We start from the raw sequence: 72,089 nt of genomic DNA on the forward strand, positions 1-72,089 counted from the left end.
TTTTTGAAGAACATCCTTGAAACTATGTTGACTTTCACAAAATCCACTTTTGGCCTCTTCCAAGCCTGAAACGTATTTTAAGAACATAAAAGGCTACATTAAACCAGTAAAGGTGGGTAAGCATGTTGTAATGAAAACATCATGAAAGAGTGAAATCAACTGCCCTGAGCCAGTTTTTTGAAGAAAATCTTTGAAACTATGTTGACTTTCACAAAATCCACTTTTGGCCTCTTCCAAGCCTGAAATGTATTTTAAGAACATAAAAGGCTACATTAAACCAGTAAAGGTACGCATCAGGTTCTAATGAAAACATCATGAAACAATGAAATCAACTGCCCTGAGCCAGTGTTTTGAAGAACATTCTTGAAACTATGTTTACTTTCACAAAATCCACTTTTGGCCTTTTCCAAGCCTGAAACGTATTTTAAGAGCAGAAAAGGCTGAGAATGTACCGTAAACCAGTAAAGGTGGGTAAGCAGGTTGTAATGAAAACATCATGAAACAGTGAAATCAACTGCCCTGAGCCAGTTTTCTGAAACTGTTTACTTTCACAAAATCCACTTTTGGCCTCTTCCAACCCTCAAACGTATTTTAAGAGCAGAAAAGGCTGAGAATGTACCGTAAACCAGTAAAGGTGGGTAATCATCAGGTTCTAATGAAAACATCATGAAACTGAACTGCCCTGAGCCAGTTTTTTGAAGAACATCCTTGAAACTATGTTTACTTTCACAAAATCCACTTTTGGCCTCTTTCATGCCTGAAACGTATTTTAACAACATAAAAGTCTACATTAAACCAGTAAAGGTGTGTACGCATCAGGTTCTAATGAAAACATCATGAAACAATGAAATCAACTGCCCTGAGCCAGTGTTTTGAAGAACATCCTTGAAACTATGTTTACTTTCACAAAATCCACTTTTGGCCTCTTCCAAGCCTAAAACGTATTTTAAGAGCAGAAAAGGCTGAGAATGTACCGTAAACCAGTAAAGGTGGGTGAGCAGGTTGTAATGAAAACATCATGAAACAGTGAAATCAACTGCCCTGAGCCAGTTTTCTGAAACTATGTTGACTTTCACAAAATCCACTTTTGGCCTCTTTCAAGCCTGAAACGTATTTTAACAACATAAAAGGCTACATTAAACCAGTAAAGGTGGGTACGCATCAGGTTCTAATGAAAACATCATGAAACAATGAAATCAACTGCCCTGAGCCAGTGTTTTGAAGAACATCCTTGAAACTATGTTGACTTTCACAAAATCCACTTTTGGCCTCTTCCAAGCCTGAAATGTATTTTAAGAGCATAAAAGGCTGATAATGTACCGTAAACCAGTAAAGGTGGGTAATCATCAGGTTCTAATGAAAACATCATGAAACTGAACTGCCCTGAGCCAGTTTTTTGATGAAAACCTTTGAAAGTATTTTGACTGTCACAAAATCCACTTTTTTTCTTTCTTCCAAGCCTGAAACATATTTTAAGAGCATAAAAGGCTACATTAAACCAGTAAAGGTGGGTACGCATCAGGTTCTAATGAAAACATCATGAAACAATGAAATCAACTGCCCTGAGCCAGTGTTTTGAAGAACATCCTTGAAACTATGTTGACTTTCACAAAATCCACTTTTGGCCTCTTCCAAGCCTGAAACGTATTTTAAGAGCATAAAAGGCTGATAATGTACCGTAAACCAAGAAAGGTGTGTAAGAATCAGTTTCTATCGAAAACATCATGAGACAGTGACATCAACTGCCCTGAGCCAGTTTTCTGAAACTATGTTGACTTTCACAAAATCCACTTTTGGCCTCTTCCAAGCCTGAAATGTATTTTAAGAGCATAAAAGGCTGATAATGTACCGTAAACCAGTAAAGGTGGGTAATCATCAGGTTCTAATGAAAACATCATGAAACTGAACTGCCCTGAGCCAGTTTTTTGAAGAACATCCTTGAAACTATGTTGACTTTCACAAAATCCACTTTTGGCCTCTTCCAAGCCTGAAATGTATTTTAAGAACATAAAAGGCTACATTAAACCAGTAAAGGTACGCATCAGGTTCTAATGAAAACATCATGAAACAATGAAATCAACTGCCCTGAGCCAGTGTTTTGAAGAACATCCTTGAAACTATGTTGACTTTCACAAAATCCACTTTTGGCCTCTTCCAAGCCTGAAACGTATTTTAAGAGCATAAAAGGCTGAGAATGTACCGTAAACCAAGAAAGGTGTGTAAGAATCAGTTTCTATCGAAAACATCATGAGACAGTGACATCAACTGCCCTGAGCCAGTTTTCTGAAACTATGTTGACTTTCACAAAATCCACTTTTGGCCTCTTCCAAGCCTGAAATGTATTTTAAGAGCATAAAAGGCTGATAATGTACCGTAAACCAGTAAAGGTGGGTAATCATCAGGTTCTAATGAAAACATCATGAAACTGAACTGCCCTGAGCCAGTTTTTTGAAGAACATCCTTGAAACTATGTTGACTTTCACAAAATCCACTTTTGGCCTCTTCCAAGCCTGAAACGTATTTTAAGAACATAAAAGGCTACATTAAACCAGTAAAGGTGGGTAAGCATGTTGTAATGAAAACATCATGAAAGAGTGAAATCAACTGCCCTGAGCCAGTTTTTTGAAGAAAATCTTTGAAACTATGTTGACTTTCACAAAATCCACTTTTGGCCTCTTCCAAGCCTGAAATGTATTTTAAGAACATAAAAGGCTACATTAAACCAGTAAAGGTACGCATCAGGTTCTAATGAAAACATCATGAAACAATGAAATCAACTGCCCTGAGCCAGTGTTTTGAAGAACATCCTTGAAACTATGTTTACTTTCACAAAATCCACTTTTGGCCTTTTCCAAGCCTGAAACGTATTTTAAGAGCAGAAAAGGCTGAGAATGTACCGTAAACCAGTAAAGGTGGGTAAGCAGGTTGTAATGAAAACATCATGAAACAGTGAAATCAACTGCCCTGAGCCAGTTTTTTGAAGAAAATCTTTGAAACTATGTTGACTTTCACAAAATCCACTTTTGGCCTCTTCCAAGCCTGAAATGTATTTTAAGAACATAAAAGGCTACATTAAACCAGTAAAGGTACGCATCAGGTTCTAATGAAAACATCATGAAACAATGAAATCAACTGCCCTGAGCCAGTGTTTTGAAGAACATCCTTGAAACTATGTTTACTTTCACAAAATCCACTTTTGGCCTCTTCCAAGCCTGAAACGTATTTTAAGAACATAAAAGGCTACATTAAACCAGTAAAGGTGGGTAAGCATGTTGTAATGAAAACATCATGAAAGAGTGAAATCAACTGCCCTGAGCCAGTTTTTTGAAGAAAATCTTTGAAACTATGTTGATTTTCACAAAATCCACTTTTGGCCTCTTCCAAGCCTGAAATGTATTTTAAGAACATAAAAGGCTACATTAAACCAGTAAAGGTACGCATCAGGTTCTAATGAAAACATCATGAAACAATGAAATCAACTGCCCTGAGCCAGTGTTTTGAAGAACATCCTTGAAACTATGTTTACTTTCAAAAAATCCACTTTTGGCCTTTTCCAAGCCTGAAACGTATTTTAAGAGCAGAAAAGGCTAAGAATGTACCGTAAACCAGTAAAGGTGGGTAAGCAGGTTGTAATGAAAACATCATGAAACAGTGACATCAACTGCCCTGAGCCAGTTTTCTGAAACTATGTTGACTTTCACAAAATCCACTTTTGGCCTCTTCCAAGCCTGAAATGTATTTTAAGAGCATAAAAGGCTGATAATGTACCGTAAACCAGTAAAGGTGGGTAATCATCAGGTTCTAATGAAAACATCATGAAACTGAACTGCCCTGAGCCAGTTTTTTGAAGAACATCCTTGAAACTATGTTGACTTTCACAAAATCCACTTTTGGCCTCTTCCAAGCCTGAAACGTATTTTAAGAGCATAAAAGGCTGAGAATGTACCGTAAACCAAGAAAGGTGTGTAAGAATCAGTTTCTATCGAAAACATCATGAGACAGTGACATCAACTGCCCTGAGCCAGTTTTCTGAAACTATGTTGACTTTCACAAAATCCACTTTTGGCCTCTTCCAAGCCTGAAATGTATTTTAAGAGCATAAAAGGCTGATAATGTACCGTAAACCAGTAAAGGTGGGTAATCATCAGGTTCTAATGAAAACATCATGAAACTGAACTGCCCTGAGCCAGTTTTTTGAAGAACATCCTTGAAACTATGTTGACTTTCACAAAATCCACTTTTGGCCTCTTCCAAGCCTGAAACGTATTTTAAGAACATAAAAGGCTACATTAAACCAGTAAAGGTGGGTAAGCATGTTGTAATGAAAACATCATGAAAGAGTGAAATCAACTGCCCTGAGCCAGTTTTTTGAAGAAAATCTTTGAAACTATGTTGACTTTCACAAAATCCACTTTTGGCCTCTTCCAAGCCTGAAATGTATTTTAAGAACATAAAAGGCTACATTAAACCAGTAAAGGTACGCATCAGGTTCTAATGAAAACATCATGAAACAATGAAATCAACTGCCCTGAGCCAGTGTTTTGAAGAACATCCTTGAAACTATGTTTACTTTCACAAAATCCACTTTTGGCCTTTTCCAAGCCTGAAACGTATTTTAAGAGCAGAAAAGGCTGAGAATGTACCGTAAACCAGTAAAGGTGGGTAAGCAGGTTGTAATGAAAACATCATGAAACAGTGAAATCAACTGCCCTGAGCCAGTTTTTTGAAGAAAATCTTTGAAACTATGTTGACTTTCACAAAATCCACTTTTGGCCTCTTCCAAGCCTGAAATGTATTTTAAGAACATAAAAGGCTACATTAAACCAGTAAAGGTACGCATCAGGTTCTAATGAAAACATCATGAAACAATGAAATCAACTGCCCTGAGCCAGTGTTTTGAAGAACATCCTTGAAACTATGTTTACTTTCACAAAATCCACTTTTGGCCTTTTCCAAGCCTGAAACGTATTTTAAGAGCAGAAAAGGCTAAGAATGTACCGTAAACCAGTAAAGGTGGGTAAGCAGGTTGTAATGAAAACATCATGAAACAGTGACATCAACTGCCCTGAGCCAGTTTTCTGAAACTATGTTGACTTTCACAAAATCCACTTTTGGCCTCTTCCAAGCCTGAAATGTATTTTAAGAGCATAAAAGGCTGATAATGTACCGTAAACCAGTAAAGGTGGGTAATCATCAGGTTCTAATGAAAACATCATGAAACTGAACTGCCCTGAGCCAGTTTTTTGAAGAACATCCTTGAAACTATGTTGACTTTCACAAAATCCACTTTTGGCCTCTTCCAAGCCTGAAACATATTTTAAGAACATAAAAGGCTACATTAAACCAGTAAAGGTGGGTAAGCATGTTGTAATGAAAACATCATGAAAGAGTGAAATCAACTGCCCTGAGCCAGTTTTTTGAAGAACATCCTTGAAACTATGTTTACTTTCACAAAATCCACTTTTGGCCTTTTCCAAGCCTGAAACGTATTTTAAGAGCAGAAAAGGCTGAGAATGTACCGTAAACCAGTAAAGGTGGGTAAGCAGGTTGTAATGAAAACATCATGAAACAGTGAAATCAACTGCCCTGAGCCAGTTTTTTGAAGAAAATCTTTGAAACTATGTTGACTTTCACAAAATCCACTTTTGGCCTCTTCCAAGCCTGAAATGTATTTTAAGAACATAAAAGGCTACATTAAACCAGTAAAGGTACGCATCAGGTTCTAATGAAAACATCATGAAACAATGAAATCAACTGCCCTGAGCCAGTGTTTTGAAGAACATCCTTGAAACTATGTTTACTTTCACAAAATCCACTTTTGGCCTTTTCCAAGCCTGAAACGTATTTTAAGAGCAGAAAAGGCTAAGAATGTACCGTAAACCAGTAAAGGTGGGTAAGCAGGTTGTAATGAAAACATCATGAAACAGTGACATCAACTGCCCTGAGCCAGTTTTCTGAAACTATGTTGACTTTCACAAAATCCACTTTTGGCCTCTTCCAAGCCTGAAATGTATTTTAAGAGCATAAAAGGCTGATAATGTACCGTAAACCAGTAAAGGTGGGTAATCATCAGGTTCTAATGAAAACATCATGAAACTGAACTGCCCTGAGCCAGTTTTTTGAAGAACATCCTTGAAACTATGTTGACTTTCACAAAATCCACTTTTGGCCTCTTCCAAGCCTGAAACGTATTTTAAGAACATAAAAGGCTACATTAAACCAGTAAAGGTGGGTAAGCATGTTGTAATGAAAACATCATGAAAGAGTGAAATCAACTGCCCTGAGCCAGTTTTTTGAAGAACATCCTTGAAACTATGTTTACTTTCACAAAATCCACTTTTGGCCTTTTCCAAGCCTGAAACGTATTTTAAGAGCAGAAAAGGCTGAGAATGTACCGTAAACCAGTAAAGGTGGGTAAGCAGGTTGTAATGAAAACATCATGAAACAGTGAAATCAACTGCCCTGAGCCAGTTTTTTGAAGAAAATCTTTGAAACTATGTTGACTTTCACAAAATCCACTTTTGGCCTCTTCCAAGCCTGAAATGTATTTTAAGAACATAAAAGGCTACATTAAACCAGTAAAGGTACGCATCAGGTTCTAATGAAAACATCATGAAACAATGAAATCAACTGCCCTGAGCCAGTGTTTTGAAGAACATCCTTGAAACTATGTTTACTTTCACAAAATCCACTTTTGGCCTCTTCCAAGCCTGAAATGTATTTTAAGAGCATAAAAGGCTGATAATGTACCGTAAACCAGTAAAGGTGGGTAATCATCAGGTTCTAATGAAAACATCATGAAACTGAACTGCCCTGAGCCAGTTTTTTGAAGAACATCCTTGAAACTATGTTGACTTTCACAAAATCCACTTTTGGCCTCTTCCAAGCCTGAAACGTATTTTAAGAACATAAAAGGCTACATTAAACCAGTAAAGGTGGGTAAGCATGTTGTAATGAAAACATCATGAAAGAGTGAAATCAACTGCCCTGAGCCAGTTTTTTGAAGAAAATCTTTGAAACTATGTTGATTTTCACAAAATCCACTTTTGGCCTCTTCCAAGCCTGAAATGTATTTTAAGAACATAAAAGGCTACATTAAACCAGTAAAGGTACGCATCAGGTTCTAATGAAAACATCATGAAACAATGAAATCAACTGCCCTGAGCCAGTGTTTTGAAGAACATCCTTGAAACTATGTTTACTTTCAAAAAATCCACTTTTGGCCTTTTCCAAGCCTGAAACGTATTTTAAGAGCAGAAAAGGATAAGAATGTACCGTAAACCAGTAAAGGTGGGTAAGCAGGTTGTAATGAAAACATCATGAAACAGTGACATCAACTGCCCTGAGCCAGTTTTCTGAAACTATGTTGACTTTCACAAAATCCACTTTTGGCCTCTTCCAAGCCTGAAATGTATTTTAAGAGCATAAAAGGCTGATAATGTACCGTAAACCAGTAAAGGTGGGTAATCATCAGGTTCTAATGAAAACATCATGAAACTGAACTGCCCTGAGCCAGTTTTTTGAAGAACATCCTTGAAACTATGTTGACTTTCACAAAATCCACTTTTGGCCTCTTCCAAGCCTGAAACGTATTTTAAGAGCATAAAAGGCTGAGAATGTACCGTAAACCAAGAAAGGTGTGTAAGAATCAGTTTCTATCGAAAACATCATGAGACAGTGACATCAACTGCCCTGAGCCAGTTTTCTGAAACTATGTTGACTTTCACAAAATCCACTTTTGGCCTCTTCCAAGCCTGAAATGTATTTTAAGAGCATAAAAGGCTGATAATGTACCGTAAACCAGTAAAGGTGGGTAATCATCAGGTTCTAATGAAAACATCATGAAACTGAACTGCCCTGAGCCAGTTTTTTGAAGAACATCCTTGAAACTATGTTGACTTTCACAAAATCCACTTTTGGCCTCTTCCAAGCCTGAAACGTATTTTAAGAACATAAAAGGCTACATTAAACCAGTAAAGGTGGGTAAGCATGTTGTAATGAAAACATCATGAAAGAGTGAAATCAACTGCCCTGAGCCAGTTTTTTGAAGAAAATCTTTGAAACTATGTTGACTTTCACAAAATCCACTTTTGGCCTCTTCCAAGCCTGAAATGTATTTTAAGAACATAAAAGGCTACATTAAACCAGTAAAGGTACGCATCAGGTTCTAATGAAAACATCATGAAACAATGAAATCAACTGTCCTGAGCCAGTGTTTTGAAGAACATCCTTGAAACTATGTTTACTTTCACAAAATCCACTTTTGGCCTTTTCCAAGCCTGAAACGTATTTTAAGAGCAGAAAAGGCTAAGAATGTACCGTAAACCAGTAAAGGTGGGTAAGCAGGTTGTAATGAAAACATCATGAAACAGTGACATCAACTGCCCTGAGCCAGTTTTCTGAAACTATGTTGACTTTCACAAAATCCACTTTTGGCCTCTTCCAAGCCTGAAATGTATTTTAAGAGCATAAAAGGCTGATAATGTACCGTAAACCAGTAAAGGTGGGTAATCATCAGGTTCTAATGAAAACATCATGAAACTGAACTGCCCTGAGCCAGTTTTTTGAAGAACATCCTTGAAACTATGTTGACTTTCACAAAATCCACTTTTGGCCTCTTCCAAGCCTGAAACGTATTTTAAGAACATAAAAGGCTACATTAAACCAGTAAAGGTGGGTAAGCATGTTGTAATGAAAACATCATGAAAGAGTGAAATCAACTGCCCTGAGCCAGTTTTTTGAAGAAAATCTTTGAAACTATGTTGACTTTCACAAAATCCACTTTTGGCCTCTTCCAAGCCTGAAATGTATTTTAAGAACATAAAAGGCTACATTAAACCAGTAAAGGTACGCATCAGGTTCTAATGAAAACATCATGAAACAATGAAATCAACTGCCCTGAGCCAGTGTTTTGAAGAACATCCTTGAAACTATGTTTACTTTCACAAAATCCACTTTTGGCCTTTTCCAAGCCTGAAACGTATTTTAAGAGCAGAAAAGGCTGAGAATGTACCGTAAACCAGTAAAGGTGGGTAAGCAGGTTGTAATGAAAACATCATGAAAAAGTGAAATCAACTGCCCTGAGCCAGTTTTTTGAAGAAAATCTTTGAAACTATGTTGACTTTCACAAAATCCACTTTTGGCCTCTTCCAAGCCTGAAATGTATTTTAAGAACATAAAAGGCTACATTAAACCAGTAAAGGTACGCATCAGGTTCTAATGAAAACATCATGAAACAATGAAATCAACTGCCCTGAGCCAGTGTTTTGAAGAACATCCTTGAAACTATGTTTACTTTCACAAAATCCACTTTTGGCCTTTTCCAAGCCTGAAACGTATTTTAAGAGCAGAAAAGGCTAAGAATGTACCGTAAACCAGTAAAGGTGGGTAAGCAGGTTGTAATGAAAACATCATGAAACAGTGACATCAACTGCCCTGAGCCAGTTTTCTGAAACTATGTTGACTTTCACAAAATCCACTTTTGGCCTCTTCCAAGCCTGAAATGTATTTTAAGAGCATAAAAGGCTGATAATGTACCGTAAACCAGTAAAGGTGGGTAATCATCAGGTTCTAATGAAAACATCATGAAACTGAACTGCCCTGAGCCAGTTTTTTGAAGAACATCCTTGAAACTATGTTGACTTTCACAAAATCCACTTTTGGCCTCTTCCAAGCCTGAAACGTATTTTAAGAACATAAAAGGCTACATTAAACCAGTAAAGGTGGGTAAGCATGTTGTAATGAAAACATCATGAAAGAGTGAAATCAACTGCCCTGAGCCAGTTTTTTGAAGAAAATCTTTGAAACTATGTTGATTTTCACAAAATCCACTTTTGGCCTCTTCCAAGCCTGAAATGTATTTTAAGAACATAAAAGGCTACATTAAACCAGTAAAGGTACGCATCAGGTTCTAATGAAAACATCATGAAACAATGAAATCAACTGCCCTGAGCCAGTGTTTTGAAGAACATCCTTGAAACTATGTTTACTTTCACAAAATCCACTTTTGGCCTTTTCCAAGCCTGAAACGTATTTTAAGAGCAGAAAAGGCTGAGAATGTACCGTAAACCAGTAAAGGTGGGTAAGCAGGTTGTAATGAAAACATCATGAAACAGTGAAATCAACTGCCCTGAGCCAGTTTTTTGAAGAAAATCTTTGAAACTATGTTGACTTTCACAAAATCCACTTTTGGCCTCTTCCAAGCCTGAAATGTATTTTAAGAACATAAAAGGCTACATTAAACCAGTAAAGGTACGCATCAGGTTCTAATGAAAACATCATGAAACAATGAAATCAACTGCCCTGAGCCAGTGTTTTGAAGAACATCCTTGAAACTATGTTTACTTTCAAAAAATCCACTTTTGGCCTTTTCCAAGCCTGAAACGTATTTTAAGAGCAGAAAAGGCTAAGAATGTACCGTAAACCAGTAAAGGTGGGTAAGCAGGTTGTAATGAAAACATCATGAAACAGTGACATCAACTGCCCTGAGCCAGTTTTCTGAAACTATGTTGACTTTCACAAAATCCACTTTTGGCCTCTTCCAAGCCTGAAATGTATTTTAAGAGCATAAAAGGCTGATAATGTACCGTAAACCAGTAAAGGTGGGTAATCATCAGGTTCTAATGAAAACATCATGAAACTGAACTGCCCTGAGCCAGTTTTTTGAAGAACATCCTTGAAACTATGTTGACTTTCACAAAATCCACTTTTGGCCTCTTCCAAGCCTGAAACGTATTTTAAGAACATAAAAGGCTACATTAAACCAGTAAAGGTGGGTAAGCATGTTGTAATGAAAACATCATGAAAGAGTGAAATCAACTGCCCTGAGCCAGTTTTTTGAAGAAAATCTTTGAAACTATGTTGATTTTCACAAAATCCACTTTTGGCCTCTTCCAAGCCTGAAATGTATTTTAAGAACATAAAAGGCTACATTAAACCAGTAAAGGTACGCATCAGGTTCTAATGAAAACATCATGAAACAATGAAATCAACTGCCCTGAGCCAGTGTTTTGAAGAACATCCTTGAAACTATGTTTACTTTCACAAAATCCACTTTTGGCCTTTTCCAAGCCTGAAACGTATTTTAAGAGCAGAAAAGGCTGAGAATGTACCGTAAACCAGTAAAGGTGGGTAAGCAGGTTGTAATGAAAACATCATGAAACAGTGACATCAACTGCCCTGAGCCAGTTTTCTGAAACTATGTTGACTTTCACAAAATCCACTTTTGGCCTCTTTCAAGCCTGAAACGTATTTTAACAACATAAAAGGCTACATTAAACCAGTAAAGGTGGGTACGCATCAGGTTCTAATGAAAACATCATGAAACAATGAAATCAACTGCCCTGAGCCAGTTTTTTGAAGAACATCCTTGAAACTATGTTGACTTTCACAAAATCCACTTTTGGCCTCTTCCAAGCTTGAAACGTATTTTAAGAGCATAAAAGGCTGAGAATGTACCGTAAACCAGTAAAGGTGGGTAAGCAGGTTGTAATGAAAACATCATGAAACAGTGAAATCAACTGCCCTGAGCCAGTTTTCTGAAACTATGTTGACTTTCACAAAATCCACTTTTGGCCTCTTTCAAGCCTGAAACGTATTTTAACAACATAAAAGGCTACATTAAACCAGTAAAGGTGGGTACGCATCAGGTTCTAATGAAAACATCATGAAACAATGAAATCAACTGCCCTGAGCCAGTGTTTTGAAGAACATCCTTGAAACTATGTTTACTTTCACAAAATCCACTTTTGGCCTCTTCCAAGCCTGAAACGTATTTTAAGAGCAGAAAAGGCTGAGAATGTACCGTAAACCAGTAAAGGTGGGTAAGAATCAGTTTCTATCGAAAACATCATGAAACAGTGAAATCAACTGCCCTAAGCCAGTTTTTTGAAATTATGTTGACTTTCAGAAAATGCACTTTTGGCCTCTTCCAAGCCTGAAATGTATTTTAAGAGCATAAAAGGCTGAGAATGTACCGTAAACCAGTAAAGGTGGGTAAGAATCAGTTTCTATCGAAAACATCATGAAACAGTGAAATCAACTGCCCTAAGCCAGTTTTTTGAAACTATGTTGACTTTCAGAAAATGCACTTTTGGCCTCTTCCAAGCCTGAAACGTATTTTAAGAACATAAAAGGCTACATTAAACCAGTAAAGGTGGGTAATCATCAGGTTCTAATGAAAACATCATGAAACTGAACTGCCCTGAGCCAGTTTTTTGAAGAACATCCTTGAAACTATGTTGACTTTCACAAAATCCACTTTTGGCCTCTTCCAAGCCTGAAACGTATTTTAAGAACATAAAAGGCTACATTAAACCAGTAAAGGTGGGTAAGCATGTTGTAATGAAAACATCATGAAAGAGTGAAATCAACTGCCCTGAGCCAGTTTTTTGAAGAAAATCTTTGAAACTATGTTGATTTTCACAAAATCCACTTTTGGCCTCTTCCAAGCCTGAAATGTATTTTAAGAACATAAAAGGCTACATTAAACCAGTAAAGGTACGCATCAGGTTCTAATGAAAACATCATGAAACAATGAAATCAACTGCCCTGAGCCAGTGTTTTGAAGAACATCCTTGAAACTATGTTTACTTTCACAAAATCCACTTTTGGCCTTTTCCAAGCCTGAAACGTATTTTAAGAGCAGAAAAGGCTGAGAATGTACCGTAAACCAGTAAAGGTGGGTAAGCAGGTTGTAATGAAAACATCATGAAACAGTGACATCAACTGCCCTGAGCCAGTTTTCTGAAACTATGTTGACTTTCACAAAATCCACTTTTGGCCTCTTTCAAGCCTGAAACGTATTTTAACAACATAAAAGGCTACATTAAACCAGTAAAGGTGGGTACGCATCAGGTTCTAATGAAAACATCATGAAACAATGAAATCAACTGCCCTGAGCCAGTTTTTTGAAGAACATCCTTGAAACTATGTTGACTTTCACAAAATCCACTTTTGGCCTCTTCCAAGCTTGAAACGTATTTTAAGAGCATAAAAGGCTGAGAATGTACCGTAAACCAGTAAAGGTGGGTAAGAATCAGTTTCTATCGAAAACATCATGAAACAGTGAAATCAACTGCCCTAAGCCAGTTTTTTGAAATTATGTTGACTTTCAGAAAATGCACTTTTGGCCTCTTCCAAGCCTGAAATGTATTTTAAGAGCATAAAAGGCTGAGAATGTACCGTAAACCAGTAAAGGTGGGTAAGAATCAGTTTCTATCGAAAACATCATGAAACAGTGAAATCAACTGCCCTAAGCCAGTTTTTTGAAACTATGTTGACTTTCAGAAAATGCACTTTTGGCCTCTTCCAAGCCTGAAACGTATTTTAACAACATAAAAGGCTACATTAAACCAGTAAAGGTGGGTACGCATCAGGTTCTAATGAAAACATCATGAAACAATGAAATCAACTGCCCTGAGCCAGTTTTTTGAAGAACATCCTTGAAACTATGTTGACTTTCACAAAATCCACTTTTGGCCTCTTCCAAGCTTGAAACGTATTTTAAGAGCATAAAAGGCTGAGAATGTACCGTAAACCAGTTAAGGTGGGTAAGCAGGTTGTAATGAAAACATCATGAAACAGTGAAATCCACTGCCCTAAGCCAGTTTTTTGAAACTCTGTTTACTTTCACAAAATCCACTTTTGGCCTCTTTCAAGCCTGAAACGTATTTTAACAACATAAAAGGCTACATTAAACCAGTAAAGGTGGGTACGCATCAGGTTCTAATGAAAACATCATGAAACAATGAAATCAACTGCCCTGAGCCAGTTTTTTGAAGAACATCCTTGAAACTATGTTGACTTTCACAAAATCCACTTTTGGCCTCTTCCAAGCTTGAAACGTATTTTAAGAGCATAAAAGGCTGAGAATGTACCGTAAACCAGTAAAGGTGGGTAAGCAGGTTGTAATGAAAACATCATGAAACAGTGAAATCAACTGCCCTGAGCCAGTTTTCTGAAACTATGTTGACTTTCACAAAATCCACTTTTGGCCTCTTTCAAGCCTGAAACGTATTTTAACAACATAAAAGGCTACATTAAACCAGTAAAGGTGGGTACGCATCAGGTTCTAATGAAAACATCATGAAACAATGAAATCAACTGCCCTGAGCCAGTGTTTTGAAGAACATCCTTGAAACTATGTTTACTTTCACAAAATCCACTTTTGGCCTCTTCCAAGCCTGAAAAGTATTTTAAGAGCAGAAAAGGCTGAGAATGTACCGTAAACCAGTAAAGGTGGGTAAGAATCAGTTTCTATCGAAAACATCATGAAACAGTGAAATCAACTGCCCTAAGCCAGTTTTTTGAAATTATGTTGACTTTCAGAAAATGCACTTTTGGCCTCTTCCAAGCCTGAAATGTATTTTAAGAGCATAAAAGGCTGAGAATGTACCGTAAACCAGTAAAGGTGGGTAAGAATCAGTTTCTATCGAAAACATCATGAAACAGTGAAATCAACTGCCCTAAGCCAGTTTTTTGAAACTATGTTGACTTTCAGAAAATGCACTTTTGGCCTCTTCCAAGCCTGAAACGTATTTTAACAACATAAAAGGCTACATTAAACCAGTAAAGGTGGGTACGCATCAGGTTCTAATGAAAACATCATGAAACAATGAAATCAACTGCCCTGAGCCAGTTTTTTGAAGAACATCCTTGAAACTATGTTGACTTTCACAAAATCCACTTTTGGCCTCTTCCAAGCTTGAAACGTATTTTAAGAGCATAAAAGGCTGAGAATGTACCGTAAACCAGTTAAGGTGGGTAAGCAGGTTGTAATGAAAACATCATGAAACAGTGAAATCCACTGCCCTAAGCCAGTTTTTTGAAACTCTGTTTACTTTCACAAAATCCACTTTTGGCCTCTTTCAAGCCTGAAACGTATTTTAACAACATAAAAGGCTACATTAAACCAGTAAAGGTGGGTACGCATCAGGTTCTAATGAAAACATCATGAAACAATGAAATCAACTGCCCTGAGCCAGTTTTTTGAAGAACATCCTTGAAACTATGTTGACTTTCACAAAATCCACTTTTGGCCTCTTCCAAGCTTGAAACGTATTTTAAGAGCATAAAAGGCTGAGAATGTACCGTAAACCAGTAAAGGTGGGTAAGCAGGTTGTAATGAAAACATCATGAAACAGTGACATCAACTGCCCTGAGCCAGTTTTCTGAAACTATGTTGACTTTCACAGAATCCACTTTTGGCCTCTTCCAAGCCTGAAATGTATTTTAAGAGCATAAAAGGCTGATAATGTACCGTAAACCAGTAAAGGTGGGTAATCATCAGGTTCTAATGAAAACATCATGAAACTGAACTGCCCTGAGTCAGTTTTTTTGAAGAACATCCTTGAAACTATGTTGACTTTCACAAAATCCACTTTTGGCCTCTTCCAAGCCTGAAACGTATTTTAAGAGCATAAAAGGCTGAGAATGTACCGTAAACCAGTAAAGGTGGGTAAGCAGGTTGTAATGAAAACATCATGAAAAAGTGAAATCCACTGCCCTAAGCCAGTTTTTTGAAACTCTGTTTACTTTCACAAAATCCACTTTTGGCCTCTTTCAAGCCTGAAACGTATTTTAACAACATAAAAGGCTACATTAAACCAGTAAAGGTACGCATCAGGTTCTAATGAAAACATCATGAAACAATGAAATCAACTGCCCTGAGCCAGTTTTCTGAAACTATGTTTACTTTTACAAAATCCACTTTTGGCCTCTTCCAAGCCTGAAACGTATTTTAAGAGCATAAAAGGCTGATAATGTACCGTAAACCAGTAAAGGTGGGTAATCATCAGGTTCTAATGAAAACATCATGAAACTGAACTGCCCTGAGCCAGTTTTTTGAAGAAAACCTTTGAATGTATTTTGACTGTCACAAAATCCACTTTTTTTCTTTCTTCCAAGCCTGAAACATATTTTAAGAGCATAAAAGGCTACATTAAACCAGTAAAGGTGGGTACGCATCAGGTTCTAATGAAAACATCATGAAACAATGAAATCAACTGCCCTGAGCCAGTTTTTTAAAGAACATCCTTGAAACTATGTTTACTTTCACAAAATCCACTTTTGGCCTCTTCCAAGCTTGAAACGTATTTTAAGAGCATAAAAGGCTGAGAATGTACCGTAAACCAGTAAAGGTGGGTAAGCAGGTTGTAATGAAAACATCATGAAACTGAACTGCCCTGAGCCAGTTTTTTGAAGAACATCCTTGAAACTATGTTGACTTTCACAAAATCCACTTTTGGCCTCTTCCAAGCCTGAAACGTATTTTAAGAACATAAAAGGCTACATTAAACCAGTAAAGGTGGGTAAGCATGTTTTAATGAAAACATCATGAAAGAGTGAAATCAACTGCCCTGAGCCAGTTTTTTGAAGAAAATCTTTGAAACTATGTTGACTTTCACAAAATCCACTTTTGGCCTCTTCCAAGTCTGAAATGTATTTTAAGAGCAGAAAAGGCTGAGAATGTACCGTAAACCAGTAAAGGTGGGTTAGCAGGTTGTAATGAAAACATCATGAAAGAGTGAAATCAACTGCCCTAAGCCAGTTTTTTGAAACTATGTTTACTTTCACAAAATCCACTTTTGGCCTCTTTCAAGCCTGAAACGTATTTTAAGAGCATAAAAGGCTGAGAATGTACCGTAAACCAGTAACGGTGGGTAATCATCAGGTTCTAATGAAAACATCATGAAACTGAACTGCCCTGAGCCAGTTTTTTGAAGAAAACCTTTGAAAGTATTTTGATTGTCAATAAATCCACTTTTTTTTCTTCTTCCAAGCCTGAAACATATTTTAAGAGCATAAAAGGCTAAGAATGTACCGTGAACCAAAAAAGGTGTGTAAGAATCAGTTTCTATCGAAAACATCATGAAACAGTGAAATCAACTGCCCTGAGCCAGTTTTCTGAAACTATGTTGACTTTCACAAAATCCACTTTTGGCCTCTTCCAAGTCTGAAACGTATTTTAAGAGCATAAAAGGCTGAGAATGTACCGTAAACCAGTAAAGGTGAGTAAGCAGGTTGTAATGAAAACATCATGAAACAGTGAAATCAACTGCCCTAAGCCAGTTTTTTGAAACTATGTTTACTTTCACAAAATCCACTTTTGGCCTCTTTCAAGCCTGAAACGTATTTTAACAACATAAAAGGCTACATTAAACCAGTAAAGGTGGGTACGCATCAGGTTCTAATGAAAACATCATGAAACAATGAAATCAACTGCCCTGAGCCAGTTTTTTGAAGAACATCCTTGAAACTATGTTGACTTTCACAAAATCCACTTTTGGCCTCTTCCAAGCTTGAAACGTATTTTAAGAGCATAAAAGGCTGAGAATGTACCGTAAACCAGTAAAGGTGGGTAAGCAGGTTGTAATGAAAACATCATGAAACAGTGAAATCAACTGCCCTGAGCCAGTTTTCTGAAACTATGTTGACTTTCACAAAATACACTTTTGGCCTCTTTCAAGCCTGAAACGTATTTTAACAACATAAAAGGCTACATTAAACCAGTAAAGGTGGGTACGCATCAGGTTCTAATGAAAACATCATGAAACAATGAAATCAACTGCCCTGAGCCAGTGTTTTGAAGAACATCCTTGAAACTATGTTTACTTTCACAAAATCCTCTTTTGGCCTCTTCCAAGCCTGAAACGTATTTTAAGAGCAGAAAAGGCTGAGAATGTACCGTAAACCAGTAAAGGTGGGTAAGCAGGTTGTAATGAAAACATCATGAAACAGTGAAATCAACTGCCCTAAGCCAGTTTTTTGAAACTATGTTTACTTTCACAAAATCCACTTTTGGCCTCTTTCAAGCCTGAAATGTATTTTAACAACATAAAAGGCTACATTAAACCAGTAAAGGTGGGTACGCATCAGGTTCTAATGAAAACATCATGAAACAATGAAATCAACTGCCCTGAGCCAGTGTTTTGAAGAACATCCTTGAAACTATGTTGACTTTCACAAAATCCACTTTCGGCCTCTTCCAAGTCTGAAATGTATTTTAAGAGCAGAAAAGGCTGAGAATGTACCGTAAACCAGTAAAGGTGGGTAATCATCAGGTTCTAATGAAAACATCATGAAACTGAACTGCCCTGAGCCAGTTTTTTGACTGTCACAAAATCCACTTTTTTTCTTTCTTCCAAGTCTGAAACATTTTTAAAGGTTTTCTTAAAAAAACTGGCTCAGGGCAGTTCGGGTCCATGATGTTTTCATTAGAACCTGATGATTACCCACCTTTACTGGTTTACGGTACATTCTCAGCCTTTTATGCTCTTAAAATACGTTTCAGGCTTGGAAGAGGCCAAAAGTGGATTTTGTGAAAGTCAACATAGTTTCAGAAAAGTGGCTCAGGCCAGTTGATTTCACTGTTTCATGATGTTTTCGATAGAAACTGATTCTTACACACCTTTATTGGTTCACGGTACATTCTTAGCCTTTTATGCTCTTAAAATACGTTTCAGGCTTGGAAGAAAAGAAAGCAAGTGGATTTAGTGACAGTCAAAATACATTCAAAGGTTTTCTTCAAAAAACTGGCTCAGGGCAGTTCAGTTTCATGATGTTTTCATTAGAACCTGATGATTACCCACCTCTACTGGTTTACGGTACATTCTCTTTTATGCTCTTAAAATACGTTTCAGGCACCTTTACTGGTTTAATGTAGCCTTTTATGCTCTTAAAATATGTTTCAGGCTTGAAAGAGGCCAAAAGTGGATTTTGTGAAAGTAAACATTGTTTCAAAAAACTGGCTTAGGGCAGTTGATTTCACTGTTTCATGATGTTTTCGATAGAAACTGATTCTTACACACCTTTATTGGTTCACGGTACATTCTTAGCCTTTTATGCTCTTAAAATACGTTTCAGGCTTGGAAGAAAAAAAAAAGTGGATTTAGTGACAATCAAAATACTTTCAAAGGTTTTCTTCAAAAAACTGGCTCAGGGCAGTTCAGTTTCATGATGTTTTCATTAGAACCTGATGATTACCCACCGTTACTGGTTTACGGTACATTCTCAGCCTTTTATGCTCTTAAAATACGTTTCAGGCACCTTTACTGGTTTAATGTAGCCTTTTATGCTCTTAAAATATGTTTCAGGCTTGAAAGAGGCCAAAAGTGGATTTTGTGAAAGTAAACATTGTTTCAAAAAACTGGCTTAGGGCAGTTGATTTCACTGTTTCATGATGTTTTCGATAGAAACTGATTCTTACACACCTTTATTGGTTCACGGTACATTCTTAGCCTTTTATGCTGTTAAAATATGTTTCAGGCTTGGATGAAAAAAAAAAGTGGATTTAGTGACAATCAAAATACTTTCAAAGGTTTTCTTCAAAAAACTGGCTCAGGGCAGTTCAGTTTCATGATGTTTTCATTAGAACCTGATGATTACCCACCGTTACTGGTTCACGGTACATTCTCAGCCTTTTATGCTCTTAAAATACGTTTCAGGCTTGGAAGAAAAGAAAGCAAGTGGATTTAGTGACAGTCAAAATACATTCAAAGGTTTTCTTCAAAAAACTGGCTCAGGGCAGTTCAGTTTCATGATGTTTTCATTAGAACCTGATGATTACCCACCTCTACTGGTTTACGGTACATTCTCAGCCGTTTATGCTCTTAAAATACGTTTCAGGCACCTTTACTGGTTTAATGTAGCCTTTTATGCTCTTAAAATATGTTTCAGGCTTGAAAGAGGCCAAAAGTGGATTTTGTGAAAGTAAACATTGTTTCAAAAAACTGGCTTAGGGCAGTTGATTTCACTGTTTCATGATGTTTTCGATAGAAACTGATTCTTACACACCTTTATTGGTTCACGGTACATTCTTAGCCTTTTATGCTCTTAAAATACGTTTCAGGCTTGGAAGAAAAAAAAAAGTGGATTTTGTGACAATCAAAATACATTCAAAGGTTTTCTTAAAAAAACTGGCTCAGGGCAGTTCAGTTCCATGATGTTTTCATTAGAACCTGATGATTACCCACCTTTACTGGTTTACGGTACATTCTCAGCCTTTTATGCTCTTAAAATACGTTTCAGGCTTGGAAGAGGCCAAAAGTGGAGTTTGTGAAAGTCAACATAGTTTCAGAAAACTGGCTCAGGCCAGTTGATTTCACTGTTTCATGATGTTTTCATTACAACCTGCTTACCCACCGTTTCTGGTTTACGGTACATTCTCAGCCTTTTATGCTCTTAAAATACGTTTCAGGCTTGGAAGAGGCCAAAAGTGGATTTTGTGAAAGTCAACATAGTTTCAGAAAACTGACTCAGGGCAGTTGATTTCACTGTTTCATGATGTTTTCATTACAACCTGCTTACCCACCTTTACTGGTTTACGGTACATTCTCAGCCTTTCTGCTCTTAAAATACGTTTCAGGCTTGGAAGAGGCCAAAAGTGGATTTTGTGAAAGTCAACATAGTTTCAGAAAACTGGCTCAGGGCAGTTGATTTCACTGTTTCATGATGTTTTCGATAGAAACTGATTCTTACACACCTTTATTGGTTCACGGTACATTCTTAGCCTTTTATGCTCTTAAAATACGTTTCAGGCTTGGAAGAAAAGAAAAAAAGTGGATTTAGTGACGGTCAAAATACATTCAAAGGTTTTCTTCAAAAAACTGGCTCAGGGCAGTTCAGTTTCATGATGTTTTCATTAGAACCTGATGATTACCCACCTCTACTGGTTTACGGTACATTCTCAGCCTTTTATGCTCTTAAAATACGTTTCAGGCACCTTTACTGGTTTAATGTAGCCTTTTATGCTCTTAAAATATGTTTCAGGCTTGAAAGAGGCCAAAAGTGGATTTTGTGAAAGTAAACATTGTTTCAAAAAACTGGCTTAGGGCAGTTGATTTCACTGTTTCATGATGTTTTCGATAGAAACTGATTCTTACATACGTTTATTGGTTCACGGTACATTCTTAGCCTTTTATGCTCTTAAAATACGTTTCAGGCTTGGAAGAAAAGAAAAAAAGTGGATTTAGTGACAATCAAAATACTTTCAAAGGTTTTCTTCAAAAAACTGGCTCAGGGCAGTTCAGTTTCATGATGTTTTCATTAGAACCTGATGATTACCCACCTTTACTGGTTTACGGTACATTATCAGCCTTTTATGCTCTTAAAATACGTTTCAGGCTTGGAAGAGGCCAAAAGTGGATTTTGTGAAAGTAAACATAGTTTCAAAGATTTTCTTCAAAAAACTGGCTCAGGGCAGTTGATTTCATTGTTTCATGATGTTTTCATTAGAACCTGATGCGTACCCACCTTTACTGGTTTAATGTAGCCTTTGATGTTCTTAAAATACGTTTCAGGCTTGAAAGAGGCCAAAAGTGGATTTTGTGAAAGTAAACATTGTTTCAAAAAACTGGCTTAGGGCAGTTGATTTCACTGTTTCATGATGTTTTCGATAGAAACTGATTCTTACACACCTTTATTGGTTCACGGTACATTCTTAGCCTTTTATGCTCTTAAAATACGTTTCAGGCTTGGAAGAAAAAAAAAAGTGGATTTTGTGACAATCAAAATACATTCAAAGGTTTTCTTCAAAAAACTGGCTCAGGGCAGTTCCGTTCCATGATGTTTTCATTAGAACCTGATGATTACCCACCTTTACTGGTTTACGGTACATTCTCAGCCTTTTATGCTCTTAAAATACGTTTCAGGCTTGGAAGAAAAAAAAAAAGTGGATTTAGTGACAATCAAAATACTTTCAAAGGTTTTCTTCAAAAAACTGGCTCAGGGCAGTTCAGTTTCATGATGTTTTCATTAGAACCTGATGATTACCCACCGTTACTGGTTTACGGTACATTCTCAGCCTTTTATGCTCTTAAAATACGTTTCAGGCACCTTTAGTGGTTTAATGTAGCCTTTTATGCTCTTAAAATATGTTTCAGGCTTGAAAGAGGCCAAAAGTGGATTTTGTGAAAGTAAACATTGTTTCAAAAAACTGGCTTAGGGCAGTTGATTTCACTGTTTCATGATGTTTTCGATAGAAACTGATTCTTACACACCTTTATTGGTTCACGGTACATTCTTAGCCTTTTATGCTCTTAAAATATGTTTCAGGATTGGAAGAAAAAAAAAAGTGGATTTAGTGACAATCAAAATACTTTCAAAGGTTTTCTTCAAAAAACTGGCTCAGGGCAGTTCAGTTTCATGATGTTTTCATTAGAATCTGATGATTACCCACCTCTACTGGTTTACGGTACATTCTCAGCCTTTTATGCTCTTAAAATACGTTTCAGGCACCTTTACTGGTTTAATGTAGCCTTTTATGCTCTTAAAATATGTTTCAGGCTTGGAAGAGGCCAAAAGTGGATTTTGTGAAAGTCAACATAGTTTCAGAAAACTGGCTCAGGGCAGTTGATTTCACTGTTTCATGATGTTTACATTACAACCTGCTTACCCACCTTTAATGGTTTACGGTGCATTCTCAGCCTTTTCTGCTCTTAAAATACGTTTTAGGCTTGGAAGAGGCCAAAAGTGGATTTTGTGAAAGTAAACATAGTTTCAAAGATTTTCTTCAAAAAACTGGCTCAGGGCAGTTGATTTCATTGTTTCATGATGTTTTCATTAGAACCTGATGCGTACCCACCTTTACTGGTTTAATGTAGCCTTTGATGTTCTTAAAATACGTTTCAGGCTTGAAAGAGGCCAAAAGTGGATTTTGTGAAAGTAAACATTGTTTCAAAAAACTGGCTTAGGGCAGTTGATTTCACTGTTTCATGATGTTTTCGATAGAAACTGATTCTTACACACCTTTATTGGTTCACGGTACATTCTTAGCCTTTTATGCTCTTAAAATACGTTTCAGGCTTGGAAGAAAAAAAAAAGTGGATTTTGTGACAATCAAAATACATTCAAAGGTTTTCTTCAAAAAACTGGCTCAGGGCAGTTCCGTTCCATGATGTTTTCATTAGAACCTGATGATTACCCACCTTTACTGGTTTACGGTACATTCTCAGCCTTTTATGCTCTTAAAATACGTTTCAGGCTTGGAAGAAAAAAAAAAAGTGGATTTAGTGACAATCAAAATACTTTCAAAGGTTTTCTTCAAAAAACTGGCTCAGGGCAGTTCAGTTTCATGATGTTTTCATTAGAACCTGATGATTACCCACCGTTACTGGTTTACGGTACATTCTCAGCCTTTTATGCTCTTAAAATACGTTTCAGGCACCTTTAGTGGTTTAATGTAGCCTTTTATGCTCTTAAAATATGTTTCAGGCTTGAAAGAGGCCAAAAGTGGATTTTGTGAAAGTAAACATTGTTTCAAAAAACTGGCTTAGGGCAGTTGATTTCACTGTTTCATGATGTTTTCGATAGAAACTGATTCTTACACACCTTTATTGGTTCACGGTACATTCTTAGCCTTTTATGCTCTTAAAATATGTTTCAGGATTGGAAGAAAAAAAAAAGTGGATTTAGTGACAATCAAAATACTTTCAAAGGTTTTCTTCAAAAAACTGGCTCAGGGCAGTTCAGTTTCATGATGTTTTCATTAGAATCTGATGATTACCCACCGTTACTGGTTCACGGTACATTCTCAGCCTTTTATGCTCTTAAAATACGTTTCAGGCTTGAAAGAGGCCAAAAGTGGATTTTGTGAAAGTAAACATAGTTTCAGAAAACTGGCTCAGGGCAGTTGATTTCACTGTTTCATGATGTTTTCATTAGAACCTGATGCGTACCCACCTTTACTGGTTTAATGTAGCCTTTTATGTTCTTAAAATACGTTTCAGGCTTGAAAGAGGCCAAAAGTGGATTTTGTGAAAGTAAACATTGTTTCAAAAAACTGGCTTAGGGCAGTTGATTTCACTGTTTCATGATGTTTTCGATAGAAACTGATTCTTACACACCTTTATTGGTTCACGGTACATTCTTAGCCTTTTATGCTCTTAAAATATGTTTCAGGCTTGGAAGAAAAGAAAAAAAGTGGATTTTGTGACAGTCAAAATACATTCAAAGGTTTTCTTCAAAAAACTGGCTCAGGGCAGTTCAGTTTCATGATGTTTTCATTAGAACCTGATGATTACCCACCTTTACTGGTTTATGGTACATTCTCAGCCTTTTCTGCTCTTAAAATACGTTTCAGGCTTGAAAGAGGCCAAAAGTGGATTTTGTGAAAGTAAACATTGTTTCAAAAAACTGGCTCAGGGCAGTTGATTTCACTGTTTCATGATGTTTTCATGACAACCTGCTGACCCACCTTTACTGGTTTACGGTACATTCTCAGCCTTTTATGCTCCTAAAATACGTTTGAGTCTTGGAAGAGGCCAAAAGTGGATTTTGTGAAAGTAAACATAGTTTCAGAAAACTGGCTCAGGGCAGTTGATTTCACTGTTTCATGATGTTTTCATTAGAACCTGATGATTACCCACCTTTACTGGTTTACGGTACATTCTCAGCCTTTTATGCTCTTAAAATACGTTTCAGGCTTGGAAGAGGCCAAAAGTGCATTTTCTGAAAGTCAACATAGTTTCAAAAAACTGGCTTAGGGCAGTTGATTTCACTGTTTCATGATGTTTTCGATAGAAACTGATTCTTACCCACCTTTACTGGTTTACGGTACATTCTCAGCCTTTTATGCTCCTAAAATACGTTTGAGTCTTGGAAGAGGCCAAAAGTGTATTTTGTGAAAGTAAACATAGTTTCAGAAAACTGGCTCAGCACAGTTGATTTAACAGTCTGATGATGTTCATGAATATCTGCAGCTTTCAGCACTTTCCTGCCTAGAGATGCATTTTCACTTTTTATGCTCTTAAAAGACGTTTCAGGCAGAGAGGAGGCCAAAAGTTGATTTTGTGAAAGTAAGCATAGTTTCAAAGATTTTCTTCAAAAAACTTTCTCAAGACAGTTAATTTCACAGTCTGATGTCATGTTCATGAATATCTGCAGCTTTCAGCACTTTCCTGCCTAGAGATGCATTTTCACTTTTTATGCTCTTAAAAGACGTTTCAGGCAGAGAGGATGCCAAAAGTTGATTTTGTGAAAGTAAGCATAGTTTCAAAGATTTTCTTCAGAAAACTTCCTCAAGACAGTTGATTTCACAGTCTGATGTCATGTTCATGAATATCTGCAGCTTTCAGCACTTTCCTGCCTAGAGATGCATTTTCACTTTTTATGCTCTTAAAAGACGTTTCAGGCAGAGAGGAGGCCAAAAGTTGATTTTGTGAAAGTAAGCATAGTTTCAAAGATTTTCTTCAAAAAACTACGTCAGCACAGTTGATTTCACAGTCTGATGTCATGTTCATGAATATCTGCAGCTTTCAGCACTTTCCTGCCTAGAGATGCATTTTCACTTTTTATGCTCTTAAAAGACGTTTCAGGCAGAGAGGAGGCCAAAAGTTGATTTTGTGAAAGTAAGCATAGTTTCAAAGATTTTCTTCAAAAAACTTTCTCAAGACAGTTAATTTCACAGTCTGATGTCATGTTCATGAATATCTGCAGCTTTCAGCACTTTCCTGCCTAGAGATGCATTTTCACTTTTTATGCTCTTAAAAGACGTTTCAGGCAGAGAGGAGGCCAAAAGTTGATTTTGTGAAAGTAAGCATAGTTTCAAAGATTTTCTTCAAAAAACTTCCTCAAGACAGTTGATTTCACAGTTTGATGTCATGTTCATGAATATCTGCAGCTTTCAGCACTTTCCTGCCTAGAGATGCATTTTCACTTTTTATGCTCTTAAAAGACGTTTCAGGCAGAGAGGAGGCCAAAAGTTGATTTTGTGAAAGTAAGCATAGTTTCAAAGATTTTCTTCAAAAAACTTCCTCAAGACAGTTGATTTCACAGTCTGATGTCATGTTCATGAATATCTGCAGCTTTCAGCACTTTCCTGCCTAGAGATGCATTTTCACTTTTTATGCTCTTAAAAGACGTTTCAGGCAGAGAGGAGGCCAAAAGTTGATTTTGTGAAAGTAAGCATAGTTTCAAAGATTTTCTTCAAAAAACTACGTCAGCACAGTTGATTTCACAGTCTGATGTCATGTTCATGAATATCTGCAGCTTTCAGCACTTTCCTGCCTAGAGATGCATTTTCACTTTTTATGCTCTTAAAAGACGTTTCAGGCAGAGAGGAGGCCAAAAGTTGATTTTGTGAAAGTAAGCATAGTTTCAAAGATTTTCTTCAAAAAACTTCCTCAAGACAGTTGATTTCACAGTCTGATGTCATGTTCATGAATATCTGCAGCTTTCAGCACTTTCCTGCCTAGAGATGCATTTTCACTTTTTATGCTCTTAAACGACGTTTCAGGCAGAGAGGAGGCCAAAAGTTGATTTTGTGAAAGTAAGCATAGTTTCAAAGATTTTCTTCAAAAAACTTCCTCAAGACAGTTGATTTCACAGTCTGATGTCATGTTCATGAATATCTGCAGCTTTCAGCACTTTCCTGCCTAGAGATGCATTTTCACTTTTTATGCTCTTAAAAGACGTTTCAGGCAGAGAGGAGGCCAAAAGTTGATTTTGTGAAAGTAAGCATAGTTTCAAAGATTTTCTTCAAAAAACTTCCTCAAGACAGTTGATTTCACAGTCTGATGTCATGTTCATGAATATCTGCAGCTTTCAGCACTTTCCTGCCTAGAGATGCATTTTCACTTTTTATGCTCTTAAAAGACGTTTCAGGCAGAGAGGAGGCCAAAAGTTGATTTTGTGAAAGTAAGCATAGTTTCAAAGATTTTCTTCAAAAAACTTCCTCAAGACAGTTGATTTCACAGTCTGATGTCATGTTCATGAATATCTGCAGCTTTCAGCACTTTCCTGCCTAGAGATGCATTTTCACTTTTTATGCTCTTAAAAGACGTTTCAGGCAGAGAGGAGGCCAAAAGTTGATTTTGTGAAAGTAAACATAGTTTCAAAGATTTTCTTCAAAAAACTTCCTCAAGACAGTTGATTTCACAGTCTGATGTCATGTTCATGAATATCTGCAGCTTTCAGCACTTTCCTGCCTAGAGATGCATTTTCACTTTTTATGCTCTTAAAAGACGTTTCAGGCAGAGAGGAGGCCAAAAGTTGATTTTGTGAAAGTAAGCATAGTTTCAAAGATTTTCTTCAAAAAACTTCCTCAAGACAGTTGATTTCACAGTCTGATGTCATGTTCATGAATATCTGCAGCTTTCAGCACTTTCCTGCCTAGAGATGCATTTTCACTTTTTATGCTCTTAAAAGACGTTTCAGGCAGAGAGGAGGCCAAAAGTTGATTTTGTGAAAGTAAGCATAGTTTCAAAGATTTTCTTCAAAAAACTTCCTCAAGACAGTTGATTTCACAGTCTGATGTCATGTTCATGAATATCTGCAGCTTTCAGCACTTTCCTGCCTAGAGATGCATTTTCACTTTTTATGCTCTTAAAAGACGTTTCAGGCAGAGAGGAGGCCAAAAGTTGATTTTGTGAAAGTAAGCATAGTTTCAAAGATTTTCTTCAAAAAACTTCCTCAAGACAGTTGATTTCACAGTCTGATGTCATGTTCATGAATATCTGCAGCTTTCAGCACTTTCCTGCCTAGAGATGCATTTTCACTTTTTATGCTCTTAAAAGACGTTTCAGGCAGAGAGGAGGCCAAAAGTTGATTTTGTGAAAGTAAACATAGTTTCAAAGATTTTCTTCAAAAAACTACGTCAGCACAGTTGATTTCACAGTCTGATGTCATGTTCATGAATATCTGCAGCTTTCAGCACTTTCCTGCCTAGAGATGCATTTTCACTTTTTATGCTCTTAAAAGACGTTTCAGGCAGAGAGGAGGCCAAAAGTTGATTTTGTGAAAGTAAGCATAGTTTCAAAGATTTTCTTCAAAAAACTTCCTCAAGACAGTTGATTTCACAGTTTGATGTCATGTTCATGAATATCTGCAGCTTTCAGCACTTTCCTGCCTAGAGATGCATTTTCACTTTTCATGCTCTTAAAAGACGTTTCAGGCAGAGAGGAGGCCAAAAGTTGATTTTGTGAAAGTAAGCATAGTTTCAAAGATTTTCTTCAAAAAACTACGTCAGCACAGTTGATTTCACAGTCTGATGTCATGTTCATGAATATCTGCAGCTTTCAGCACTTTCCTGCCTAGAGATGCATTTTCACTTTTTATGCTCTTAAAAGACGTTTCAGGCAGAGAGGAGGCCAAAAGTTGATTTTGTGAAAGTAAGCATAGTTTCAAAGATTTTCTTCAAAAAACTTCCTCAAGACAGTTGATTTCACAGTCTGATGTCATGTTCATGAATATCTGCAGCTTTCAGCACTCTCCTGCCTAGAGATGCATTTTCACTTTTTATGCTCTTAAAAGACGTTTCAGGCAGAGAGGAGGCCAAAAGTTGATTTTGTGAAAGTAAGCATAGTTTCAAAGATTTTCTTCAAAAAACTTCCTCAAGACAGTTGATTTCACAGTCTGATGTCATGTTCATGAATATCTGCAGCTTTCAGCACTTTCCTGCCTAGAGATGCATTTTCACTTTTTATGCTCTTAAACGACGTTTCAGGCAGAGAGGAGGCCAAAAGTTGATTTTGTGAAAGTAAGCATAGTTTCAAAGATTTTCTTCAAAAAACTTCCTCAAGACAGTTGATTTCACAGTCTGATGTCATGTTCATGAATATCTGCAGCTTTCAGCACTTTCCTGCCTAGAGATGCATTTTCACTTTTTATGCTCTTAAAAGACGTTTCAGGCAGAGAGGAGGCCAAAAGTTGATTTTGTGAAAGTAAACATAGTTTCAAAGATTTTCTTCAAAAAACTACGTCAGCACAGTTGATTTCACAGTCTGATGTCATGTTCATGAATATCTGCAGCTTTCAGCACTTTCCTGCCTAGAGATGCATTTTCACTTTTTATGCTCTTAAAAGACGTTTCAGGCAGAGAGGAGGCCAAAAGTTGATTTTGTGAAAGTAAGCATAGTTTCAAAGATTTTCTTCAAAAAACTTCCTCAAGACAGTTGATTTCACAGTTTGATGTCATGTTCATGAATATCTGCAGCTTTCAGCACTCTCCTGCCTAGAGATGCATTTTCACTTTTTATGCTCTTAAAAGACGTTTCAGGCAGAGAGGAGGCCAAAAGTTGATTTTGTGAAAGTAAGCATAGTTTCAAAGATTTTCTTCAAAAAACTTCCTCAAGACAGTTGATTTCACAGTTTGATGTCATGTTCATGAATATCTGCAGCTTTCAGCACTTTCCTGCCTAGAGATGCATTTTCACTTTTTATGCTCTTAAAAGACGTTTCAGGCAGAGAGGAGGCCAAAAGTTGATTTTGTGAAAGTAAGCATAGTTTCAAAGATTTTCTTCAAAAAAACTTCCTCAAGACAGTTGATTTCACAGTCTGATGTCATGTTCATGAATATCTGCAGCTTTCAGCACTTTCCTGCCTAGAGATGCATTTTCACTTTTTATGCTCTTAAAAGACGTTTCAGGCAGAGAGGAGGCCAAAAGTTGATTTTGTGAAAGTAAGCATAGTTTCAAAGATTTTCTTCAAAAAACTACGTCAGCACAGTTGATTTCACAGTCTGATGTCATGTTCATGAATATCTGCAGCTTTCAGCACTTTCCTGCCTAGAGATGCATTTTCACTTTTTATGCTCTTAAAAGACGTTTCAGGCAGAGAGGAGGCCAAAAGTTGATTTTGTGAAAGTAAGCATAGTTTCAAAGATTTTCTTCAAAAAACTTCCTCAAGACAGTTGATTTCACAGTCTGATGTCATGTTCATGAATATCTGCAGCTTTCAGCACTTTCCTGCCTAGAGATGCATTTTCACTTTTTATGCTCTTAAAAGACGTTTCAGGCAGAGAGGAGGCCAAAAGTTGATTTTGTGAAAGTAAACATAGTTTCAAAGATTTTCTTCAAAAAACTACGTCAGCACAGTTGATTTCACAGTCTGATGTCATGTTCATGAATATCTGCAGCTTTCAGCACTTTCCTGCCTAGAGATGCATTTTCACTTTTTATGCTCTTAAAAGACGTTTCAGGCAGAGAGGAGGCCAAAAGTTGATTTTGTGAAAGTAAGCATAGTTTCAAAGATTTTCTTCAAAAAACTTCCTCAAGACAGTTGATTTCACAGTTTGATGTCATGTTCATGAATATCTGCAGCTTTCAGCACTCTCCTGCCTAGAGATGCATTTTCACTTTTTATGCTCTTAAAAGACGTTTCAGGCAGAGAGGAGGCCAAAAGTTGATTTTGTGAAAGTAAGCATAGTTTCAAAGATTTTCTTCAAAAAACTTCCTCAAGACAGTTGATTTCACAGTTTGATGTCATGTTCATGAATATCTGCAGCTTTCAGCACTTTCCTGCCTAGAGATGCATTTTCACTTTTTATGCTCTTAAAAGACGTTTCAGGCAGAGAGGAGGCCAAAAGTTGATTTTGTGAAAGTAAGCATAGTTTCAAAGATTTTCTTCAAAAAAACTTCCTCAAGACAGTTGATTTCACAGTCTGATGTCATGTTCATGAATATCTGCAGCTTTCAGCACTTTCCTGCCTAGAGATGCATTTTCACTTTTTATGCTCTTAAAAGACGTTTCAGGCAGAGAGGAGGCCAAAAGTTGATTTTGTGAAAGTAAGCATAGTTTCAAAGATTTTCTTCAAAAAACTACGTCAGCACAGTTGATTTCACAGTCTGATGTCATGTTCATGAATATCTGCAGCTTTCAGCACTTTCCTGCCTAGAGATGCATTTTCACTTTTTATGCTCTTAAAAGACGTTTCAGGCAGAGAGGAGGCCAAAAGTTGATTTTGTGAAAGTAAGCATAGTTTCAAAGATTTTCTTCAAAAAACTTCCTCAAGACAGTTGATTTCACAGTTTGATGTCATGTTCATGAATATCTGCAGCTTTCAGCACTTTCCTGCCTAGAGATGCATTTTCACTTTTTATGCTCTTAAAAGACGTTTCAGGCAGAGAGGAGGCCAAAAGTTGATTTTGTGAAAGTAAGCATAGTTTCAAAGATTTTCTTCAAAAAACTTCCTCAAGACAGTTGATTTCACAGTCTGATGTCATGTTCATGAATATCTGCAGCTTTCAGCACTTTCATGCCTAGAGATGCATTTTCACTTTTTATGCTCTTAAAAGACGTTTCAGGCAGAGAGGAGGCCAAAAGTTGATTTTGTGAAAGTAAGCATAGTTTCAAAGATTTTCTTCAAAAAACTTCCTCAAGACAGTTGATTTCACAGTCTGATGTCATGTTCATGACTATCTGCAGCTTTCAGCACTTTCCTGCCTAGAGATGCATTTTCACTTTTTATGCTCTTAAAAGACGTTTCAGGCAGAGAGGAGGCCAAAAGTTGATTTTGTGAAAGTAAACATAGTTTCAAAGATTTTCTTCAAAAAACTACGTCAGCACAGTTGATTTCACAGTCTGATGTCATGTTCATGAATATCTGCAGCTTTCAGCACTTTCCTGCCTAGAGATGCATTTTCACTTTTTATGCTCTTAAAAGACGTTTCAGGCAGAGAGGAGGCCAAAAGTTGATTTTGTGAAAGTAAGCATAGTTTCAAAGATTTTCTTCAAAAAACTTCCTCAAGACAGTTGATTTCACAGTTTGATGTCATGTTCATGAATATCTGCAGCTTTCAGCACTTTCCTGCCTAGAGATGCATTTTCACTTTTTATGCTCTTAAAAGACGTTTCAGGCAGAGAGGAGGCCAAAAGTTGATTTTGTGAAAGTAAGCATAGTTTCAAAGATTTTCTTCAAAAAACTTCCTCAAGACAGTTGATTTCACAGTTTGATGTCATGTTCATGAATATCTGCAGCTTTCAGCACTTTCCTGCCTAGAGATGCATTTTCACTTTTTATGCTCTTAAAAGACGTTTCAGGCAGAGAGGAGGCCAAAAGTTGATTTTGTGAAAGTAAGCATAGTTTCAAAGATTTTCTTCAAAAAACTTCCTCAAGACAGTTGATTTCACAGTCTGATGTCATGTTCATGAATATCTGCAGCTTTCAGCACTTTCCTGCCTAGAGATGCATTTTCACTTTTTATGCTCTTAAAAGACGTTTCAGGCAGAGAGGAGGCCAAAAGTTGATTTTGTGAAAGTAAGCATAGTTTCAAAGATTTTCTTCAAAAAACTTCCTCAAGACAGTTGATTTCACAGTCTGATGTCATGTTCATGAATATCTGCAGCTTTCAGCACTTTCCTGCCTAGAGATGCATTTTCACTTTTTATGCTCTTAAAAGACGTTTCAGGCAGAGAGGAGGCCAAAAGTTGATTTTGTGAAAGTAAGCATAGTTTCAAAGATTTTCTTCAAAAAACTTCCTCAAGACAGTTGATTTCACAGTCTGATGTCATGTTCATGAATATCTGCAGCTTTCAGCACTTTCATGCCTAGAGATGCATTTTCACTTTTTATGCTCTTAAAAGACGTTTCAGGCAGAGAGGAGGCCAAAAGTTGATTTTGTGAAAGTAAGCATAGTTTCAAAGATTTTCTTCAAAAAACTTCCTCAAGACAGTTGATTTCACAGTCTGATGTCATGTTCATGACTATCTGCAGCTTTCAGCACTTTCCTGCCTAGAGATGCATTTTCACTTTTTATGCTCTTAAAAGACGTTTCAGGCAGAGAGGAGGCCAAAAGTTGATTTTGTGAAAGTAAGCATAGTTTCAAAGATTTTCTTCAAAAAACTTCCTCAAGACAGTTGATTTCACAGTCTGATGTCATGTTCATGAATATCTGCAGCTTTCAGCACTTTCCTGCCTAGAGATGCATTTTCACTTTTTATGCTCTTAAACGACGTTTCAGGCAGAGAGGAGGCCAAAAGTTGATTTTGTGAAAGTAAGCATAGTTTCAAAGATTTTCTTCAAAAAACTTCCTCAAGACAGTTGATTTCACAGTCTGATGTCATGTTCATGAATATCTGCAGCTTTCAGCACTTTCCTGCCTAGAGATGCATTTTCACTTTTTATGCTCTTAAAAGACGTTTCAGGCAGAGAGGAGGCCAAAAGTTGATTTTGTGAAAGTAAGCATAGTTTCAAAGATTTTCTTCAAAAAACTTTCTCAAGACAGTTAATTTCACAGTCTGATGTTATGTTCATGAATATCTACCAGCTTTCAGCACTTTGCTGGCTAGCCCTTGTGTTGTCCTCCCGATTGCCATACACTTGTTGTCCTCTGGGGTCAAAAATGACCCCACCTGGTTTGACTGTTTTTAAAGCATATAGTATAAATTGTCAATCAATTCTGTTTTACACCTTTAGTCTTACTTCAGTCCAACACATTTTTACCTTCGTTTTGGAATTTAGGCCCAATAGACCTTGTTTACATAAAAGTATACCCTGTTTTTGAGTGAAAATACAATGAAACAATGAATTATTTTGACTTTATATTATTTTTGACTATTTGACTTATCACAGAGAGGTATATATCAAAGTTTAGTGAGGATGCTGTTCTTGAATCATTTGAATTTTTTTAATGGCAGCAAATAATAACACCTGTTGTCCTCTGGGGTCAAAAATGACCCCGTCTGGTTTGACTGTTTATAAAGTATAAATTATCACCCAACTCTGTGTTTCAACTTTTTAGTCAACTTTATTCCAACTCATTACTGACATAAAACATGTCAACATTCATTTCCAAAACATTTAACTTTTCAAAACTAACTTTTCAGAAAAAAACAGTCTGAATGTGAATGTGTGCCTGGATCGTACATCAGATGCATGCAAGGCAGGTTGTAATGGCATGACTTTTGCAGATGTATGCATTGCATTTTTGGCACGTTTGTGTTGTTTTGAGATCACTCTGGCACAATTGGCACCTTCCCCTTTTGCATGGAGGGGCAGCTGGGCGAGGGGGAGCTGCTGCAGAGGTAGAGCTGGAGTAGAGCTGCTGGATAGACATAACCATTCTGGCAGCGGCTGGCGTGCGGGGAATAACCTGTCAAGTCAAGTCAAGTCAAACTTTATTATAACAAATCACAGTACAAATACAAATAGTTCAAATTGTGAGGTCACTACAGAAGGAAGAGCAACATAAATGTAGCTTAATGCTGACCATGCGTCGCTTGATGTGAGGTATCACCAGTTGTCGCCCAAGCTCCTCCATGAACAGTCTCCTCCTGTTGGACTTCCCCTGATTCCAGGCTGGCTTGATCTCAGACCACAGGACAAATGAGTTGTATGCAGACACGTCGAGAATGTTGAAGAAGACAACGAGGGGCCAACGGGCTGTCTTCCTTTTGCACGTGTACACACTGTAACCTGAAACAAAAGAAACAAACCAAAAAATATTCAGAAATGTAGGTTTATTTTCCTGCATACAAATTCAATGCATTATCCTTTCCATATATAATATTATAAATATTATGAATAATAAATGTGCATTACCTTGTCAAGGTTATCGACACCCCCTTTGTTGTGATTGTAATCTTCGATGATTTTTGGCCTTTTGTCATCCCTGTTGCTCACAGCAGCATCCCGATGCAGAGTGCTCATCAGAAGAACATTTCTCTGTTTTTTGGGGTGATAGGACACCAGAGCATGGGTCTCGGTGAAGGCAAACTTCGATGAGAACAGAGCCCTGTCCGTTTTTGACACCAGTGCAGGGGGAAGCTCAGGCTTATTCCTCCGTACTGTTCCCACCATGTACAGCTTTCTTTTCAGCAGCTGCAGGCCAAGGGCATGTGAAGTGAAGAAGTTGTCACAGGTGATCGTTTTCCCCTGGAGACCTCCTGTCATGTCAAGGACAACTCGCATGCCCTGATTTTTTTCTGACTGCGCACCAGCAGGTTTGCCAGTGTATATTTGCATGTTCCATGCATAGCTGGACCTGGCATCGCATGCTGCCCATATTTTGATCCCATATTTCCCTGGTTTACTCGGGATGTACTGTTTGAATGGACAGCGACCTCTGAAGGGGACCAGGCGCTCATCCACAGTCACATTTGTGCCTGGATCGTACATCAATGGCAGGAGAGACACCCACTTGTCCCATACGTCTCGAATGTGAGCAAGTTTGTCTCGTGCACGGCGGTCTTCTCTTGTGTCTTTATCATCAAATCGAATCACTCTTGAGATTTTATGAAACATCTTGAGTGTCATGGTAGCACGGAAAATTGCCCTACCAGACTCGGCATGCCATAAACTAGATGTAGCTTCTTTACTGGATCGGTACACGCCTGCGAGAATCAACAAACCCACATATGCCTGCAGGTCCATTCGATCCATCTTTCTCCACTTGTTGCCATACACACGTCGCCCCTCCTTGTTTGTCATGTTCAGCACCACCTCTTCAATAGGCTTGGGCAGAAACAGGTCAAAAGTGGACTTTATGTCATCAATACGAGACCTTGCATATGCGGTTGGACCATGGTGGCTTGTCTCTCTCTCTGCTCTCTCGACTGTCAACATGCGTCGTCTGTCACTGGGAGGGATGGAAGACCAGATCATTTTTTCATCCTTTGACTGGAAATATTCTTCTTCATCATAAGTGCAGTCCTCCACTTCTGACACTTCTTCCATTTCAGCTTCAGATTTTACCTCATCAGTTGATTCTTCCTCTTCATCATAATAAGTGCAGTTCTCCACTTCTGACACTTCTTCCATTTCAGCTTCAGATTCTACCTCATCATGGTCATCATTTTCCTTCACTTCATGCCCTTCTTCCATTTCAGCGGGCGATGTGGGGGCTTCTTCAGAGGAAGTAGTAGCATGTGGTCTGTAGGTTGGATCCATCGCCTCATCATTATTTTCCGTCTCTTCTGACCCTGAATTGTCCTCATCAGTTGATTCTTCCTCCTCATTATGTTCAGCATTGTCCTCCTGGTTATTCTTTTCCACATCATAGTTCAAAATTACCTCACAAGCCTCCTGTGCAGTATAGCGCTTCTGCCTCCTCATTGTGCTGCCTGTCTCTCTCTAAAATGTGAAATGCCCCAACACCTGTGAGAAAAGACCTATTTTTTTATTGTCATAACCATTGCTTGACCCCACACATCAAACATCCAAGATCAAAGATGTTTTGGAAAGCAGTATGGTGTGACAACTTGCCTCATTGAGCCACTTTTTGCTGCGGGGTCTTTTTGACCCCAGAGGACAACAGAAGTTATTCAATTCAATAAATCACCGTTAATTCAATCAAATTACCTCCACCTTTACTGGTTTACGGTATATTCTCAGCCTTTTCTGCTCTTAAAATACGTTTCAGGCTTGGAAAAGGCCAAAAGTGGATTTTGTGAAAGTAAACATAGTTTCAAGGATGTTCTTCAAAAAACTGGCTCAGGGCAGTTCAGTTTCATGATGTTTTCATTAGAACCTGATGATTACCCACCTTTACTGGTTTACGTTATATTCTCAGCCTTTTCTGCTCTTAAAATACGTTTGAGGCTTGGAAGAGGCCAAAAGTGGATTTTGTGAAAGTAAACATAGTTTCAGAAAACTGGCTCAGGGCAGTTGATTTCACTGTTTCATGATGTTTTCATTACAACCTGCTCACCCACCTTTACTGGTTTACGGTATATTCTCAGCCTTTTCTGCTCTTAAAATACGTTTCAGGCTTGGAAGAGGCCAAAAGTGGATTTTGTGAAAGTAAACATAGTTTCAGAAAACTGGCTCAGGGCAGTTGATTTCATTGTTTCATGATGTTTTCATTAGAACCTGATGCGTACCCACCTTTACTGGTTTAATGTAGCCTTTTATGTTGTTAAAATACGTTTCAGGCTTGAAAGAGGCCAAAAGTGGATTTTGTGAAAGTAAACATAGTTTCAAAAAACTGGCTTAGGGCAGTTGATTTCACTATTTCATGATCTTTTCATTACAACCTGCTCACCCACCTTTACTGGTTTAATGTAGCCTTTTATGTTGTTAAAATACGTTTCAGGCTTGAAAGAGGCCAAAAGTGGATTTTGTGAAAGTCAACATAGTTTCAGAAAACTGGCTCAGGGCAGTTGATTTCATTGTTTCATGATGTTTTCATTAGAACCTGATGCGTACCCACCTTTACTGGTTTAATGTAGCCTTTTATGTTGTTAAAATACGTTTCAGGCTTGAAAGAGGCCAAAAGTGGATTTTGTGAAAGTCAACATAGTTTCAGAAAACTGGCTCAGGGCAGTTGATTTCACTGTTTCATGATGTTTTCATTTCAACCTGCTTACCCACCTTTACTGGTTTACGGTACATTCTCAGCCTTTTATGCTCTTAAAATACGTTTCAGGCTTGGAAGAGGCCAAAAGTGCATTTTCTTAAAGTCAACATAGTTTCAAAAAACTGGCTTAGGGCAGTTGATTTCACTGTTTCATGATGTTTTCATTACAACCTGCTTACCCACCTTTACTGGTTTACGGTACATTCTCAGCCTTTTATGCTCTTAAAATACGTTTCAGGCTTGGAAGAGGCCAAAAGTGCATTTTCTTAAAGTCAACATAGTTTCAAAAAACTGGCTTAGGGCAGTTGATTTCACTGTTTCATGATGTTTTCGATAGAAACTGATTCTTACACACCTTTATTGGTTTACGGTACATTCTTAGCCTGTTATGCTCTTAAAATACGTTTCAGGCTTGGAAGAAAAAAAAAAGTGGATTTTGTGACAGTCAAAATACTTTCAAAGGTTTTCATCAAAAAACTGGCTCAGGGCAGTTCAGTTTATGATGTTTTCATTAGAACCTGCTAACCCACCTTTACTGGTTTACGGTACATTCTCAGCCTTTTCTGCTCTTAAAATACATTTCAGACTTGGAAGAGGCCAAAAGTGGATTTTGTGAAAGTCAACATAGTTTCAAAGATTTTCTTCAAAAAACTGGCTCAGGGCAGTTGATTTCACTCTTTCATGATGTTTTCATTAAAACATGCTTACCCACCTTTACTGGTTTAATGTAGCCTTTTATGTTCTTAAAATACATTTCAGGCTTGGAAGAGGCCAAAAGTGGATTTTGTGAAAGTCAACATAGTTTCAAGGATGTTCTTCAAAAAACTGGCTCAGGGCAGTTCAGTTTCATGATGTTTTCATTAGAACCTGATGATTACCCACCTTTACTGGTTTACGGTACATTATCAGCCTTTTATGCTCTTAAAATACATTTCAGGCTTGGAAGAGGCCAAAAGTGGATTTTGTGAAAGTCAACATAGTGTCAAAAAACTGGCTCAGGTCAGTTGATTTCACTGTTTCATGATGTTTTCGATATAAACTGATTCTTACACACCTTTATTGGTTTACGGTACATTCTCAGCCTTTTATGCTCTGAAAATACGTTTCAGGCTTGGAAGAGGCCAAAAGTGCATTTTGTGAAAGTAAACATAGTTTCAAGGATGTTCTTCAAAACACTGGCTCAGGGCAGTTGATTTCATTGTTTCATTATGTTTTCATTAGAACCTGATGCGTACCCACCTTTACTGGTTTAATGTAGCCTTTTATGCTCTTAAAATATGTTTCAGGCTTGGAAGAAAAAAAAAAAGTGGATTTTGTGAAAGTCAACATAGTGTCAAAAAACTGGCTCAGGTCAGTTGATTTCACTGTTTCATGATGTTTTCGATAGAAACTGATTCTTACACAACTTTATTGGTTTACGGTACATTCTTAGCCTGTTATGCTCTTAAAATACGTTTCAGGCTTGGAAGAAAAAAAAAAGTGGATTTTGTGACAGTCAAAATACTTTCAAAGGTTTTCATCAAAAAACTGGCTCAGGGCAGTTCAGTTTCATGATGTTTTCATTAGAACCTGATGATTACCCACCTTTACTGGTTTACGGTACATTCTCAGCCTTTTCTGCTCTTAAAATACGTTTCAGGCTTGGAAAAGGCCAAAAGTGGATTTTGTGAAAGTAAACATAGTTTCAAGGATGTTCTTCAAAAAACTGGTTCAGGGCAGTTGATTTCATTGTTTCATGATGTTTTCATTAGAACCTGATGCGTACCCACCTTTACTGGTTTAATGTAGTCTTTTATGTTGTTAAAATACGTTTCAGGCTTGAAAGAGGCCAAAAGTGGATTTTGTGAAAGTAAACAGAGTTTCAAAAAACTGGCTTAGGGCAGTGGATTTCACTGTTTCATGATGTTTTCATTACAACCTGCTTACCCACCTTTACTGGTTTACGGTACATTCTCTGCCTTTTATGCTCTTAAAAGACGTTTCAGGCAGAGAGGAGGCCAAAAGTTGATTTTGTGAAAGTAAGCATAGTTTCAAAGATTTTCTTCAAAAAACTTCCTCAGCACAGTTCATTTAACAGTCTGATGTCATGTTCATGAATATCTACCAGCTTTCAACACTTTCCTGCCTAGAGATGCATTTTCACTTTTCATGCTCTTAAAAGACGTTTCAGGCAGAGAGGAGGCCAAAAGTTGATTTTGTGAAAGTAAGCATAGTTTCAAAGATTTTCTTCAAAAAACTTCCTCAAGACAGTTGATTTCACAGTCTGATGTCATGTTCATGAATATCTGCAGCTTTCAGCACTTTCCTGCCTAGAGATGCATTTTCACTTTTTATGCTCTTAAAAGACGTTTCAGGCAGAGAGGAGGCCAAAAGTTGATTTTGTGAAAGTAAGCATAGTTTCAAAGATTTTCTTCAAAAAACTTCCTCAAGACAGTTGATTTCACAGTCTGATGTCATGTTCATGAATATCTGCAGCTTTCAGCACTTTCCTGCCTAGAGATGCATTTTCACTTTTTATGCTCTTAAAAGACGTTTCAGGCAGAGAGGAGGCCAAAAGTTGATTTTGTGAAAGTAAGCATAGTTTCAAAGATTTTCTTCAAAAAACTTCCTCAAGACAGTTGATTTCACAGTCTGATGTCATGTTCATGAATATCTGCAGCTTTCAGCACTTTCCTGCCTAGAGATGCATTTTCACTTTTTATGCTCTTAAAAGACGTTTCAGGCAGAGAGGAGGCCAAAAGTTGATTTTGTGAAAGTAAGCATAGTTTCAAAGATTTTCTTCAAAAAACTTCCTCAAGACAGTTGATTTCAGTCTGATGTCATGTTCATGAATATCTGCAGCTTTCAGCACTTTCCTGCCTAGAGATGCATTTTCACTTTTTATGCTCTTAAAAGACGTTTCAGGCAGAGAGGAGGCCAAAAGTTGATTTTGTGAAAGTAAGCATAGTTTCAAAGATTTTCTTCAAAAAACTTTCTCAAGACAGTTAATTTCACAGTCTGATGTCATGTTCATGAATATCTGCCAGCTTTCAACACTTTCCTGCCTAGAGATGCATTTTCACTTTTCATGCTCTTAAAAGACGTTTCAGGCAGAGAGGAGGCCAAAAGTTGATTTTGTGAAAGTAAGCATAGTTTCAAAGATTTTCTGCAAAAAACTACGTCAGGACAGTTGATTTCACAGTCTGATGTCATGTTCATGAATATCTGCAGCTTTCAGCACTTTCCTGCCTAAAGATGCATTTTCACTTTTTATGCTCTTAAAAGACGTTTCAGGCAGAGAGGGGGCCAAAAGTTGATTTTGTGAAAGTAAGCATAGTTTCAAAGATTTTCTTCAAAAAACTACGTCAGCACAGTTGATTTAACAGTCTGATGTCATGTTCATGAATATCTGCAGCTTTCAGCACTTTGCTGGCTAGCCCTTGTGTTGTCCTCCCGATTGCCATACACTTGTTGTCCTCTGGGGTCAAAAATGACCCCACCTGGTTTGACTGTTTTTAAAGCATATAGTATAAATTGTCAATCAATTCTGTTTTACACCTTTAGTCTTACTTCAGTCCAACACATTTTTACCTTCGTTTTGGAATTTAGGGCCAATAGACCTTGTTTACATAAAAGTATACCCTGGTTTTGAGTGAAAATACAATGAAACAATGAATTATTTTGACATAAAACATGTCAACATTCATTTCCAAAACATTTAACTTTTCAAAACTAACTTTTCAGAAAAAAACAGTCTGAATGTGAATGTGTGCCTGGATCGTACATCAGATGCATGCAAGGCAGGTTGTAATGGCATGACTTTTGCAGATGTATGCATTGCATTTTTGGCACATTTGTGTTGTTTTGAGATCACTCTGGCACAATTGGCACCTTCCCCTTTTGCATGGAGGGGCAGCTGGGCGAGGGGGAGCTGCTGCAGAGGTAGAGCTGGAGTAGAGCTGCTGGATAGACATAACCATTCTGGCAGCGGCTGGCGTGCGGGGAATAACCTGTCAAGTCAAGTCAAACTTTATTATAACAAATCACAGTACAAATACAAATAGTTCAAATTGTGAGGTCACTACAGAAGGAAGAGCAACATAAATGTAGCTTGATGTGAGGTATCACCAGTTGTCGCCCAAGCTCCTCCATGAACAGTCTCCTCCTGTTGGACTTCCCCTGATTCCAGGCTGGCTTGATCTCAGACCACAGGACAAATGAGTTGTATGCAGACACGTCGAGAATGTTGAAGAAGACAACGAGGGGCCAACGGGCTGTCTTCCTTTTGCACGTGTACACACTGTAACCTGAAACAAAAGAAACAAACCAAAAAATATTCAGAAATGTAGGTTTATTTTCCTACATACAAATTCAATGCATTATCCTTTCCATATATAATATTATAAATATTATGAATAATAAATGTGCATTACCTTGTCAAGGTTATCGACACCCCCTTTGTTGTGATTGTAATCTTCGATGATTTTTGGCCTTTTGTCATCCCTGTTGCTCACAGCAGCATCCCGATGCAGAGTGCTCATCAGAAGAACATTTCTCTGTTTTTTGGGGTGATAGGACACCAGAGCATGGGTCTCGGTGAAGGCAAACTTCGATGAGAACAGAGCCCTGTCCGTTTTTGACACCAGTGCAGGGGGAAGCTCAGGCTTATTCCTCCGTACTGTTCCCACCATGTACAGCTTTCTTTTCAGCAGCTGCAGGCCAAGGGCATGTGAAGTGAAGAAGTTGTCACAGGTGATCGTTTTCCCCTGGAGACCTCCTGTCATGTCAAGGACAACTCGCATGCCCTGATTTTTTTCTGACTGCGCACCAGCAGGTTTGCCAGTGTATATTTGCATGTTCCATGCATAGCTGGACCTGGCATCGCATGCTGCCCATATTTTGATCCCATATTTCCCTGGTTTACTCGGGATGTACTGTTTGAATGGACAGCGACCTCTGAAGGGGACCAGGCGCTCATCCACAGTCACATTTGTGCCTGGATCGTACATCAATGGCAGGAGAGACACCCACTTGTCCCATACGTCTCGAATGTGAGCAAGTTTGTCTCGTGCACGGCGGTCTTCTCTTGTGTCTTTATCATCAAATCGAATCACTCTTGAGATTTTATGAAACATCTTGAGTGTCATGGTAGCACGGAAAATTGCCCTACCAGACTCGGCATGCCATAAACTAGATGTAGCTTCTTTACTGGATCGGTACACGCCTGCGATAATCAACAAACCCACATATGCCTGCAGGTCCATTCGATCCATCTTTCTCCACTTGTTGCCATACACACGTCGCCCCTCCTTGTTTGTCATGTTCAGCACCACCTCTTCAATAGGCTTGGGCAGAAACAGGTCAAAAGTGGACTTTATGTCATCAATACGAGACCTTGCATATGCGGTTGGACCATGGTGGCTTGTCTCTCTCTCTGCTCTCTCGACTGTCAACATGCGTCGTCTGTCACTGGGAGGGATGGAAGACCAGATCATTTTTTCATCCTTTGACTGGAAATATTCTTCTTCATCATAAGTGCAGTCCTCCACTTCTGACACTTCTTCCATTTCAGCTTCAGATTTTACCTCATCAGTTGATTCTTCCTCTTCATCATAATAAGTGCAGTTCTCCACTTCTGACACTTCTTCCATTTCAGCTTCAGATTCTACCTCATCATGGTCATCATTTTCCTTCACTTCATGCCCTTCTTCCATTTCAGCGGGCGATGTGGGGGCTTCTTCAGAGGAAGTAGTAGCATGTGGTCTGTAGGTTGGATCCATCGCCTCATCATTATTTTCCGTCTCTTCTGACCCTGAATTGTCCTCATCAGTTGATTCTTCCTCCTCATTATGTTCAGCATTGTCCTCCTGGTTATTCTTTTCCACATCATAGTTCAAAATTACCTCACAAGCCTCCTGTGCAGTATAGCGCTTCTGCCTCCTCATTGTGCTGCCTGTCTCTCTCTAAAATGTGAAATGCCCCAACACCTGTGAGAAAAGACCTATTTTTTTATTGTCATAACCATTGCTTGACCCCACACATCAAACATCCAAGATCAAAGATGTTTTGGAAAGCAGTATGGTGTGACAACTTGCCTCATTGAGACACTTTTTGCTGCGGGGTCTTTTTGACCCCAGAGGACAACAGAAGTTATTCAATTCAATAAATCACCGTTAATTCAATCAAATTACCTCCACCTTTACTGGTTTACGGTATATTCTCAGCCTTTTCTGCTCTTAAAATACGTTTCAGGCTTGGAAAAGGCCAAAAGTGGATTTTGTGAAAGTAAACATAGTTTCAAGGATGTTCTTCAAAAAACTGGCTCAGGGCAGTTCAGTTTCATGATGTTTTCATTAGAACCTGATGATTACCCACCTTTACTGGTTTACGTTATATTCTCAGCCTTTTCTGCTCTTAAAATACGTTTGAGGCTTGGAAGAGGCCAAAAGTGGATTTTGTGAAAGTAAACATAGTTTCAGAAAACTGGCTCAGGGCAGTTGATTTCACTGTTTCATGATGTTTTCATTACAACCTGCTCACCCACCTTTACTGGTTTACGGTATATTCTCAGCCTTTTCTGCTCTTAAAATACGTTTCAGGCTTGGAAGAGGCCAAAAGTGGATTTTGTGAAAGTAAACATAGTTTCAGAAAACTGGCTCAGGGCAGTTGATTTCATTGTTTCATGATGTTTTCATTAGAACCTGATGCGTACCCACCTTTACTGGTTTAATGTAGCCTTTTATGTTGTTAAAATACGTTTCAGGCTTGAAAGAGGCCAAAAGTGGATTTTGTGAAAGTCAACATAGTTTCAGAAAACTGGCTCAGGGCAGTTGATTTCATTGTTTCATGATGTTTTCATTAGAACCTGATGCGTACCCACCTTTACTGGTTTAATGTAGCCTTTTATGTTGTTAAAATACGTTTCAGGCTTGAAAGAGGCCAAAAGTGGATTTTGTGAAAGTCAACATAGTTTCAGAAAACTGGCTCAGGGCAGTTGATTTCACTGTTTCATGATGTTTTCATTTCAACCTGCTTACCCACCTTTACTGGTTTACGGTACATTCTCAGCCTTTTATGCTCTTAAAATACGTTTCAGGCTTGGAAGAGGCCAAAAGTGCATTTTCTTAAAGTCAACATAGTTTCAAAAAACTGGCTTAGGGCAGTTGATTTCACTGTTTCATGATGTTTTCATTACAACCTGCTTACCCACCTTTACTGGTTTACGGTACATTCTCAGCCTTTTATGCTCTTAAAATACGTTTCAGGCTTGGAAGAGGCCAAAAGTGCATTTTCTTAAAGTCAACATAGTTTCAAAAAACTGGCTTAGGGCAGTTGATTTCACTGTTTCATGATGTTTTCATTACAACCTGCTTACCCACCTTTACTGGTTTACGGTACATTCTCAGCCTTTTATGCTCTTAAAATACGTTTCAGGCTTGGAAGAGGCCAAAAGTGCATTTTCTTAAAGTCAACATAGTTTCAAAAAACTGGCTTAGGGCAGTTGATTTCACTCTTTCATGATGTTTTCATTACAACCTGCTAACCCACCTTTACTGGTTTACGGTACATTCTCAGCCTTTTCTGCTCTTAAAATACATTTCAGACTTGGAAGAGGCCAAAAGTGGATTTTGTGAAAGTCAACATAGTTTCAAAGATTTTCTTCAAAAAACTGGCTCAGGGCAGTTGATTTCACTCTTTCATGATGTTTTCATTAAAACATGCTTACCCACCTTTACTGGTTTAATGTAGCCTTTTATGTTCTTAAAATACATTTCAGGCTTGGAAGAGGCCAAAAGTGGATTTTGTGAAAGTCAACATAGTTTCAAGGATGTTCTTCAAAAAACTGGCTCAGGGCAGTTCAGTTTCATGATGTTTTCATTAGAACCTGATGATTACCCACCTTTACTGGTTTACGGTACATTATCAGCCTTTTATGCTCTTAAAATACATTTCAGGCTTGGAAGAGGCCAAAAGTGGATTTTGTGAAAGTCAACATAGTGTCAAAAAACTGGCTCAGGTCAGTTGATTTCACTGTTTCATGATGTTTTCGATATAAACTGATTCTTACACACCTTTATTGGTTTACGGTACATTCTCAGCCTTTTATGCTCTGAAAATACGTTTCAGGCTTGGAAGAGGCCAAAAGTGCATTTTGTGAAAGTAAACATAGTTTCAAGGATGTTCTTCAAAACACTGGCTCAGGGCAGTTGATTTCATTGTTTCATTATGTTTTCATTAGAACCTGATGCGTACCCACCTTTACTGGTTTAATGTAGCCTTTTATGTTGTTAAAATACGTTTCAGGCTTGAAAGAGGCCAAAAGTGGATTTTGTGAAAGTCAACATAGTTTCAGAAAACTGGCTCAGGGCAGTTGATTTCACTGTTTCATGATGTTTTCATTACAACCTGCTTACCCACCTTTACTGGTTTACGGTACATTCTCAGCCTTTTATGCTCTTAAAATACGTTTCAAGCTTGGAAAAGGCCAAAAGTGGATTTTGTGAAAGTAAACATAGTTTCAAGGATGTTCTTTAAAAAACTGGCTCAGGGCAGTTGATTTCATTGTTTCATGATGTTTTCATTAGAACCTGATGCGTACCCACCTTTACTGGTTTAATGTAGCCTTTTATGCTCTTAAAATATGTTTCAGGCTTGGAAGAAAGAAAAAAAGTGGATTTTGTGACAGTCAAAATACATTCAAAGGTTTTCTTCAAAAAACTGGCTCAGGGCAGTTCAGTTTCATGATGTTTTCATTAGAACCTGATGATTACCCACCTTTACTGGTTTACGGTACATTATCAGCCTTTTATGCTCTTAAAATACGTTTCAGGCTTGGAAGAGGCCAAAAGTGGATTTTGTAAAAGTAAACATAGTTTCAGAAAACTGGCTCAGGGCAGTTGATTTCACTGTTTCATGATGTTTTCATTACAACCTGCTTACCCACCTTTACTGGTTTACGGTACATTCTCAGCCTTTTCTGCTCTTAAAATACGTTTCAGGCTTGGAAAAGGCCAAAAGTGGATTTTGTGAAAGTAAACATAGTTTCAAGGATGTTCTTCAAAACACTGGCTCAGGGCAGTTGATTTCATTGTTTCATGATGTTTTCATTAGAACCTGATGCGTACCTTTACTGGTTTAATGTAGCCTTTTATGTTGTTAAAATACGTTTCAGGCTTGAAAGAGGCCAAAAGTGGATTTTGTGAAAGTAAACAGAGTTTCAAAAAACTGGCTTAGGGCAGTGGATTTCACTTTTTCATGATGTTTTCATTACAACCTGCTTACCCACCTTTACTGGTTTACGGTACATTCTCAGCCTTTTATGCTCTTAAAATACGTTTCAGGCTTGGAAGAGGCCAAAAGTGGATTTTGTGAAAGTAAACATAGTTTCAAGGATGTTCTTCAAAAAACTGGCTCAGGGCAGTTGATTTCACTCTTTCATGATGTTTTCATTACAACATGCTTACCCACCTTTACTGGTTTAATGTAGCCTTTTATGTTCTTAAAATACGTTTCAGGCTTGGAAGAGGCCAAAAGTGGATTTTGTGAAAGTCAACATAGTTTCAAGGATGTTCTTCAAAAAAACTGGCTTAGGGCAGTTCAGTTTCATGATGTTTTCATTAGAACCTGATGATTACCCACCTTTACTGGTTTACGGTACATTATCAGCCTTTTATGCTCTTAAAATACGTTTCAGGCTTGGAAGAGGCCAAAAGTGGATTTTGTAAAAGTAAACATAGTTTCAGAAAACTGGCTCAGGGCAGTTGATTTCACTGTTTCATGATGTTTTCATTACAACCTGCTTACCCACCTTTACTGGTTTACGGTACATTCTCAGCCTTTTCTGCTCTTAAAATACGTTTCAGGCTTGGAAAAGGCCAAAAGTGGATTTTGTGAAAGTAAACATAGTTTCAAGGATGTTCTTCAAAACACTGGCTCAGGGCAGTTGATTTCATTGTTTCATGATGTTTTCATTAGAACCTGATGCGTACCTTTACTGGTTTAATGTAGCCTTTTATGTTGTTAAAATACGTTTCAGGCTTGAAAGAGGCCAAAAGTGGATTTTGTGAAAGTAAACAGAGTTTCAAAAAACTGGCTTAGGGCAGTGGATTTCACTTTTTCATGATGTTTTCATTACAACCTGCTTACCCACCTTTACTGGTTTACGGTACATTCTCAGCCTTTTATGCTCTTAAAATACGTTTCAGGCTTGGAAGAGGCCAAAAGTGGATTTTGTGAAAGTAAACATAGTTTCAAGGATGTTCTTCAAAAAACTGGCTCAGGGCAGTTGATTTCACTCTTTCATGATGTTTTCATTACAACATGCTTACCCACCTTTACTGGTTTAATGTAGCCTTTTATGTTCTTAAAATACGTTTCAGGCTTGGAAGAGGCCAAAAGTGGATTTTGTGAAAGTCAACATAGTTTCAAGGATGTTCTTCAAAAAAACTGGCTTAGGGCAGTTCAGTTTCATGATGTTTTCATTAGAACCTGATGATTACCCACCTTTACTGGTTTACGGTACATTATCAGCCTTTTATGCTCTTAAAATACATTTCAGGCTTGGAAGAGGCCAAAAGTGGATTTTGTGAAAGTCAACATAGTTTCAGAAAACTGGCTCAGGGCAGTTGATTTCATTGTTTCATGATGTTTTCATTAGAACCTGATGCGTACCCACCTTTACTGGTTTAATGTAGCCTTTTATGTTGTTAAAATACGTTTCAGGCTTGAAAGAGGCCAAAAGTGCATTTTCTGAAAGTCAACATAGTTTCAAAAAACTGGCTTAGGGCAGTTGATTTCACTGTTTCATGATGTTTTCGATAGAAACTGATTCTTACCCACCTTTACTGGTTTACGGTACATTCTCAGCCTTTTATGCTCTTAAAATACGTTTCAGGCTTGGAAGAGGCCAAAAGTGGATTTTGTGAAAGTAAACATAGTTTCAAGGATGTTCTTCAAAAAACTGGCTCAGGGCAGTTGATTTCACTTTTTCATGATGTTTTCATTACAACATGCTTACCCACCTTTACTGGTTTAATGTAGCCTTTTATGTTCTTAAAATACGTTTCAGGCTTGGAAGAGGCCAAAAGTGGATTTTGTGAAAGTCAACATAGTTTCAGAAAACTGGCTCAGGGCAGTTGATGTCACTGTTTCATGATGTTTTCATTACAACCTGCTTACCCACCTTTACTGGTTTACGGTACATTCTCAGCCTTTTATGCTCTTAAAATACGTTTCAGGCTTGGAAGAGGCCAAAAGTGGATTTTGTGAAAGTCAACATAGTTTCAAGGATGTTCTTCAAAAAACTGGCTCAGGGCAGTTGATTTCATTGTTTCATGATGTTTTCATTAGAACCTGATGCGTACCCACCTTTACTGGTTTAATGTAGCCTTTTATGTTGTTAAAATACGTTTCAGGCTTGAAAGAGGCCAAAAGTGCATTTTCTGAAAGTCAACATAGTTTCAAAAAACTGGCTTAGGGCAGTTGATTTCACTGTTTCATGATGTTTTCGATAGAAACTGATTCTTACCCACCTTTACTGGTTTACGGTACATTCTCAGCCTTTTATGCTCTTAAAATACGTTTCAGGCTTGGAAGAGGCCAAAAGTGGATTTTGTGAAAGTAAACATAGTTTCAAGGATGTTCTTCAAAAAACTGGCTCAGGGCAGTTGATTTCACTCTTTCATGATGTTTTCATTACAACATGCTTACCCACCTTTACTGGTTTAATGTAGCCTTTTATGTTCTTAAAATACGTTTCAGGCTTGGAAGAGGCCAAAAGTGGATTTTGTGAAAGTCAACATAGTTTCAGAAAACTGGCTCAGGGCAGTTGATGTCACTGTTTCATGATGTTTTCATTACAACCTGCTTACCCACCTTTACTGGTTTACGGTACATTCTCAGCCTTTTATGCTCTTAAAATACGTTTCAGGCTTGGAAGAGGCCAAAAGTGGATTTTGTGAAAGTCAACATAGTTTCAAGGATGTTCTTCAAAAAACTGGCTCAGGGCAGTTGATTTCATTGTTTCATGATGTTTTCATTAGAACCTGATGCGTACCCACCTTTACTGGTTTAATGTAGCCTTTTATGTTCTTAAAATACGTTTCAGGCTTGGAAGAGGCCAAAAGTGGATTTTGTGAAAGTCAACATAGTTTCAAGGATGTTCTTCAAAAAACTGGCTCAGGGCAGTTGATTTCATTGTTTCATGATGTTTTCATTAGAACCTGATGCGTACCCACCTTTACTGGTTTAATGTAGCCTTTTATGTTCTTAAAATACGTTTCAGGCTTGAAAGAGGCCAAAAGTGAATTTTGTGAAAGTAAACATAGTTTCAAGGATGTTCTTCAAAAAACTGGCTCAGGGCAGTTGATTTCATTGTTTCATGATGTTTTCATTAGAACCTGATGCGTACCCACCTTTACTGGTTTAATGTAGCCTTTTATGTTCTTAAAATACGTTTCAGGCTTGGAAGAGGCCAAAAGTGGATTTTGTGAAAGTCAACATAGTTTCAAGGATGTTCTTCAAAAAACTGGCTCAGGGCAGTTGATTTCATTGTTTCATGATGTTTTCATTAGAACCTGATGCGTACCCACCTTTACTGGTTTAATGTAGCCTTTTATGTTCTTAAAATACGTTTCAGGCTTGAAAGAGGCCAAAAGTGGATTTTGTGAAAGTAAACATAGTTTCAAGGATGTTCTTTAAAAAACTGGCTCAGGGCAGTTGATTTCATTGTTTCATGATGTTTTCATTAGAACCTGATGCGTACCCACCTTTACTGGTTTAATGTAGCCTTTTATGTTGTTAAAATACGTTTCAGGCTTGAAAGAGGCCAAAAGTGCATTTTCTGAAAGTCAACATAGTTTCAAAAAACTGGCTTAGGGCAGTTGATTTCACTGTTTCATGATGTTTTCGATAGAAACTGATTCTTACCCACCTTTACTGGTTTACGGTACATTCTCAGCCTTTTATGCTCTTAAAATACGTTTCAGGCTTGGAAGAGGCCAAAAGTGGATTTTGTGAAAGTCAACATAGTTTCAAGGATGTTCTTCAAAAAACTGGCTCAGGGCAGTTGATTTCATTGTTTCATGATGTTTTCATTAGAACCTGATGCGTACCCACCTTTACTGGTTTAATGTAGCCTTTTATGTTCTTAAAATACGTTTCAGGCTTGAAAGAGGCCAAAAGTGGATTTTGTGAAAGTAAACATAGTTTCAAGGATGTTCTTTAAAAAACTGGCTCAGGGCAGTTGATTTCATTGTTTCATGATGTTTTCATTAGAACCTGATGCGTACCCACCTTTACTGGTTTAATGTAGCCTTTTATGTTCTTAAAATACGTTTCAGGCTTGAAAGAGGCCAAAAGTGGATTTTGTGAAAGTCAACATAGTTTCAAGGATGTTCTTCAAAAAACTGGCTCAGGGCAGTTGATTTCATTGTTTCATGATGTTTTCATTAGAACCTGATGCGTACCCACCTTTACTGGTTTAATGTAGCCTTTTATGTTCTTAAAATACGTTTCAGGCTTGAAAGAGGCCAAAAGTGGATTTTGTGAAAGTCAACATAGTTTCAAGGATGTTCTTCAAAAAACTGGCTCAGGGCAGTTGATTTCATTGTTTCATGATGTTTTCATTAGAACCTGATGCGTACCCACCTTTACTGGTTTAATGTAGCCTTTTATGTTCTTAAAATACGTTTCAGGCTTGAAAGAGGCCAAAAGTGGATTTTGTGAAAGTAAACATAGTTTCAAGGATGTTCTTTAAAAAACTGGCTCAGGGCAGTTGATTTCATTGTTTCATGATGTTTTCATTAGAACCTGATGCGTACCCACCTTTACTGGTTTAATGTAGCCTTTTATGTTCTTAAAATACGTTTCAGGCTTGAAAGAGGCCAAAAGTGGATTTTGTGAAAGTAAACATAGTTTCAAGGATGTTCTTTAAAAAACTGGCTCAGGGCAGTTGATTTCATTGTTTCATGATGTTTTCATTAGAACCTGATGCATACCCACCTTTACTGGTTTAATGTAGCCTTTTATGTTCTTAAAATACGTTTCAGGCTTGGAAGAGGCCAAAAGTGGATTTTGTGAAAGTCAACATAGTTTCAAGGATGTTCTTCAAAAAACTGGCTCAGGGCAGTTGATTTCATTGTTTCATGATGTTTTCATTAGAACCTGATGCGTACCCACCTTTACTGGTTTAATGTAGCCTTTTATGTTCTTAAAATACGTTTCAGGCTTGAAAGAGGCCAAAAGTGGATTTTGTGAAAGTAAACATAGTTTCAAGGATGTTCTTTAAAAAACTGGCTCAGGGCAGTTGATTTCATTGTTTCATGATGTTTTCATTAGAACCTGATGCGTACCCACCTTTACTGGTTTAATGTAGCCTTTTATGTTGTTAAAATACGTTTCAGGCTTGAAAGAGGCCAAAAGTGCATTTTCTGAAAGTCAACATAGTTTCAAGGATGTTCTTCAAAAAACTGGCTCAGGGCAGTTGATTTCACTCTTTCATGATGTTTTCATTACAACATGCTTACCCACCTTTACTGGTTTAATGTAGCCTTTTATGTTCTTAAAATACGTTTCAGGCTTGGAAGAGGCCAAAAGTGGATTTTGTGAAAGTAAACATAGTTTCAAGGATGTTCTTCAAAAAACTGGCTCAGGGCAGTTGATTTCACTCTTTCATGATGTTTTCATTACAACATGCTTACCCACCTTTACTGGTTTAATGTAGCCTTTTATGTTCTTAAAATACGTTTCAGGCTTGGAAGAGGCCAAAAGTGGATTTTGTGAAAGTCAACATAGTTTCAAAAAACTGGCTTAGGGCAGTTGATTTCACTGTTTCATGATGTTTTCGATAGAAACTGATTCTTACCCACCTTTACTGGTTTACGGTACATTCTCAGCCTTTTATGCTCTTAAAATACGTTTCAGGCTTGGAAGAGGCCAAAAGTGGATTTTGTGAAAGTAAACATAGTTTCAAGGATGTTCTTCAAAAAACTGGCTCAGGGCAGTTGATTTCACTCTTTCATGATGTTTTCATTACAACATGCTTACCCACCTTTACTGGTTTAATGTAGCCTTTTATGTTCTTAAAATACGTTTCAGGCTTGGAAGAGGCCAAAAGTGGATTTTGTGAAAGTCAACATAGTTTCAAAAAACTGGCTTAGGGCAGTTGATTTCACTGTTTCATGATGTTTTCGATAGAAACTGATTCTTACCCACCTTTACTGGTTTACGGTACATTCTCAGCCTTTTATGCTCTTAAAATACGTTTCAGGCTTGGAAGAGGCCAAAAGTGGATTTTGTGAAAGTCAACATAGTTTCAAGGATGTTCTTCAAAAAACTGGCTCAGGGCAGTTGATTTCATTGTTTCATGATGTTTTCATTAGAACCTGATGCGTACCCACCTTTACTGGTTTAATGTAGCCTTTTATGTTCTTAAAATACGTTTCAGGCTTGAAAGAGGCCAAAAGTGGATTTTGTGAAAGTAAACATAGTTTCAAGGATGTTCTTTAAAAAACTGGCTCAGGGCAGTTGATTTCATTGTTTCATGATGTTTTCATTAGAACCTGATGCATACCCACCTTTACTGGTTTAATGTAGCCTTTTATGTTCTTAAAATACGTTTCAGGCTTGGAAGAGGCCAAAAGTGGATTTTGTGAAAGTCAACATAGTTTCAAGGATGTTCTTCAAAAAACTGGCTCAGGGCAGTTGATTTCATTGTTTCATGATGTTTTCATTAGAACCTGATGCGTACCCACCTTTACTGGTTTAATGTAGCCTTTTATGTTGTTAAAATACGTTTCAGGCTTGAAAGAGGCCAAAAGTGCATTTTCTGAAAGTCAACATAGTTTCAAAAAACTGGCTTAGGGCAGTTGATTTCACTGTTTCATGATGTTTTCGATAGAAACTGATTCTTACCCACCTTTACTGGTTTACGGTACATTCTCAGCCTTTTATGCTCTTAAAATACGTTTCAGGCTTGGAAGAGGCCAAAAGTGGATTTTGTGAAAGTAAACATAGTTTCAAGGATGTTCTTCAAAAAACTGGCTCAGGGCAGTTGATTTCACTCTTTCATGATGTTTTCATTACAACATGCTTACCCACCTTTACTGGTTTAATGTAGCCTTTTATGTTCTTAAAATACGTTTCAGGCTTGGAAGAGGCCAAAAGTGGATTTTGTGAAAGTCAACATAGTTTCAAAAAACTGGCTTAGGGCAGTTGATTTCACTGTTTCATGATGTTTTCGATAGAAACTGATTCTTACCCACCTTTACTGGTTTACGGTACATTCTCAGCCTTTTATGCTCTTAAAATACGTTTCAGGCTTGGAAGAGGCCAAAAGTGGATTTTGTGAAAGTCAACATAGTTTCAAGGATGTTCTTCAAAAAACTGGCTCAGGGCAGTTGATTTCATTGTTTCATGATGTTTTCATTAGAACCTGATGCGTACCCACCTTTACTGGTTTAATGTAGCCTTTTATGTTCTTAAAATACGTTTCAGGCTTGAAAGAGGCCAAAAGTGGATTTTGTGAAAGTAAACATAGTTTCAAGGATGTTCTTTAAAAAACTGGCTCAGGGCAGTTGATTTCATTGTTTCATGATGTTTTCATTAGAACCTGATGCATACCCACCTTTACTGGTTTAATGTAGCCTTTTATGTTCTTAAAATACGTTTCAGGCTTGGAAGAGGCCAAAAGTGGATTTTGTGAAAGTCAACATAGTTTCAAGGATGTTCTTCAAAAAACTGGCTCAGGGCAGTTGATTTCATTGTTTCATGATGTTTTCATTAGAACCTGATGCGTACCCACCTTTACTGGTTTAATGTAGCCTTTTATGTTGTTAAAATACGTTTCAGGCTTGAAAGAGGCCAAAAGTGCATTTTCTGAAAGTCAACATAGTTTCAAAAAACTGGCTTAGGGCAGTTGATTTCACTGTTTCATGATGTTTTCGATAGAAACTGATTCTTACCCACCTTTACTGGTTTACGGTACATTCTCAGCCTTTTATGCTCTTAAAATACGTTTCAGGCTTGGAAGAGGCCAAAAGTGGATTTTGTGAAAGTAAACATAGTTTCAAGGATGTTCTTCAAAAAACTGGCTCAGGGCAGTTGATTTCACTCTTTCATGATGTTTTCATTACAACATGCTTACCCACCTTTACTGGTTTAATGTAGCCTTTTATGTTCTTAAAATACGTTTCAGGCTTGGAAGAGGCCAAAAGTGGATTTTGTGAAAGTCAACATAGTTTCAAGGATGTTCTTCAAAAAACTGGCTCAGGGCAGTTCAGTTTCATGATGTTTTCATTAGAACCTGATGATTACCCACCTTTACTGGTTTACGGTACATTATCAGCCTTTTATGCTCTTAAAATACATTTCAGGCTTGGAAGAGGCCAAAAGTGGATTTTGTGAAAGTCAACATAGTTTCAGAAAACTGGCTCAGGGCAGTTGATGTCACTGTTTCATGATGTTTTCATTACAACCTGCTTACCCACCTTTACTGGTTTACGGTACATTCTCAGCCTTTTATGCTCTTAAAATACGTTTCAGGCTTGGAAAAGGCCAAAAGTGGATTTTGTGAAAGTAAACATAGTTTCAAGGATGTTCTTCAAAACACTGGCTCAGGGCAGTTGATTTCATTGTTTCATGATGTTTTCATTAGAACCTGATGCGTACCTTTACTGGTTTAATGTAGCCTTTTATGTTCTTAAAATACATTTCAGGCTTGGAAGAGGCCAAAAGTGGATTTTGTGAAAGTCAACATAGTGTCAAAAAACTGGCTCAGGTCAGTTGATTTCACTGTTTCATGATGTTTTCGATAGAAACTGATTCTTACACACCTTTATTGGTTTACGGTACATTCTCAGCCTTTTATGCTCTTAAAATACGTTTCAGGCTTGGAAGAGGCCAAAAGTGGATTTTGTGAAAGTCAACATAGTTTCAAAAAACTGGCTTAGGGCAGTGGATTTCACTGTTTCATGATGTTTTCATTACAACCTGCTTACCCACCTTTACTGGTTTACGGTACATTCTCAGCCTTTTATGCTCTTAAAATACGTTTCAGGCTTGGAAGAGGCCAAAAGTGGATTTTGTGAAAGTCAACATAGTTTCAAAAAACTGGCTTAGGGCAGTGGATTTCACTGTTTCATGATGTTTTCATTACAACCTGCTTACCCACCTTTACTGGTTTACGGTACATTCTCAGCCTTTTATGCTCTTAAAATACGTTTCAGGCTTGGAAGAGGCCAAAAGTGGATTTTGTGAAAGTCAACATAGTTTCAAGGATGTTCTTCAAAAAACTGGCTCAGGGCAGTTGATTTCATTGTTTCATGATGTTTTCATTAGAACCTGATGCGTACCCACCTTTACTGGTTTAATGTAGCCTTTTATGTTCTTAAAATACGTTTCAGGCTTGAAAGAGGCCAAAAGTGGATTTTGTGAAAGTAAACATAGTTTCAAGGATGTTCTTTAAAAAACTGGCTCAGGGCAGTTGATTTCATTGTTTCATGATGTTTTCATTAGAACCTGATGCGTACCCACCTTTACTGGTTTAATGTAGCCTTTTATGCTCTTAAAATATGTTTCAGGCTTGGAAGAAAGAAAAAAAGTGGATTTTGTGACAGTCAAAATACTTTCAAAGGTTTTCATCAAAAAACTGGCTCAGGGCAGTTCAGTTTCATGATGTTTTCATTAGAACCTGATGATTACCCACCTTTACTGGTTTACGGTACATTCTCAGCCTTTTCTGCTCTTAAAATACATTTCAGACTTGGAAGAGGCCAAAAGTGGATTTTGTGAAAGTCAACATAGTTTCAGAAAACTGGCTCAGGGCAGTTGATTTCACTGTTTCATGATGTTTTCATTACAACCTGCTTACCCACCTTTACTGGTTTACGGTACATTCTCAGCCTTTTCTGCTCTTAAAATACGTTTCAGGCTTGGAAAAGGCCAAAAGTGGATTTTGTGAAAGTAAACATAGTTTCAAGAATGTTCTTCAAAACACTGGCTCAGGGCAGTTGATTTCATTGTTTCATGATGTTTTCATTAGAACCTGATGCGTACCTTTACTGGTTTAATGTAGCCTTTTATGTTCTTAAAATACATTTCAGGCTTGGAAGAGGCCAAAAGTGGATTTTGTGAAAGTCAACATAGTTTCAAAGATTTTCTTCAAAAAACTGGCTCAGGGCAGTTGATTTCACTCTTTCATGATGTTTTCATTACAACATGCTTACCCACCTTTACTGGTTTAATGTAGCCTTTTATGTTCTTAAAATACGTTTCAGGCTTGGAAGAGGCCAAAAGTGGATTTTGTGAAAGTCAACATAGTTTCAAGGATGTTCTTCAAAAAACTGGCTCAGGGCAGTTCAGTTTCATGATGTTTTCATTAGAACCTGATGATTACCCACCTTTACTGGTTTACGGTACATTATCATCCTTTTATGCTCTTAAAATACATTTCAGGCTTGGAAGAGGCCAAAAGTGGATTTTGTGAAAGTCAACACAGTTTCAGAAAACTGGCTCAGGGCAGTTGATGTCACTGTTTCATGATGTTTTCATTACAACCTGCTTACCCACCTTTACTAGTTTACGGTACATTCTTAGCCTTTTCTGCTCTTAAAATACGTTTCAGGCTTGGAAAAGGCCAAAAGTGGATTTTGTGAAAGTAAACATAGTTTCAAGGATGTTCTTCAAAACACTGGCTCAGGGCAGTTGATTTCATTGTTTCATGATGTTTTCATTAGAACCTGATGCGTACCTTTACTGGTTTAATGTAGCCTTTTATGTTCTTAAAATACATTTCAGGCTTGGAAGAGGCCAAAAGTGGATTTTGTGAAAGTCAACATAGTTTCAAAGATTTTCTTCAAAAAACTGGCTCAGGGCAGTTGATTTCACTCTTTCATGATGTTTTCATTACAACATGCTTACCCACCTTTACTGGTTTAATGTAGCCTTTTATGTTCTTAAAATACGTTTCAGGCTTGGAAGAGGCCAAAAGTGAATTTTGTGAAAGTCAACATAGTTTCAAGGATGTTCTTCAAAAAACTGGCTCAGGGCAGTTCAGTTTCATGATGTTTTCATTAGAACCTGATGATTACCCACCTTTACTGGTTTACGGTACATTATCATCCTTTTATGCTCTTAAAATACGTTTCAGGCTTGGAAGAGGCCAAAAGTGGATTTTGTGAAAGTCAACATAGTTTCAGAAAACTGGCTCAGGGCAGTTGATGTCACTGTTTCATGATGTTTTCATTACAACCTGCTTACCCACCTTTACTGGTTTACGGTACATTCTCAGCCTTTTCTGCTCTTAAAATACGTTTCAGGCTTGGAAAAGGCCAAAAGTGGATTTTGTGAAAGTAAACATAGTTTCAAGAATGTTCTTCAAAACACTGGCTCAGGGCAGTTGATTTCATTGTTTCATGATGTTTTCATTAGAACCTGATGCGTACCTTTACTGGTTTAATGTAGCCTTTTATGTTCTTAAAATACATTTCAGGCTTGGAAGAGGCCAAAAGTGGATTTTGTGAAAGTCAACATAGTTTCAAAGATTTTCTTCAAAACACTGGCTCAGGGCAGTTGATTTCATTGTTTCATGATGTTTTCATTAGAACCTGATGCGTACCTTTACTGGTTTAATGTAGCCTTTTATGTTCTTAAAATACATTTCAGGCTTGGAAGAGGCCAAAAGTGGATTTTGTGAAAGTCAACATAGTGTCAAAAAACTGGCTCAGGTCAGTTGATTTCACTGTTTCATGATGTTTTCGATAGAAACTGATTCTTACACACCTTTATTGGTTTACGGTACATTCTCAGCCTTTTATGCTCTTAAAATACGTTTCAGGCTTGGAAGAGGCCAAAAGTGGATTTTGTGAAAGTCAACATAGTTTCAAAAAACTGGCTTAGGGCAGTGGATTTCACTGTTTCATGATGTTTTCATTACAACCTGCTTACCCACCTTTACTGGTTTACGGTACATTCTCAGCCTTTTATGCTCTTAAAATACGTTTCAGGCTTGGAAGAGGCCAAAAGTGGATTTTGTGAAAGTCAACATAGTTTCAAAAAACTGGCTTAGGGCAGTGGATTTCACTGTTTCATGATGTTTTCATTACAACCTGCTTACCCACCTTTACTGGTTTACGGTACATTCTCAGCCTTTTATGCTCTTAAAATACGTTTCAGGCTTGGAAGAGGCCAAAAGTGGATTTTGTGAAAGTCAACATAGTTTCAAGGATGTTCTTCAAAAAACTGGCTCAGGGCAGTTGATTTCATTGTTTCATGATGTTTTCATTAGAACCTGATGCGTACCCACCTTTACTGGTTTAATGTAGCCTTTTATGTTCTTAAAATACGTTTCAGGCTTGAAAGAGGCCAAAAGTGGATTTTGTGAAAGTAAACATAGTTTCAAGGATGTTCTTTAAAAAACTGGCTCAGGGCAGTTGATTTCATTGTTTCATGATGTTTTCATTAGAACCTGATGCGTACCCACCTTTACTGGTTTAATGTAGCCTTTTATGCTCTTAAAATATGTTTCAGGCTTGGAAGAAAGAAAAAAAGTGGATTTTGTGACAGTCAAAATACTTTCAAAGGTTTTCATCAAAAAACTGGCTCAGGGCAGTTCAGTTTCATGATGTTTTCATTAGAACCTGATGATTACCCACCTTTACTGGTTTACGGTACATTCTCAGCCTTTTCTGCTCTTAAAATACATTTCAGACTTGGAAGAGGCCAAAAGTGGATTTTGTGAAAGTCAACATAGTTTCAGAAAACTGGCTCAGGGCAGTTGATTTCACTCTTTCATGATGTTTTCATTACAACATGCTTACCCACCTTTACTGGTTTAATGTAGCCTTTTATGTTCTTAAAATACGTTTCAGGCTTGGAAGAGGCCAAAAGTGGATTTTGTGAAAGTCAACATAGTTTCAAGGATGTTCTTCAAAAAACTGGCTCAGGGCAGTTCAGTTTCATGATGTTTTCATTAGAACCTGATGATTACCCACCTTTACTGGTTTACGGTACATTATCAGCCTTTTATGCTCTTAAAATACATTTCAGGCTTGGAAGAGGCCAAAAGTGGATTTTGTGAAAGTCAACATAGTTTCAGAAAACTGGCTCAGGGCAGTTGATGTCACTGTTTCATGATGTTTTCATTACAACCTGCTTACCCACCTTTACTGGTTTACGGTACATTCTCAGCCTTTTATGCTCTTAAAATACGTTTCAGGCTTGGAAAAGGCCAAAAGTGGATTTTGTGAAAGTAAACATAGTTTCAAGGATGTTCTTCAAAACACTGGCTCAGGGCAGTTGATTTCATTGTTTCATGATGTTTTCATTAGAACCTGATGCGTACCTTTACTGGTTTAATGTAGCCTTTTATGTTCTTAAAATACATTTCAGGCTTGGAAGAGGCCAAAAGTGGATTTTGTGAAAGTCAACATAGTGTCAAAAAACTGGCTCAGGTCAGTTGATTTCACTGTTTCATGATGTTTTCGATAGAAACTGATTCTTACACACCTTTATTGGTTTACGGTACATTCTCAGCCTTTTATGCTCTTAAAATACGTTTCAGGCTTGGAAGAGGCCAAAAGTGGATTTTGTGAAAGTCAACATAGTTTCAAAAAACTGGCTTAGGGCAGTGGATTTCACTGTTTCATGATGTTTTCATTACAACCTGCTTACCCACCTTTACTGGTTTACGGTACATTCTCAGCCTTTTATGCTCTTAAAATACGTTTCAGGCTTGGAAGAGGCCAAAAGTGGATTTTGTGAAAGTCAACATAGTTTCAAAAAACTGGCTTAGGGCAGTGGATTTCACTGTTTCATGATGTTTTCATTACAACCTGCTTACCCACCTTTACTGGTTTACGGTACATTCTCAGCCTTTTATGCTCTTAAAATACGTTTCAGGCTTGGAAGAGGCCAAAAGTGGATTTTGTGAAAGTCAACATAGTTTCAAGGATGTTCTTCAAAAAACTGGCTCAGGGCAGTTGATTTCATTGTTTCATGATGTTTTCATTAGAACCTGATGCGTACCCACCTTTACTGGTTTAATGTAGCCTTTTATGTTCTTAAAATACGTTTCAGGCTTGAAAGAGGCCAAAAGTGGATTTTGTGAAAGTAAACATAGTTTCAAGGATGTTCTTTAAAAAACTGGCTCAGGGCAGTTGATTTCATTGTTTCATGATGTTTTCATTAGAACCTGATGCGTACCCACCTTTACTGGTTTAATGTAGCCTTTTATGCTCTTAAAATATGTTTCAGGCTTGGAAGAAAGAAAAAAAGTGGATTTTGTGACAGTCAAAATACTTTCAAAGGTTTTCATCAAAAAACTGGCTCAGGGCAGTTCAGTTTCATGATGTTTTCATTAGAACCTGATGATTACCCACCTTTACTGGTTTACGGTACATTCTCAGCCTTTTCTGCTCTTAAAATACATTTCAGACTTGGAAGAGGCCAAAAGTGGATTTTGTGAAAGTCAACATAGTTTCAGAAAACTGGCTCAGGGCAGTTGATTTCACTGTTTCATGATGTTTTCATTACAACCTGCTTACCCACCTTTACTGGTTTACGGTACATTCTCAGCCTTTTCTGCTCTTAAAATACGTTTCAGGCTTGGAAAAGGCCAAAAGTGGATTTTGTGAAAGTAAACATAGTTTCAAGAATGTTCTTCAAAACACTGGCTCAGGGCAGTTGATTTCATTGTTTCATGATGTTTTCATTAGAACCTGATGCGTACCTTTACTGGTTTAATGTAGCCTTTTATGTTCTTAAAATACATTTCAGGCTTGGAAGAGGCCAAAAGTGGATTTTGTGAAAGTCAACATAGTTTCAAAGATTTTCTTCAAAAAACTGGCTCAGGGCAGTTGATTTCACTCTTTCATGATGTTTTCATTACAACATGCTTACCCACCTTTACTGGTTTAATGTAGCCTTTTATGTTCTTAAAATACGTTTCAGGCTTGGAAGAGGCCAAAAGTGGATTTTGTGAAAGTCAACATAGTTTCAAGGATGTTCTTCAAAAAACTGGCTCAGGGCAGTTCAGTTTCATGATGTTTTCATTAGAACCTGATGATTACCCACCTTTACTGGTTTACGGTACATTATCATCCTTTTATGCTCTTAAAATACATTTCAGGCTTGGAAGAGGCCAAAAGTGGATTTTGTGAAAGTCAACACAGTTTCAGAAAACTGGCTCAGGGCAGTTGATGTCACTGTTTCATGATGTTTTCATTACAACCTGCTTACCCACCTTTACTAGTTTACGGTACATTCTTAGCCTTTTCTGCTCTTAAAATACGTTTCAGGCTTGGAAAAGGCCAAAAGTGGATTTTGTGAAAGTAAACATAGTTTCAAGGATGTTCTTCAAAACACTGGCTCAGGGCAGTTGATTTCATTGTTTCATGATGTTTTCATTAGAACCTGATGCGTACCTTTACTGGTTTAATGTAGCCTTTTATGTTCTTAAAATACATTTCAGGCTTGGAAGAGGCCAAAAGTGGATTTTGTGAAAGTCAACATAGTTTCAAAGATTTTCTTCAAAAAACTGGCTCAGGGCAGTTGATTTCACTCTTTCATGATGTTTTCATTACAACATGCTTACCCACCTTTACTGGTTTAATGTAGCCTTTTATGTTCTTAAAATACGTTTCAGGCTTGGAAGAGGCCAAAAGTGAATTTTGTGAAAGTCAACATAGTTTCAAGGATGTTCTTCAAAAAACTGGCTCAGGGCAGTTCAGTTTCATGATGTTTTCATTAGAACCTGATGATTACCCACCTTTACTGGTTTACGGTACATTATCATCCTTTTATGCTCTTAAAATACGTTTCAGGCTTGGAAGAGGCCAAAAGTGGATTTTGTGAAAGTCAACATAGTTTCAGAAAACTGGCTCAGGGCAGTTGATGTCACTGTTTCATGATGTTTTCATTACAACCTGCTTACCCACCTTTACTGGTTTACGGTACATTCTCAGCCTTTTCTGCTCTTAAAATACGTTTCAGGCTTGGAAAAGGCCAAAAGTGGATTTTGTGAAAGTAAACATAGTTTCAAGAATGTTCTTCAAAACACTGGCTCAGGGCAGTTGATTTCATTGTTTCATGATGTTTTCATTAGAACCTGATGCGTACCTTTACTGGTTTAATGTAGCCTTTTATGTTCTTAAAATACATTTCAGGCTTGGAAGAGGCCAAAAGTGGATTTTGTGAAAGTCAACATAGTTTCAAAGATTTTCTTCAAAACACTGGCTCAGGGCAGTTGATTTCATTGTTTCATGATGTTTTCATTAGAACCTGATGCGTACCTTTACTGGTTTAATGTAGCCTTTTATGTTCTTAAAATACATTTCAGGCTTGGAAGAGGCCAAAAGTGGATTTTGTGAAAGTCAACATAGTGTCAAAAAACTGGCTCAGGTCAGTTGATTTCACTGTTTCATGATGTTTTCGATAGAAACTGATTCTTACACACCTTTATTGGTTTACGGTACATTCTCAGCCTTTTATGCTCTTAAAATACGTTTCAGGCTTGGAAGAGGCCAAAAGTGGATTTTGTGAAAGTCAACATAGTTTCAAAAAACTGGCTTAGGGCAGTGGATTTCACTGTTTCATGATGTTTTCATTACAACCTGCTTACCCACCTTTACTGGTTTACGGTACATTCTCAGCCTTTTATGCTCTTAAAATACGTTTCAGGCTTGGAAGAGGCCAAAAGTGGATTTTGTGAAAGTCAACATAGTTTCAAAAAACTGGCTTAGGGCAGTGGATTTCACTGTTTCATGATGTTTTCATTACAACCTGCTTACCCACCTTTACTGGTTTACGGTACATTCTCAGCCTTTTATGCTCTTAAAATACGTTTCAGGCTTGGAAGAGGCCAAAAGTGGATTTTGTGAAAGTCAACATAGTTTCAAGGATGTTCTTCAAAAAACTGGCTCAGGGCAGTTGATTTCATTGTTTCATGATGTTTTCATTAGAACCTGATGCGTACCCACCTTTACTGGTTTAATGTAGCCTTTTATGTTCTTAAAATACGTTTCAGGCTTGAAAGAGGCCAAAAGTGGATTTTGTGAAAGTAAACATAGTTTCAAGGATGTTCTTTAAAAAACTGGCTCAGGGCAGTTGATTTCATTGTTTCATGATGTTTTCATTAGAACCTGATGCGTACCCACCTTTACTGGTTTAATGTAGCCTTTTATGCTCTTAAAATATGTTTCAGGCTTGGAAGAAAGAAAAAAAGTGGATTTTGTGACAGTCAAAATACTTTCAAAGGTTTTCATCAAAAAACTGGCTCAGGGCAGTTCAGTTTCATGATGTTTTCATTAGAACCTGATGATTACCCACCTTTACTGGTTTACGGTACATTCTCAGCCTTTTCTGCTCTTAAAATACATTTCAGACTTGGAAGAGGCCAAAAGTGGATTTTGTGAAAGTCAACATAGTTTCAGAAAACTGGCTCAGGGCAGTTGATTTCACTCTTTCATGATGTTTTCATTACAACATGCTTACCCACCTTTACTGGTTTAATGTAGCCTTTTATGTTCTTAAAATACGTTTCAGGCTTGGAAGAGGCCAAAAGTGGATTTTGTGAAAGTCAACATAGTTTCAAGGATGTTCTTCAAAAAACTGGCTCAGGGCAGTTCAGTTTCATGATGTTTTCATTAGAACCTGATGATTACCCACCTTTACTGGTTTACGGTACATTATCATCCTTTTATGCTCTTAAAATACATTTCAGGCTTGGAAGAGGCCAAAAGTGGATTTTGTGAAAGTCAACACAGTTTCAGAAAACTGGCTCAGGGCAGTTGATGTCACTGTTTCATGATGTTTTCATTACAACCTGCTTACCCACCTTTACTAGTTTACGGTACATTCTTAGCCTTTTCTGCTCTTAAAATACGTTTCAGGCTTGGAAAAGGCCAAAAGTGGATTTTGTGAAAGTAAACATAGTTTCAAGGATGTTCTTCAAAACACTGGCTCAGGGCAGTTGATTTCATTGTTTCATGATGTTTTCATTAGAACCTGATGCGTACCTTTACTGGTTTAATGTAGCCTTTTATGTTCTTAAAATACATTTCAGGCTTGGAAGAGGCCAAAAGTGGATTTTGTGAAAGTCAACATAGTTTCAAGGATGTTCTTCAAAAAACTGGCTCAGGGCAGTTCAGTTTCATGATGTTTTCATTAGAACCTGATGATTACCCACCTTTACTGGTTTACGGTACATTATCAGCCTTTTATGCTCTTATAATACATTTCAGGCTTAGAAGAGGCCAAAAGTGGATTTTGTGAAAGTCAACATAGTGTCAAAAAACTGGCTCAGGTCAGTTGATTTCACTGTTTCATGATGTTTTCGATAGAAACTGATTCTTACACACCTTTATTGGTTTACGGTACATTCTCAGCCTTTTATGCTCTTAAAATACGTTTCAGGCTTGGAAGAGGCCAAAAGTGGATTTTGTGAAAGTAAACATAGTTTCAAGGATGTTCTTCAAAACACTGGCTCAGGGCAGTTGATTTCATTGTTTCATGATGTTTTCATTAGAACCTGATGCGTACCTTTACTGGTTTAATGTAGCCTTTTATATTCTTAAAATACATTTCAGGCTTGGAAGAGGCCAAAAGTGGATTTTGTGAAAGTCAACATAGTTTCAAAGATTTTCTTCAAAAAACTGGCTCAGGGCAGTTGATTTCACTCTTTCATGATGTTTTCATTACAACATGCTTACCCACCTTTACTGGTTTAATGTAGCCTTTTATGTTCTTAAAATACGTTTCAGGCTTGGAAGAGGCCAAAAGTGGATTTTGTGAAAGTCAACATAGTTTCAAGGATGTTCTTCAAAAAACTGGCTCAGGGCAGTTCAGTTTCATGATGTTTTCATTAGAACCTGATGATTACCCACCTTTACTGGTTTACGGTACATTATCATCCTTTTATGCTCTTAAAATACATTTCAGGCTTGGAAGAGGCCAAAAGTGGATTTTGTGAAAGTCAACATAGTTTCAGAAAACTGGCTCAGGGCAGTTGATGTCACTGTTTCATGATGTTTTCATTACAACCTGCTTACCCACCTTTACTGGTTTACGGTACATTCTCAGCCTTTTATGCTCTTAAAATACGTTTCAGGCTTGGAAGAGGCCAAAAGTGGATTTTGTGAAAGTAAACATAGTTTCAAGGATGTTCTTCAAAACACTGGCTCAGGGCAGTTGATTTCATTGTTTCATGATGTTTTCATTAGAACCTGATGCGTACCTTTACTGGTTTAATGTAGCCTTTTATATTCTTAAAATACATTTCAGGCTTGGAAGAGGCCAAAAGTGGATTTTGTGAAAGTCAACATAGTTTCAAAGATTTTCTTCAAAAAACTGGCTCAGGGCAGTTGATTTCACTCTTTCATGATGTTTTCATTACAACATGCTTACCCACCTTTACTGGTTTAATGTAGCCTTTTATGTTCTTAAAATACGTTTCAGGCTTGGAAGAGGCCAAAAGTGGATTTTGTGAAAGTCAACATAGTTTCAAGGATGTTCTTCAAAAAACTGGCTCAGGGCAGTTCAGTTTCATGATGTTTTCATTAGAACCTGATGATTACCCACCTTTACTGGTTTACGGTACATTATCATCCTTTTATGCTCTTAAAATACATTTCAGGCTTGGAAGAGGCCAAAAGTGGATTTTGTGAAAGTCAACATAGTTTCAGAAAACTGGCTCAGGGCAGTTGATGTCACTGTTTCATGATGTTTTCATTACAACCTGCTTACCCACCTTTACTGGTTTACGGTACATTCTCAGCCTTTTCTGCTCTTAAAATACGTTTCAGGCTTGGAAAAGGCCAAAAGTGGATTTTGTGAAAGTAAACATAGTTTCAAGGATGTTCTTCAAAACACTGGCTCAGGGCAGTTGATTTCATTGTTTCATGATGTTTTCATTAGAACCTGATGCGTACCTTTACTGGTTTAATGTAGCCTTTTATGTTCTTAAAATACATTTCAGGCTTGGAAGAGGCCAAAAGTGGATTTTGTGAAAGTCAACATAGTTTCAAAGATTTTCTTCAAAAAACTGGCTCAGGGCAGTTGATTTCACTCTTTCATGATGTTTTCATTACAACATGCTTACCCACCTTTACTGGTTTAATGTAGCCTTTTATGTTCTTAAAATACGTTTCAGGCTTGGAAGAGGCCAAAAGTGAATTTTGTGAAAGTCAACATAGTTTCAAGGATGTTCTTCAAAAAACTGGCTCAGGGCAGTTCAGTTTCATGATGTTTTCATTAGAACCTGATGATTACCCACCTTTACTGGTTTACGGTACATTATCATCCTTTTATGCTCTTAAAATACGTTTCAGGCTTGGAAGAGGCCAAAAGTGGATTTTGTGAAAGTCAACATAGTTTCAGAAAACTGGCTCAGGGCAGTTGATGTCACTGTTTCATGATGTTTTCATTACAACCTGCTTACCCACCTTTACTGGTTTACGGTACATTCTCAGCCTTTTCTGCTCTTAAAATACGTTTCAGGCTTGGAAAAGGCCAAAAGTGGATTTTGTGAAAGTAAACATAGTTTCAAGAATGTTCTTCAAAACACTGGCTCAGGGCAGTTGATTTCATTGTTTCATGATGTTTTCATTAGAACCTGATGCGTACCTTTACTGGTTTAATGTAGCCTTTTATGTTCTTAAAATACATTTCAGGCTTGGAAGAGGCCAAAAGTGGATTTTGTGAAAGTCAACATAGTTTCAAAGATTTTCTTCAAAAAACTGGCTCAGGGCAGTTGATTTCACTCTTTCATGATGTTTTCATTACAACATGCTTACCCACCTTTACTGGTTTAATGTAGCCTTTTATGTTCTTAAAATACGTTTCAGGCTTGGAAGAGGCCAAAAGTGGATTTTGTGAAAGTCAACATAGTTTCAAGGATGTTCTTCAAAAAACTGGCTCAGGGCAGTTCAGTTTCATGATGTTTTCATTAGAACCTGATGATTACCCACCTTTACTGGTTTACGGTACATTATCATCCTTTTATGCTCTTAAAATACATTTCAGGCTTGGAAGAGGCCAAAAGTGGATTTTGTGAAAGTCAACATAGTTTCAGAAAACTGGCTCAGGGCAGTTGATGTCACTGTTTCATGATGTTTTCATTACAACCTGCTTACCCACCTTTACTGGTTTACGGTACATTCTCAGCCTTTTCTGCTCTTAAAATACGTTTCAGGCTTGGAAAAGGCCAAAAGTGGATTTTGTGAAAGTAAACATAGTTTCAAGGATATTCTTCAAAACACTGGCTCAGGGCAGTTGATTTCATTGTTTCATGATGTTTTCATTAGAACCTGATGCGTACCTTTACTGGTTTAATGTAGCCTTTTATGTTCTTAAAATACATTTCAGGCTTGGAAGAGGCCAAAAGTGGATTTTGTGAAAGTCAACATAGTTTCAAAGATTTTCTTCAAAAAACTGGCTCAGGGCAGTTGATTTCACTCTTTCATGATGTTTTCATTACAACATGCTTACCCACCTTTACTGGTTTAATGTAGCCTTTTATGTTCTTAAAATACGTTTCAGGCTTGGAAGAGGCCAAAAGTGAATTTTGTGAAAGTCAACATAGTTTCAAGGATGTTCTTCAAAAAACTGGCTCAGGGCAGTTCAGTTTCATGATGTTTTCATTAGAACCTGATGATTACCCACCTTTACTGGTTTACTGTACATTATCATCCTTTTATGCTCTTAAAATACGTTTCAGGCTTGGAAGAGGCCAAAAGTGGATTTTGTGAAAGTCAACATAGTTTCAGAAAACTGGCTCAGGGCAGTTGATGTCACTGTTTCATGATGTTTTCATTACAACCTGCTTACCCACCTTTACTGGTTTACGGTACATTCTCAGCCTTTTCTGCTCTTAAAATACGTTTCAGGCTTGGAAAAGGCCAAAAGTGGATTTTGTGAAAGTAAACATAGTTTCAAGAATGTTCTTCAAAACACTGGCTCAGGGCAGTTGATTTCATTGTTTCATGATGTTTTCATTAGAACCTGATGCGTACCTTTACTGGTTTAATGTAGCCTTTTATGTTCTTAAAATACATTTCAGGCTTGGAAGAGGCCAAAAGTGGATTTTGTGAAAGTCAACATAGTTTCAAAGATTTTCTTCAAAAAACTGGCTCAGGGCAGTTGATTTCACTCTTTCATGATGTTTTCATTACAACATGCTTACCCACCTTTACTGGTTTAATGTAGCCTTTTATGTTCTTAAAATACGTTTCAGGCTTGGAAGAGGCCAAAAGTGGATTTTGTGAAAGTCAACATAGTTTCAAGGATGTTCTTCAAAAAACTGGCTCAGGGCAGTTCAGTTTCATGATGTTTTCATTAGAACCTGATGATTACCCACCTTTACTGGTTTACGGTACATTATCATCCTTTTATGCTCTTAAAATACATTTCAGGCTTGGAAGAGGCCAAAAGTGGATTTTGTGAAAGTCAACATAGTTTCAGAAAACTGGCTCAGGGCAGTTGATGTCACTGTTTCATGATGTTTTCATTACAACCTGCTTACCCACCTTTACTGGTTTACGGTACATTCTTAGCCTTTTCTGCTCTTAAAATACGTTTCAGGCTTGGAAAAGGCCAAAAGTGGATTTTGTGAAAGTAAACAGTTTCAAGGATGTTCTTCAAAACACTGGCTCAGGGCAGTTGATTTCATTGTTTCATGATGTTTTCATTAGAACCTGATGCGTACCTTTACTGGTTTAATGTAGCCTTTTATGTTCTTAAAATACATTTCAGGCTTGGAAGAGGCCAAAAGTGGATTTTGTGAAAGTCAACATAGTTTCAAGGATGTTCTTCAAAAAACTGGCTCAGGGCAGTTCAGTTTCATGATGTTTTCATTAGAACCTGATGATTACCCACCTTTACTGGTTTACGGTACATTATCAGCCTTTTATGCTCTTAAAATACATTTCAGGCTTAGAAGAGGCCAAAAGTGGATTTTGTGAAAGTCAACATAGTGTCAAAAAACTGGCTCAGGTCAGTTGATTTCACTGTTTCATGATGTTTTCGATAGAAACTGATTCTTACACACCTTTATTGGTTCACGGTACATTCTCAGCCTTTTATGCTCTTAAAATACGTTTCAGGCTTGGAAGAGGCCAAAAGTGGATTTTGTGAAAGTAAACATAGTTTCAAGGATGTTCTTCAAAACACTGGCTCAGGGCAGTTGATTTCATTGTTTCATGATGTTTTCATTAGAACCTGATGCGTACCTTTACTGGTTTAATGTAGCCTTTTATGTTCTTAAAATACATTTCAGGCTTGGAAGAGGCCAAAAGTGGATTTTGTGAAAGTGAACATAGTTTCAAAGATTTTCTTCAAAAAACTGGCTCAGGGCAGTTGATTTCACTCTTTCATGATGTTTTCATTACAACATGCTTACCCACCTTTACTGGTTTAATGTAGCCTTTTATGTTCTTAAAATACGTTTCAGGCTTGGAAGAGGCCAAAAGTGGATTTTGTGAAAGTCAACATAGTTTCAAAGATTTTCTTCAAAAAACTGGCTCAGGGCAGTTGATTTCACTCTTTCATGATGTTTTCATTACAACATGCTTACCCACCTTTACTGGTTTAATGTAGCCTTTTATGTTCTTAAAATACGTTTCAGACTTGGAAGAGGCCAAAAGTGAATTTTGTGAAAGTCAACATAGTTTCAAGGATGTTCTTCAAAAAACTGGCTCAGGGCAGTTCAGTTTCATGATGTTTTCATTAGAACCTGATGATTACCCACCTTTACTGGTTTACGGTACATTATCATCCTTTTATGCTCTTAAAATACGTTTCAGGCTTGGAAGAGGCCAAAAGTGGATTTTGTGAAAGTCAACATAGTTTCAGAAAACTGGCTCAGGGCAGTTGATGTCACTGTTTCATGATGTTTTCATTACAACCTGCTTACCCACCTTTACTGGTTTACGGTACATTCTTAGCCTTTTCTGCTCTTAAAATACATTTCAGGCTTGGAAAAGGCCAAAAGTGGATTTTGTGAAAGTAAACATAGTTTCAAGGATGTTCTTCAAAACACTGGCTCAGGGCAGTTGATTTCATTGTTTCATGATGTTTTCATTAGAACCTGATGCGTACCTTTACTGGTTTAATGTAGCCTTTTCTGCTCTTAAAATACGTTTCAGGCTTGGAAAAGGCCAAAAGTGGATTTTGTGAAAGTAAACATAGTTTCAAAGATTTCCTTCAAAAAACTGGCTCAGGGCAGTTGATTTCACTCTTTCATGATGTTTTCATTACAACATGCTTACCCACCTTTGCTGGTTTAATGTAGCCTTTTATGTTCTTAAAATACGTTTCAGGCTTGGAAGAGGCCAAAAGTGGATTTTGTGAAAGTAAACATAGTTTCAAGGATGTTCTTTAAAAAACTGGCTCAGGGCAGTTGATTTCATTGTTTCATGATGTTTTCATTAGAACCTGATGCGTACCCACCTTTACTGGTTTAATGTAGCCTTTTATGCTCTTAAAATATGTTTCAGGCTTGGAAGAAAAAAAAAAAGTGGATTTTGTGACAGTCAAAATACTTTCAAAGGTTTTCATCAAAAAACTGGCTCAGGGCAGTTCAGTTTCATGATGTTTTCATTAGAACCTGATGATTACCCACCTTTACTGGTTTACGGTACATTCTCAGCCTTTTCTGCTCTTAAAATACATTTCAGACTTGGAAGAGGCCAAAAGTGGATTTTGTGAAAGTCAACATAGTTTCAGAAAACTGGCTCAGGGCAGTTGATTTCACTGTTTCATGATGTTTTCATTACAACCTGCTTACCCACCTTTACTGGTTTACGGTACATTCTCAGCCTTTTCTGCTCTTAAAATACGTTTCAGGCTTGGAAAAGGCCAAAAGTGGATTTTGTGAAAGTAAACATAGTTTCAAGGATGTTCTTCAAAACACTGGCTCAGGGCAGTTGATTTCATTGTTTCATGATGTTTTCATTAGAACCTGATGCGTACCTTTACTGGTTTAATGTAGCCTTTTATGTTCTTAAAATACATTTCAGGCTTGGAAGAGGCCAAAAGTGGATTTTGTGAAAGTCAACATAGTTTCAAGGATGTTCTTCAAAAAACTGGCTCAGGGCAGTTCAGTTTCATGATGTTTTCATTAGAACCTGATGCGTACCCACCTTTACTGGTTTAATGTAGCCTTTTATGCTCTTAAAATATGTTTCAGGCTTGGAAGAAAAAAAAAAAGTGGATTTTGTGACAGTCAAAATACTTTCAAAGGTTTTCATCAAAAAACTGGCTCAGGGCAGTTCAGTTTCATGATGTTTTCATTAGAACCTGATGATTACCCACCTTTACTGGTTTACGGTACATTATCAGCCTTTTATGCTCTTAAAATACATTTCAGGCTTGGAAGAGGCCAAAAGTGGATTTTGTGAAAGTCAACATAGTGTCAAAAAACTGGCTCAGGTCAGTTGATTTCACTGTTTCATGATGTTTTCGATAGAAACTGATTCTTACACACCTTTATTGGTTTACGGTACATTCTTAGCCTTTTATGCTCTTAAAATACGTGTCAGGCTTGGAAGAAAAGAAAAAAAGTGGATTTTGTGACAGTCAAAATACATTCAAAGGTTTTCTTCAAAAAACTGGCTCAGGGCAGTTCAGTTTCATGATGTTTTCATTAGAACCTGATGATTACCCACCTTTACTGGTTTACGGTACATTATCAGCCTTTTCTGCTCTTAAAATACGTTTCAGGCTTGAAAGAGGCCAAAAGTGGATTTTGTGAAAGTAAACATAGTTTCAAGGATGTTCTTTAAAAAACTGGCTCAGGGCAGTTGATTTCACTCTTTCATGATGTTTTCATTAGAACCTGATGCGTACCTTTACTGGTTTAATGTAGCCTTTTATGTTCTTAAAATACATTTCAGGCTTGGAAGAGGCCAAAAGTGGATTTTGTGAAAGTCAACATAGTTTCAAAGATTTTCTTCAAAAAACTGGCTCAGGGCAGTTGATTTCACTCTTTCATGATGTTTTCATTACAACATGCTTACCCACCTTTGCTGGTTTAATGTAGCCTTTTATGTTCTTAAGAACATAAAAGGCTACATTAAACCAGTAAAGGTGGGTACGCATCAGGTTCTAATG

The sequence above is a fragment of the Anarhichas minor genome, unplaced genomic scaffold (assembly GCF_050575085.1).
Source record: "Anarhichas minor isolate MPS153535 unplaced genomic scaffold, ASM5057508v1 ptg000086l, whole genome shotgun sequence".
NCBI classification, from domain to species: Eukaryota; Metazoa; Chordata; class Actinopteri; order Perciformes; family Anarhichadidae; genus Anarhichas; species Anarhichas minor.